The sequence below is a fragment of the Adiantum capillus-veneris genome, chromosome 6 (genome assembly GCF_014529385.1).
Source record: "Adiantum capillus-veneris isolate H3 chromosome 6, ASM1452938v2, whole genome shotgun sequence".
Classification (NCBI taxonomy): domain Eukaryota; kingdom Viridiplantae; phylum Streptophyta; class Polypodiopsida; order Polypodiales; family Pteridaceae; genus Adiantum; species Adiantum capillus-veneris.
In genome coordinates this window covers 35,846,177-35,918,265 of record NC_140936.1, presented here as the reverse complement: position 1 = coordinate 35,918,265, position 72,089 = coordinate 35,846,177, and positions in this window count along the sequence as shown.

The window sequence follows — 72,089 nt, the reverse complement described above, 5'->3', positions numbered from 1 at the left end:
CTTAGGAGGCTCAGGTTGACTCGGAATGGCTTTGTGCTTATCCTGAGGCTTCACACTTCACTCTACACACAAGCACCCTCTAGGGAGGAACGACGGCGCCGTCGTTGCCCCCCTAAGGGCTCACATTGCCTTCAAAAATGTTTTTGGACCAAATTTGTCCACAAGAAACGGTCCCCCCATGGGCGGCATTCCACGTCATCACCTTCCTCGCACAGGCGGAGCCGCCCAAAACCACCGCATACTGCCACCCGCCGCCTGTGCAGCGCCACCCCAACAGCCATGCGCGGACACCCCTCTCTCCCTTTGTGATACTATGGGAGCCTCATGGCCCTGCCTTTATAGTCCGAGCTGCCGGTCCGTCGCCCCGCATGTGGGACCTCCCTCCCTGCCACATGGAGGCTCCACATGGAGTGTCTTCCTTGGAACTTCAAAATTCCTCAAAAAAAATCAATTGAAACACTTTTTTTTTTTTTTGGCCTAGCTTTGATGCCACCCTCTACTTGATGATTGGATGACCACTCTGTCAAGCCCGGCCAAAGCATCATATCTCGGGCTTCAGCACCACCAACTTGATCCACATTCCGGGTCTTCAATGGCCTTATACGGGAGCCGCCAAAACGGAAAAAAAACTTCGAAGCCACCGTGGTCGGATCGAACATCCAGCCTCAAACTGCTCTATCTCGGTTCTTAGAGCTCCGATCGGAGCGCCGTCACTTTCGGCTAACTTCCCATATTGTACTCTGCACTTGCAAGCTTTGGCAAGCTCTAGAAAATTCCAGATGGTCCCCCCGTCGATGCGGCCAAAACCTTCCAGAATTGGCCCGCACAAAATTTTCAACTAGCCAAAACTTTCTATCCAGAGCTCCGATTCACTATCCGAGAAGACAGGCATGCTCCATAACTCGAGCACTACACACATATGCACTGACATCAGCCCGGGCCACCTGTCCCCAGTTGCCCTACCCGTCGGGGATCTGCTACACACTTTACCTTTAAACTGCAATATCTTGAGCCCCAGGGCTCCGTTTGATGAGCCGTTTGAACCGGCCTGGAGAGCACATTAAATAACACACTTTGGCATGCAAAACCACCACTTCGGGCATATACGGCCATCTCCCTGTTTGGCCATCTATAGCATGCCGTCGGCCTAAAAAGCCGCATCAAGCATACATCTCCACTTCCACCTAGCTATAGCCTCCCTTCACAACTGCATTATCACTTGAGCTTGCACCTGCTCGATCACATAGCCCCGCTTGGGCCCATTTCTACCATCGACAGCATTTGGCTGTACCAACATACAAGCAAATAGACATGTTATATGATGTCAATAAAACACTCAAGAGTATGAGTCTCAAGGCAATGTTTAGCACTGCATTCAATAGGATTTCAAATACAGAGTTTGCTAATGCGACCTTGTCAAAAACAAACGCGTTCTCCAAACGTGTTGTGTGTAGTCGGATAAAGTCTCAACTAGAGTCAACAAAGGATGATGAGCTGATTTCACGTTTGAAGAATGAACTTATAACTCACATGATGCAACAACAAAGCTGTAGAAATGTGTACTAGACCTGGTGTAAGTTCTTGCAAATGCAAAAGTATAAGTATTTATGCATTATACTTTATAAAATGGACCAAAAGCAGGCAGCAATACCTAGATTGGGAGTGAACTCAAAAGATTATGTGAATGCATATCAGTTGCAAGTATCTTTAATAGGTATGATAACACAAGGGCATGGTCATTGGATGTATGGTCAATTATTGTTGAATGGTCTATGGCCTTCAGATCTGAATGCTACAATCGGTTCCCTTGCATTATGCTTACAGAATTTGGAAAGAATATAAAGCCATGGGCTAGGAGATTTATTCCATGATGGTATGCCATGCAGTAATGTAGCATTGTTCAATGCATTGAACTCAAGGACATCTCCAGACCACCAAAACAGAATGATGAAAGAGTGTGAGAGGAATGCATCAGTAGTAGTAGGAATGACATACACTTTTTCACATTTGATTGAACATTTTAAAAAATGTGAAAGCTTAGCTCCAACAACATTTCTGATGACGTAAGTTCCTGACTTCAAAGCCTTTCTTAAAGGGTACATGTGTGATGGACAAGATGCTCTTGTTGGACACTCTAATCCACTTTAATTTTGTTTCTTTATGCAAGGTGAAATCCCAGTAATGCAGTACAAAATTCAACCCAAATCACCAGGTTGGATGTCGAGGGAGTCAAGAATTGAGTTGTGGAAAAAAGACGATCAAGGGAAACCAAAATTTCCAATAGACTATCCAGATGTGGTTCCTATAGCAGACTATGTGAGGGATAGTCTGCTTATTATTCAAGGGATTAAGACATATCTTGAATTTTGGAAAAGATGGACTCTACTAAAGGGAAAGGAGCATGATTCTACAAAATACATGGAGCGATTATTGGAAAATTTTTATTAGTGACCTTGAACAACCAACCAATCAACAAATTGATGAATATACATCATTTTGGCCAAAAACTACAGGGAGTCATCGAATGCAGCAGATAGAGAAAGACACAACCGAGTTTCAAGGATATAAAGAATTGAATGATCATTATGTTGGTCCTCAAAGTGAAAGGCCACAGGAAGATTTCATGCCTCAAATTGATGTAGGGAAAGGAGATTTTGTTCTTGTGAGACCCACTGATCCAGAATATCCGATATGTCTAGGAGTTATAGAGTCAGATGTTGATGTAGACAACTGAGCTCCTAACTACAAGAAATTTTTCATTAAATATTGGGCACCAAAACATCCAAAAAAAATCCCACAATCCAAGAACAATATGAGGATTGCTGGAAAAAGAATTGGTCCTGCAATCTTTCGAACCCAAAGCGTTGGGAGTGTGTTGATGCAGTTGTGTGGTCATGGACTCCAAGGGGTGGAAAACTTGCATAAGCAATTAAAATCCCATCCAATGTTGTGGAGAAAGAAAAAGCTAGCTTAAAAGGAGAAATTGAAGAGCATTTCATATTCATAAACTGTTTTTCTTTTTATCTGTGTCTGTGTATGTTTTATAAAGTATCAATTAACACCAACATGAACATAAAATTTTGGATGGGACAAAATAAGGTGTTTCTCAACACCACCAATTTCTTGAGAATCTATCTCTTTGTCTAATGTAACACAAGTCCTCAACACAAAATTTATCTATAACATTCCCAAAATAAATGAAATTAAACAAAATCAAAAGGAATCCATAGGCATTGAAATGAGTCCCAAAGTTGTGGGATTTTCCCATTTCATCTAAAAAAGTGTTAAATAGCGAGTCAAAAAAAGGATGGAACGTCTTCTCTTGTGAAAAGACAAGTATAGCTTCAATGAAGATATCCATTAAACTCAACTTTCCTCTCGACAATCATTTTGTAACTAGACTGAGGTTTACAATCTTGAATGTCAAATTTTATATTCCATCATATACCTTTGAACACAATATAAATTTGAATCAGAGAGTGAACATATTAGTTAGTACCATAAGAAATTCCAAGGATTGTAGCTATTACCTGTTAACAAGAATGATAAGTAGCAGGGATTTCATTAATCACGATCGGGTGATTACATCAATAACTTTAGTATCTACACAAAAAAATCACGTGATCATGTTAATTGTTAACGTGACTTTGATTTTGACCTGCAAAAATCTATAGAGCAGGTTAGCTCTCCGAGTTTTCCATTTTTCCCGGCGGGATAATTATATATAGCAAAAAGTGTGCTAACCACGGTCTTTTAGATAGGAAAATCATTGGGGAGTGTATCCGAGTGCCAGGTATAGTCATCTCCTTGTGAATTGACCTAAGGTTACAGAGTCACAGGTCCTTTTTTTTGGGCCGAACGTGATTCTTAATTTGGTCACCACTTCTAAAAATTAGTAATTCGTTTACCGACATAAAGGTACGAAACCAAAACAATTGAAAACTTGGAGTATCATGCTCATTGCAAAGAAGCCATTGGTCCAAATGAGGGCTATAATTGGTTTTAGAAGATGAGCATATGTAAATGATGAGTCGATAGTCAAGGGTCGGATGTGCTATACTAGTGTACCAGGCATATAAACATCCTTGAAGTCTTGCATTTGAGTTAATTTCCACTTGTCACTCCACAATATAAGAGCTGTAATACTTCATTGAGTTTAAATAGCTTTTATATATTGAATTGGTTGCACGGGTGGGCAACAATCCTTCATTGGGTACAAGTAGTCCTCAATTGAGTGATTATATTGAAGATTTATTTGCGTTAGTTCATGAATTGGTTTATACAGAGAGTGCATTATGTATTACGATAGATTATTAGTGTATGAAATGACCAATCATATATAATATTTCATTCGTGTGTTTTTTTGTAGCAGTTGAAATTAAATGTGTCTAGCTTATTGTTTGTAAATCAATGTGGAGATATAAATAATCATTATAATAATAATTGCATAGAGAGATTCATAGCATTGTTATAGTTAATATGCCATGCATAGACTACAGTGCAATGTGTATGGTTCCTCACAATATAGGTGATCGATATGTGGATTGACTAGTGTGCATTGAAAATCTCATATTGTGCATCATGGTTACTTTCATATTGAATGGTTTTTAAATTATAATATATATTGAAAATAAGAAAAATGTTTCAAAAACTAAACATCTCGTTCTTTTGTCTTCAATTTTAGTTTAAAAGAAATGGAGCAAAATGTGGGGACAAGTGGTACGAAGAAGCCAAAGAATAAAAAAGCTTCTGGCAAAGAATGGGATTATGCTCACAACATATGCGACCGATATATGGAGTGGCAATGTAATTTTTTTCACACAACAAAATCAGGCGGTGTACCACGTATTAGGGATCATTTGCTCGATAGTGCTAAAAACAGTTGTAAGAAATGTGCAAAGATTTTGAGAGAAGAGCTCGCCAAAAAGGGTGGCAAGAGACAAAATATATATAGCTCTGTGGATTTCGAGTGAAGGGTTCCCAGAGCCAATTATTAACTCCGCAGATCCTGTAGTGACTTCAACTAACCTTGGAGAACAACTTGCACAAGGAGAGGAAATTCTAGGCAGTGTTCCTTTTAAACGTCACAATGAAGGTGGACTTTGTCAAATGCATCAAAAATCATTACATCAAAGCTTTCAAGTGCAGTCTCTAGAAGAATCACAAACTGCACTTGCCAAAGAAATATTCTTTACTAGAAGTGCTTTGGTCATGGTAGACAGTAATCATTGGAAGGCTGCTTGGAAGAAAATCAGTGAGTTTGGTCGAGGATTTTCAGCTACTTCTTATCACACGATAAGAAATGTTTTCTTGGATAAATGTTACATCGAAGTCAAAGAGCGTGTTGGCAAAATAATACTTCCGAATATTTTGCTTTCAGGATGTACGAGCATTGTGTATGTCAAGAGCTTCCCTGCGTTTCTTCTTCACCATGTCCTCCTTGATAAGAAGAGGGTTGTCCTTATAAGTAAGCAAATCAGCCAATGTAGCTCTTGTATTCTTCTCAGCAAGAAAAGAGAATTGGAATTGTTGTAGCTTCACAATCCACTTCATAGGCCTCTTTGAAAAAGTAGGGCTATTCACCAATTGAGGTAAATGAGTGAAGCTAGTGAGAAATGTGAATCGTTTGTGGAGAAGGTAGTGCCTAAACCTTGTACATGCATAAAACACACTGACCATGATGAGATGTAGCTTAGTATAGCCTCTTTCCACTTCTAGCTTCACCCTACTAGCAAAATATATAGGCTTCATGTAGTGGGAATTGTTACCTCATTGAAGAATCATATCTCCAATAGAATTCTCACCTACTCATGGATTCACGTAAAACTCCTTATCCCAATTAGGATCTTGCATAGTAGGAAGAGAACCAAGAAACTCTTTGATACCTTGAAAAACCTATTGACATTCATTAGTCCATTGTAGAGGATCCGTCCTTGCTACTTGTTGTAGAGGATAAAGAAGCTAAACGGACAAGGGAGGGAACCTTGACATATACTTCACCTTTTGAATGAAAGTAGAAATTCTTGTTGTATTGCTAGTAGGTAATGGGGGGGGCACCAAATCCTTCACCTTGTCAGGATCCACTTCAATGCCATTCTCTTAGATCATATGTCCCAAAAACTTCACTCCTGGCTGAGCAAGATTGGGTTGAGTTGACCTCCACTTTCATAATATTGCTTCAATGTCATCCCAATCTTTGCACAATGATCATTTCTAGAGATATAAACACAAAGTTTATCAATAAGATCCTTTAAAAACTTGCCAAGAAAGAGAGAGAACACTTTATTGATGCACTTCGAGTACCATCACTACAAGAGATTGCTTAAATTCCGACATCAGATTACACGCGTCAATGGCGGGCGTCGGTACTTGTGTAGGCAAATCAAGAGGGAGATCAAGTTTTTTTAAAATTCAATTCTCAAATTTTTGACGTGTATAACACTTCACATACCGGCCCCCAAGTCGATGTCTATACCGGCACGTGTAGATTTAATTAACAAACATATGTCAAACCCTAATATATAGGAATTGACCAATATAGACAAGATTATTACCCAATGGTCTTGATATATGTGCACCTCATTATGAAATTTTGGAGATCACTTGGAGGGCCTTATTGAAGAGAGAGAGAGAGAGAGGAAGGTGTAACCAATGAGCAACCTTACATAACGTAGAAATTCATGGAAAATATTGTTGAGATGTAGAGAGAAAGAGAGAGAGACGAGACAAGAGACACACCATATACGCTCCCAAAGACTGATTCATATTGAGGACAAGATACAAATATATAGGTGAGACCAAGTTGAGTAGAGTGAGCCATATATAGCTCCAACACCCCCACTCAAACAAAGGTCTCTAGCTTTGGATGAAAACACCCTTGGGGAGTTCAAGGGAAAAACCCAAGCCCCTATACAATGTGAAATATGAACCGGTGGTGATGATGTGAAAGTGAATTGTGCATCTATGTACAAATATTCAAGTGACTTAGATATCACAAGGTGCAAATGTGGAGTGTGCATAGTGCATGGTACCTAAAAGATTACAATGTCATATGTACAAAGCTATTACAATAGAAAAGAAGCTAATCTAGAAAGAGTGAGGCCGAAGCAACTCCAAGCTCCGAGCGCAAGAGGATGAAACGTGACTCATTGAGGCCTTTGGTCAAAATGTCTGCAATCATCTGGTCACTTGGACAGTGTTCAACCATAATGGTTCCCTTGCGTACTTCATACTTGACATAATGATAATGGACAGCAATGTGCTTTGACTTATTATGTTGAACATAGTCTTTTGCAAGACTAATAGCACTTTGGTTGTCACACCGCAAGGGTGTGCTAGAAAGAGGAGAGTGACCAATATCAACCAGCATTTGTCGAAGCCAAATCAACTCACGAGCTGCAAGTGATGCCGCAACATATTCTGACTCAGTCGTAGAAACTGCAACACAACGTTGTTTCTTGCTGGTCCAAGAAACAAGACAACCATTTATAAAGAAGCAATTTCCACTAGTAGATCGCATAGGTAAATGTGAGCTTGCCCAGTCTGCATCTGTGTAACCCAAAAGAGAAAGAGATTGCATAGAATCCGATGTGAGTTGTCGTCGATAGACTAAACCAAAATCTGTAGTGCCTTTTAAGTATTTCAATACACGCTTTGCAGCAGACCAATGCTTAAGAGAAGGACATGCAAGATGTTGTCCAAGATAGTTAGCAGCAAAGAGAATATCAGGACGAGTGTTCATGCCAACAAACGGAAGACATCCAATCAAGTTAGCATAAGGTTGATTTGTGACAAGTTGACCGCCATTGTCAGAAGTATTCTTCGTAGAGCTCGCAAGACAAGGTGTGTTGGCTGAATGTGCAGATTCCATACCAAATTTTTGAATAGTATCTACAATCAACTTTGGCTGTCGAAGGAATAAAATACCTTTTGTACGGTTCCGTTGGATTTGAATGCCAAGACAAGAGTGAATCTCTCCAAGATCCACCATATCGAATGCAGAAGACAATAAACTTTTCACTTGCTGAAGAAATCCCAAATCATTGAAAACAAGGATGGTATCATCCACATAAAGAGCAAGAATCACAAAACTGCTACCTTGGCGCTTTATGTATAAGTTGGGGTCTGACGAGCAAGAGATGAATTCTTTAGAGGTGAGAAAAAGATCAAATTTTGTATACCAGGCTCGCGAAGCTTGTTTGAGACCATATAGTGCCTTATGGAGTTGAGCAACAAGGTCTTCTTTACCTGGAATAACAAACCCTTCTGGTTGTTCCATATAAATTTCCTCTTCCAAGTCACCATTAAGAAAAGCAGTTCGCACATCCATTTGATGAGCTTCTAAATCAAATTGACCAGCAAATGCCAATAAAACTCGAACACTTGTAATGCGAACAACTGGTGAAAAAGTCTCTTGATAATCAACACCAGCTACTTGGGAGTAACCTTTTGCAACTAAACGCGCCTTGAACTTGTCAAAAGATCCATCTGCTTTTACTTTTGTTTTATACACCCACTTACATTTAATAGCTGTACGACCAGGAGGTAATTCAGTTAGTATCCATGTACCTTTAGAGATAAGAGAATCGTACTCTGCTTCCATAGCCTCTTGCCATTGATCCTTTTGTGGTGAAGAGATAGCTTCATCATAAGTAACAAGATCTTCAGAAGTAGAAAAAGCATTATCAGCAATATCGTCATCATAAACATGACATGAGCCATGTTCAAAATCAATAGGCAGATCAACAAAAATATCAATATCATCATTGGCAACATTTGGAATGGATGGTTGTGAGGAGGAAAGTTGCTCTATAGGAAGAGTTTCATCTTCTGAAAGAAATGGAAAAGCCTGAAGCAATGATTTAGTATCATCAGAATCATCCATGGACCATGAGCCTCCCATAAGCTGTTCGTTAAAAGTAGCATCACGATTCACAATTACTTTCTTGGAGGAAGGGTCATAGAATTTGTAGCCTTTGGAAGTGTCAGAATATCCAATAAAAATAACTTTAAGACCAGGAGAATCAAGCTTTGTTCGTGTTTCTTTAGGAACATGAATATAAGCAATACATCCAAAGGTTCGAAAATGAGATACAAAAGGAATGTCACCTGTCCATGCTGTGATGGGTATCTTACCAGAGGGTGAAGTAGTAGGAAGATGATTCTGAATAAATGTTGCTGTCAAAGTAGCTTCAGCCCAGAAAACACGAGATAAGCCAGAATGAATCAGCATACATCTTACAGCATTGAGAATAGTGCGATTCTTTCGTTCAGCAACACCATTCTGTTGAGGCGAATATGGAATAGTGTGTTCATGATGAATTCCTGTGTCAGCACAATAACTCACAAACTCTCGAGAAACATATTCGCCTCCATTGTCACTACGAAGCTTCTTAAGGCGACAATCAGTTTGAAGTTCCGCAGCCTTGTGGAATTGTTTGAAAACAGATAAGGCTTCAGATTTTTGTCGAAGTAGAAATACAGTCGTATACCTTGAGAAATCATCAATGAAAGTAATGAAGTAGCGATATTGTGATCTCGAAGAAGGTAGAGGTCCACATATATCAGTATGAACAAGATCCAAGATGTCATGAGAATGAGTTGTATTTGAAAGAGGAAAGGGTTTACGATTGTGTTTCCCAAGAGCACAAAATTCACAAATTCCCATATGGGGATGGGCTTTAAGATCCATGCCCTGAACAAGATCACGATGTTGAAGATCAAGGAGTTTTGAGAAATCAGCATGAACAAAACGGTGATGCCATATTTTGCAATCATGATCACCTAGAGCAGTGACAATATTTGCTACAGCATCGTTGAGAGAGAGTTCAAATAAATTACCGTTTCGAGGAGCAGTGGCTATAGTCTGTCCATCTTTCTCAATTCGGCATTTGGTATAATCAAATCCATCAAACAGACGAAGATCAACAAGTCTAGCAACTGAAAGAAGATTACGTTGAAGATCTGGTACATGTAATACTCCTCGCAAAATTCGAGTGGAAGAAGATAAGGTACCAAGATATAAGTCTCCAAGGTCTACTTCACATTGATCAACCCCAACTTCCGTTTCAATTACCGCTTCAACTGCAAAGCAAACCAGTGTTTGTTCCTCTAATATGGGGTCAGTTTTAGGGATTTGGTTTCCAGTGGTGGAAACTAGCATGACTTCCTCATCATCGGTCAGTGTTAAAGTTATTATATAGTCGTCGACAAAACTCTCTTCTGTATCTAAAACTCTTGTAGCTGAAATAGATAGTAGATGTTGAATAATTGATGCGCGATATCTTTGTAAATATTCCAAGGTATAATTTTCCACAGCATTATGCAAAATTAGGGTAACTTGTGGTTAATACTTCAATTAATAATAGCACCAAGTTGGTCCAAACCATAGCATGGAAATACCTTAGTCATAAATGGATTCAAAGCAAAAAAACTCTGTAGTATGTACTCTGCATGGAGAAGACATCGCCAACCACAAGAATTTAGATCTGTTTGATTAGGCACTTTGAAAGCTTTAAAACTTGCCCTGTAGAGTTCATGATTTCCACAAAGCCTTCCATGGATGTGAAGCAATCTTTTTACACGTCTATGAATAGTGAAAGTTATTTGTGATTAACAATATTGAGGTTATTATCCATAGCCCAGATAAACACTCAAGGTTATATCAACACTCACGCTCTTATCTCTGAATGTGTTCCTTGTATGAAGTTGATAGTCCATACCACTTGTTTGTCTTGCTCAATGCATACAAGGCTCCAATGATTATTTGATCCGTATGAAACACCAGAGTTGTGACCTGAAGCATTGGACAATGGACAAATCATCTGTCAAATGTGCCATGAGGGGTGTTTTTTATTCGGAGTGGCACAGACATCTGTGGATCTAAAACATGTATTTCAGTATGGGTTTGTTGTGGGAGTTGGCTCTTTATTCAGCTACAATCAATAACAAAGATTTAATTAGACACGAGATACAAAAGTAAAGGATCTTAAAGGTAGAGAAGGGCACTTACTTTAGGCATAAATATTCAATAGAGTCAGTAATTTGTGCCCAATATCAATAGAATCCAGAGCTAATTGCCGAGTACCATCAGCAAGGGTAATGGTTGCTAACAATCCTTCTTTCATGGAATGTAAAATATCGTTGTTTCTTTCATTTAGGTATGTGGTAATTAGCCCATAATTTCTTCTATGTGCCTATTCATAAGCAGTAGCAGCAGTCTGTATCCTCTTTAATTTCTTTGCTTGTAGATAACGTCTTTCTTCTTACTCAACTTTGGCTTTGGTGTTTACATCATGAATCTTAACTCCATGGTCCCGTTGGCTTGGTGGTATTAGCAATATATTCTTAATTTTAGGGTCAATAAATTCATTAGGTATGAGGAGCTTATCGTATATCCAACGTACTCTCTTGAGCATGTCACTATCCTTGTCCATTATTGTGATCAGGTGAGTATAAGCATCAACAATGGTGCTATCATTGAAGTACTCTAGTAAAAAATCTTCTGCTGCTTCTTGAAGATAGAGCATGGAAACAAACTTCCATCTCATTGTACCAGCACATGCTTCCTCACAAATTTTCCTTACTGCTCTTTGGAAAGGAAGTTTAGGGACACAAAGCTCAATACGTTTCTTAGCTTTTTTGATCTCTTTGAATAAACCCATGTTTCTTTGAATGTTCTTCATTCTTGGTCCCTTCAATATCTTCATTGGTTTACCTAAACTTTTCTTCTTACTAGCAGACCTTCCACATGCTTTCTTTGCAAGCCCTGGTCCTTTCCCTACCTTCCTTGCTGTTTCCTTTGTTCTTGCCATTCCATTGTAAGAGAAAAATGCAAGGGATCTCTCTCTCTCTCTCTCTCTCTCTCTCTCTCTCTCTCTCTCTCTCTCTTTATGTGGATCACAATGTGTAGGCTAAGAATTGAGAAGGAAACACAGCCTATCACCTATCATGCTCCAATTCTTGTATTCCCTCTCTCTCTCTCTCTCTCTCTCTCTCTCTCTCTCTCTCTCTCTCTTTGTGTGGATCACTACGCCGCGCTAGCTGACAATTGAGAAGAGAACAAATCCTATCGTGCATCGTGCTCCAAATCTTGTTTTCTCTCTCTCTCTCTCTCTCTCTCTCTCTCTCTCTATCTTTCCCCTACATCAACAAACACTCTGGAAATACCTCTCTTGGTGGATATAAGTGGTTTGAAATGAGTATACGAGGTGGATTCCCCCATGTAATCCTTTCAATTGGTTGAAAATTCTTGAAGGAGTTCGTTTGCTCTTCACTTTGTATCTTCGGCAATATCAGCTTTGCTTCTTGGCTGTAGAGGTTGTCTCGAGGGTTGCGAGGTCATCTCGGAGGTCCTCTCTTTGGTTAGTTCTCTCTCTCTTTCTCTCTCTCTCTCTCTCTCTCTCTCTCTCTCTTATCATGAATCCAAGTGTGCATTTGTTACCATAAATAGGACACGTATTTTTTGGTTGTAAAAAAATATTTCCTATGGTCATACCAACCATTTACTGACTGTCTTGCTAACACGTGTAGAATAATATTCGGTGTGCTTCATCAAAAATGCTAATGGTAATGTCTATTATTGTATAAAAAGGAGAGAGAGAGAGAGAGAGAGAGAGAGAGAGAGAGAGAGATAGAGAGAGAGAGAGAGTAACTTAGTAAAGAGGAGAAGAGAAATCATTTGCAGACGCAAATACAGACATCAAGAGAGAGAGAGGGGGCAAGAGAGGGAGTTAAAAAGGCCTCTGCCTCCTTCAAAGTGCAGGAATCAGAAGCGTGGAGACCAACAACAACATTCCCCGCCTAATTGCTCTATCCCAAGAGCAACCTATCTTACCCCGAATTCTTATAACGGATGCCCTTAAATGATGGACAGACGTTGTCATACATTTCATAGGAATTTCAGAGCACTTACCTTCCTCGCTCGCTTCCTCAATCGTGGTGTCCATCGCATTCATATTGGCTTCCATTCGTGCAAGAAGTGCCTGATCGATCTCCTTATTTGGGCATTCGAACGTCTTGTGACCTTGCTCACCGCAATGCAAACATAACCCAAATCTCCTTGCTCGTTCTAGAAAAGCAGGATCATGTTGCCACCGCAGCGGTTGTCGTCTTCTTTGATTCTGATTTACATCATTTTGACCCAAATTTTGATTGCGGTTATCTACAGCATTCTGATTTGTACTCTGATTTCGATTGAAATTCTGATTTTGATTTGAAAAATTATTGGGTGGTCTTCTCTGATTATTTGTAAAATTCCTTCGGGGAAACTCAGTGTTTGTCTGAAAAGGCCTATTCTGCATTCTATGCCCGGTAGGTATAATTCTGCTTGGAGTAGGGTTGCGGCTCTCATACTTCACCTTCTTCTCATAATTTTCGGCCTTCGCAATAGCATCTAGAAAATCGGTAGCCCCTGCACCCTTAACTTGATAATACAGATCTTTACGCAGTCCTTCGATGAATTTGTTTGTCAACGCCTCTCCTTCTACTTTCGGTGCATACTTGTGAAGTCGCAAAAACTTCTCCTTATACTCATGTACAGTAAGACTTGGCTCTTCCTCAGGTTGCTGCTGAAACTTGTAAAACTCCATCTTTTTATCCATCTCATAATGTGGAGAACAATACCTTTTATACGCTTGCGTTTTAAATTCCTCCCAAGTGATTGGAGTAACCTTTGTTCGCTGTTTAAGGTATGCTTTCCACCAAAGCTTTGCGGTGTGAGCGGGATGAAAACACACACAGCGCCTCTATAACGACCCAACACACACTCTTGGGAAGATACACACACACACTATGGGGCACCACTCGGCTTACACAACACACCTGGCCGAGACAGGGAACACACCTCTAGAGTGAGAGGAGAGAGACTATCCACTTGCCCACTCCACACAGACACACACACACACACACACCCAAAAAACTCAGCTCAAAAGAGGAGAATTTTTGATGTTTAGATACAAATGAGCTTGGGCCAACACCAATGGGGCAAACAGCTCACACAATATGGGTAAAATAAGCCAGATACAATCACAAACTGGAGCAGAAACTTCGCTCATAGGAGAAACTTACACAGAAAAACAGCAGGAAAAGAGTGAGGAATTTGGCAAAATGGACAGCGCCTCGCGTCCGGAACGGCCCAAAACCCCAGTCTACAATGTCAAAGTGCTCAAATCCGACCTCGGATGAGCAGTTTACGGCCAAAACAGGCTCCAAAATGAGCAAAAACACAGCTGCGGCTGTTCCTCCTCTCTTCTCCACGTTTTTTCTGGTCTTTTCTCAGGTTTTTCAGTTCCCACACTTAGCTTTATTAGTTGGGCACCCTTGGCCTTTTAGATGACCTCAAACGGACCCCGAACAGGCCAAAAACTGACCTCGCAGTGCATAGTTGTCACCTTTTGCATCATTCGCACACCTGGCACTCAGCTTTTTTCCACTAATGCATCTCGCCACCACGTGAAGTGGCCCCAAAAAGTGGTCCTAATGATGACCTTTCTGCATATCTCTCACAAGAAAACACCCACGTTGTGTTCGTCCTCATCCGCGTGCAAATATTGACCTCGTTCGCCCTCCTGACGCCACTAGATGCCATCTGACGCACCTGCTGACCTCACGTCGTCGGCCCGCGGATAGCTTCCTCGAGAATTTTTACGCGCTATAAACTCCTCATTATTGTAGAAAAAACATACTGGTACTGGTGATAGTGAAAATCGATGAACTATGTACATGTTGTCCTACCTGTACACATGTGGGCCCCACGTAACCACCTGGCTAAGGAAAATGGGCAATTCTTTATTTGATGCACCATGCATGTGTATGTACATATGCGCAATCCCTTGCTCCAAAAAACTCCTGACATAATTTGCCCACCCCCTAGCCTGCTAGATCATTCATGATCAGCAGCAGCAAAGAGAGATATGAGACTCGTTGCATCACAGGTCTCCTCATCCCTCACAGACATCACTCGCTCTTCAGAAAACTCATCTTGCTCCACCATCATCAACCTGGCATGATACAACTTAAGACGCAACCCATTTACCCTTGACTTCTGTATAACACCATCCAGGTTAGCCAGCTGATATGTGCCATTTGGAAAACACTCTACTACCTTGAAAGGGCCTTCCCACTTACTTTGAAACTTCTTTTGGAAGGTGCTGTCCAGCTTACTGTTGTAGCGCAAAACCAAGTCATGTTTCTTGATACCCTTACTTTTGACCTTTTCATTTATCTTTGCCAAAGCCTTATCCTGCATCTGCCCATAATGCTCCAATGCGCTCATCCTATCCAACTGGACCTCTTGTAACTGCAAGAGCCTCTCTTTGAATGCATCACTAGGCGGCCCAAGAAACTTCTCTAACATCTTGACCGCAGGCAACTCTACCTCCACAGGCAATAGTGCTTCCTTTCCATACACCAAATGAAATGGAGTAAACCATGTACCTGTCTTCACTGAAGTACGGTAAGCCCATAATGCACTAGGCAATTCCAAATCCCAATTCTTTCCTTGGTGCTCTGTCACTTTAGAAAGAATTTGTACCAACTCACCATTGAACCTTTCATTTAAGCCATTACACTGCGGGTAATAAGGAGTGGTATGCTGGTGCCTAATCTTCATCTTTGTGCATAAGAAGTCTAGCAGTTTAGCTCTAAATCCTGGCCCCTTATCTGAAAGTAGCTCTAATGACACCCCAAACTTGCAACATATTTCATCATACACAAATTTTGCCACATCCTTTGCAGTGATCTGTTTTACTGCTATAGCCTCTGCCCATCTAGAAAGATAGTCCACTGCCGTCAAAATATAGCTTTTGCCCCTGCTTGTGATAGGTAACAGGCCTATTGCATCAATCCCCCACTTTTCAAACACATCAAACGCCATAATGGTTTTTCGTAGCTCTGGCTTCAACACTCTCTTCCCAAATGCTTGACACCTATTGCAAGACCTACACCAATGGTGAACATCCTTGTGCAAACTAGGCCATACATACCCCTCTTGCAAAATCTTATGCAAGGTGATCTTTAGAGCAAAATGGACACCACATGCGCCTTCATGGTTCTCTTCCAACACTCTGTAAAGCTCCTCCCGCCAAGGTACACGCCTCAACACGAGATCATCTCCTTTCATGTATAAGACATCGCCAATCAATTTGTACCTGTATGCTCTACGCACAAAGCCATACTTCTTAGACTTCTGAATCTCCTTTGGAATGATTCCTGTTAGCAAAAACTCCTCTTCTTGAGCCAAACTTTCCCGACCATGATAAAGAGGTAAATTGGTCCTTAACACGAATAGCTCCCCAATCATGCCTTGAGCTGCTTCATGTGCCTCTCCATTTAGAGCATGTTCAATGTGTTTGATGCTCCATGCTTCAAACTTTTTTAACATGCCTTTAATTCTAAAGCACATTTCCTTCAATGAGGTGTTCTTGCTCTTCCACACACCCAGCACTTGCTTCACCACTAACAAGGCATCACCTTTTATGCTCAACCTTCGAACCCCATGCTTCAAACAAATGTGTAATCCGGCTTCCAATGTAGCATATTCAGCCTCATTGTTACTATGCGCATCCAATTTGAACCCTCTCTTGCATACTAGCTTCCCCTCTGGATCATAAAGTGCTATACCCCCTGAAGCTGCATCGTGGCTCTTTCTATATGAACCATCAAAGAACAACACATGTGCATTGCTGATCTGTGGCACTTCTTCAACTACCTTTCTCACCACCTCTTCCTTAACAATAAGGGGAGTCTCCTTGTAGGTCAACAAATCAGCTAGGGTAGCCCTTGTACTATCTTCCACTAGAAAAGAGAACTCAAACTCTTGCAGCTCAATTAACCATTTCTTCACCACATTTGACATGTTAATACCATTAATTAACTGTGGCAAAAAGGCATAACTCGTCAAGAAAACAAAAGGCCGTGGTAGCAAGTAATGACGAAATCGTCGACAAGCAAATATTACACTGGCCATCACTAGCTCTACTTCCGATAACTTTCTCTCCGCTACCAACTTCACTCGGCTTGCACAATACACTGGCCTCATATAATGGCTACCCTTCCCCTTTTGCAATAGCATGGCTCCAATGGCATCATCCCCTACTGATGGATTTACATAAAAAACTTTCTCCCAATCAGGAGCCTGCATGGCTGACAACCCCCCTAACACCTCTTTTACCTCTTGAAACACTTCTTCACACTTGTCATCCCATTGCAATGGATCATGCTTTGCCACTTGCTGTAATGGATAAAGAAGCTGCGAAGACAATGGAATAAACCGTGCCATGTACTTCATTTTGTGTATAAAGGTTGCCAATTGCTTCGTACTCATAGGTGATGGAAGAAGAATAATAGACTTCACCTTATCTGGATCAGCCTCAATGCCATTTTCTGACACCATATGGCCCAATAACTTCACCCTTGGCTGTGCTAGATGACATTTCTTTGGATTTATTTGTCCTCCACATTCATCATATCGAGCCAATACCATCTGTAGCTTCTCATGGTGATCAGCCCTACTGCTATAGACACAAAAGTCATCCATAAAAGCTTTAACACAACTACCAATGAATGGTTCCAACACCCAATTTGCTCTCTCTTGATAGAAGGAAGGTCCATTTGACAACCCAAATGGAAATACTGTGTAGCAATAGCAGCCCCATGGCGTAATAAAAGTTGTCTTTGTGCGGTCTTTAAGAGCAATCTTCAATTGAAAATAGCCTGAAAAACCATCACACACACTGTACCTCTCATAACATGCCACTGAATCCAAGATCTGATCGATGAATGGAAGAGGATATGGGTTCTTCTTAGTGGCTGCATTTAAGGGTTTAAAATCTACACAAATCCTCCACTTCCCATCCTTCTTTGGACTGACTACTACTGGACTCACCCATTCTGTGGTCTCCACAGGGACTATGAACCCTGCCTTCAATAACTTGTCCACCTCTACCCGCAAGGCTTCCATTTGCTCTTGAACCATCCTTCTTAGCCTTTGCCGCACTGGCTTAGCACCTTCTTTCAGCTCTATATGCATCTCTTCACCCTTGAACCCTCTGATCTCTTCATATGAAGTAATGAACAAATCAGGAAAACTAGCCAGCATATGCAAAAATATATCCTTCTCCATAGCTGAGAGGTCTCCACTAATCATTTGCGTCATTAATTCCTGCTTCTTTGACAACTCAACCTTGGTTTGCATCAGCCCTTCAATCACTTCATAAGGCCCTTCACTTTCATCTTCAACCTCATTCGCAAATGCAACTAAACCAAACTCCTGGATTTCTTTGTCCATCAAAAGAAATGCAACATCAGCATCCTCATCACTGCTGGTAGTGCTATCACTGTCCTCATCTGTCACTGTGGAAGAGTCTTCATCACTAGACTCATCCTCATCTTCATAAAGCTCCTCTAATCGTTTCCTTGTGTCCATATTATAAAGCTTCTTGGTACCTGTCTTTCCATAGAGGCTAATCGTACCATGTCGCCAATCTTGAACAGCTCCCACTGCGCGTAACCATGGTCTGCCCAATATAATAGGATATGCTCCCAACCCTGCTGGCATCACATGAAAATCAACCACTGCCTTTGCATCATATTCCTCCACTTCTAAGCTCTTTACAACACCCAAGCATTTTACTTTTTGATGGTTTGCCAATCTGATCTGAAAACCTGACACCCCAGCCACTGTGAGACCCATCTTCTCAACGCATGAGTGTGTTATGACGCATATTTGGGCTCCGCCATCCACATAACCTTGTCCCAAATTTTTCCTTTTATGCCACACATCTACTATTGGACAAATGTCTGGTAGCTCATCCATTGCCAACACCTTTACTGAACCTCTCTCTGGCTCTTTCTCCATTGGGTTAACCATCCTCTTCCACTGTCGCTTTAGCTTAGGCACCATCTCTATAAGCTGCCCAAAAGTAACATCTGCCTTCCTGCTCGTCAAATCCTCCTTTAAGTCATAGCTTAATTGCCCATCCCCTAGTGGAAAATCTGAAACATGAAACTTTCGACGAGCTCTCCTTTTCCTCTTGGCCTTGACATCCTCGCCTTCATGGCTCTTTCCTTTCTTCTTACTAGGACCTGGGGCACTTCTTCCTTCCTTATCCTCTGTGGTCCTCTTCCCAATAGGCATCACTAATGTATCCTCTAGCTTTAATGCCTTCTCCAAGGTGACTACACTTAGCACTTTTGTCTTTCCCTTTTCCTCCTGGGTCAGTCCACTCGTTCCTTCGTCTCCCTTAATTTCGATGCCATAATCATTTGACCTAGTTAGCACCTCTCTTGGCAATGGATACATGTCTCCCCCCATCCTTGGTGGCTTATCACATTGCGGGCTGATGTGGCCCAACTCTCCGCAATTATAACATGTGGGCGTCTGCCTCCAAAACCTACCATTGCTTTGTCCAACACCATTCCTAGGTCTTTCTTCACCTCCTGGATGATTTGCAAACCGCCCTCGACCTCGATTATTTCCCACTTGACCTAGCATGTTTAGGCTGAGATTCTTCATCAAATCTACCATTTGCCTCATGTCTTGCCTTAGGCCATCATCTTGCACTGCTGTAGTGACCACTGCTGGCATAACCTGAGTAGTAACAGGAACCACTGGTTCATGATGAACCCCTGACATACGACCTTGTAAAGAGTCCATAGGCTGAAATTCAGACCTCATGGGCAAAGACTCCACCCCTAACTGGCTCATTTTCCTCAGCTTCCACTCTTTGTTCCTTGCTAGCTCTAGTGCATCTTCATATGTCCTATGCTTCTTTAGCTCCACTCTCCAACATATATTCTCCCAAAGACCAGCCAAGAACCTGTCCTTCTTCATCATGTCAGGCGGGGGTACCTGTGGTGCTAAAGCCTTGCACATTCGCTCCCATGCCAATGAAAACTTACGTATGTACGCATCTACTGGCTCACCTTCCTTCTGCACCAAACCTTGTACTTCTTGCCACACTTTGTCAGGATCTTCTATCTTCACAGACTCCACTTCCAATCCATGCCTTAGATTGTCCCAACTCAATCTTATAGGTGGATCTGCTGCACACAACTCCTCTTCAAATGCCTTGGACCAAACTCGTGCATCACTCTTCAAACAAATTTGGAGAAGGCGTAACATTTGCGTAGGGTCATGAATCTGGTTGCTAATGCAGGCAACCTCCATCTTTTCCAAAAATTCTTCCACATCTTCATCACTTCTTCCATGAAACTCCGGATAAGAGAAAGCCATGGCTACCCAAATTATGATGCTTTGAGAACCCTTTCGAACACACGTGCAAGAACCCAAAACTTTTCACTAACCAATCCCTAGAAACTTCAATGGAGCTCAGCTTTAGATAAGGACAAACACATGCACATCAAATGAGTTTTCGTAGTTGATCATTGGAATTACAACAGGCAAAGGACATTCCAGGATCTCTCTCAATCTTCTTGGCCCAAACATAAAGACTATGCGCTGCTGGAAAAAGATCTTCCTGGACACATGAACATTAATCTGAATTCTTTGAGTTAAATGAAAAGGAGTGAACTGAGGGACATTTTGATCATCCATTAAAGCCAACCATGAAGCTCCCAAGAAGGCACACCTGACTCAACCTCTGATTTTGCCAAAATTTCAGCAGCATAGCAGCATAAATGGCTCAAAATACCAAAAAACCAGCCATCATAACTTGGGAAAATTTCGACAAAGTTTCCCCAGAAGTAGAGCAGTAGGAACCCAAAATATAGACTGTCTATGTATGCATAAACTGTCAACAATAGAACCCGAGCATCAAGTAGGAATCACTAGTACATAGCCTATGGCGAGGTCACAAAAAGGGTGCTCCAGCTACCTGTATCACCGAAAGGATCTCCACATTTGAGAATCCCCCAGCTCAATAAAAACCTCACGCTATCGACCCTCACACGAAGGCTAATGCAAATCGCATATAGTCAAGTCTCAGAAATGACTATCTTCCAGACCAAGTCTCAGAAATGGCTGGGACTGCCAAATACAACCATGTATGGCTCCACAAATGCGTACAATGGCAGTTTCCACAAGTAACGTACAATTCAGCAGACAATGCGCTCAAATAGGCGCCAAGTGATGCATTCCCACAACAACTGCAAGTGACATCACTGCTAGTATATCACTGTACTCCAGCTACCTGTACCTGTGTGAATCACCTGTACCTGTACCTGTACCTATGACCATAACCTGTAACCTGTAATCTGCAACCTGCAACCTGTAACCCCGAATCTCGAAGCTTGAAGCTCGACGCAGAAGGTACTCGAAGAAGATCCTCCGTGGGGGCACCAAAAGAATGTGAGCGGGATGAAAACACACACAGCGCCTCTATAACGACCCGACACACACTCTTGGGAAGATACACACACACACTATGGGGCACCACTCGGCTTACACAACACACCTGGCCGAGACAGGGAACACACCTCTGGAGTGAGAGGAGAGAGACTATCCACTTGCCCACTCCACACAGACACACACACACACACACCCAAAAAACTCAGCTCAAAAGAGGAGAATTTTTTATGTTTAGATACAAATGAGCTTGGGCCAACACCAATGGGGCAAACAGCTCACACAATATGGGTAAAATAAGCCAGATACAATCACAAACTGGAGCAGAAACTTCGCTCATAGGAGAAACTTACACAGAAAAACAGCAGGAAAAGAGTGAGGAATTTGGCAAAATGGACAGCGCCATCGCGTCCGGAACGGCCCAAAACCCCAGTCTACAATGACAAAGTGCTCAAATCCGACCTCGGATGAGCAGTTTACGGCCAAAACAGGCTCCAAAATGAGCAAAAACATAGCTGCGGCTGTTCCTCCTCTCTTCTCCACGTTTTTTCTGGTCTTTTCTCAGTTTTTTCAGTTCCCACACTTAGCTTTATTAGTTGGGCACCCTTGGCCTTTTAGATGACCTCAAACGGACCCCGAACAGGCCAAAAACTGACCTCGCAGTGCATAGTTGTCACCTTTTTGCATCATTCGCACACCTGGCACTCAGCTTTTTTCCACTAATGCATCTCGCCACCATGTGAAGTGGCCCCAAAAAGTGGTCCTAATGATGACCTTTCTGCATAACTCTCACAAGAAAACACCCACGTTGTGTTCGTCCTCATCCGCGTGCAAATATTGACCTCGTTCGCCCTCCTGACGCCACTAGATGCCATCTGACGCACCTACTGACCTCACGTCGTCGGCCCGCGGATAGCTTCCTCGAGAAGTTTTACACGCTATAAACTTCTCATTATTGTAGAAAAAACATACTGGTACTGGTGATAGTGAAAATCGATGAACTATGTACATGCTGTCCTACCTGTACACATGTGGGCCCCACGTAACCACCTGGCTAAGGAAAATGGGCAATTCTTTATTTGATGCACCATGCATGTGTATGTACATATGCGCAATCCCTTGCTCCAAAAAACTCCTGACAGCGGTTTGTCGAAGATGAACAACTGCAACCTTTGCTTTTGCCTCTTCAGAGAACTTCTTCAATGCAAAATAATCTTCTAACTCTTCAATCCATGCTTCAAGATCTTCACCAGTTTTCTCGATGCCATTAAATTTGTTAATCTTTGCCTTCTTGAAGACTTGCTGCAAAGCTGCCCTTTCAGAATCTTCATCTGCATCTTCTTCATCACGTTCCCTTCTTCGTCCTCTCCTTTCCTTAGTTTCCGCTTCGCCGTCATTCCGCTCTCTTTCGTGTGGACGACCGCGACGTCCATCACCACCGTTCCCATCATCATCATCTCCATCATCACCACCATCACCACCTCCAGGTGCCCCAGCGCCCACACGTTGATTATTGTATCGTGGTGGAATAGCATGGTTTCCGTCTTCCTGTTGACCATTAATTTCCACATAGATATCAGGGTCTCGTGTTGCTTTGCCTTGCAGAGCCTCAACACGCTCCCGATTTGAAATTTCCAGATCCTCTCGTAGTCGTCGAATCAGGTCTTCTTGCTCCTTTATCTTCTTCTCGTATCCGTCCATGTCCAGAATCAACCGCTTGCTCTGATACCAGTTGTCACGAGAACCGAATAATAGAGATAGACACCAAAACGGAGGAATAAATCTTTGTATTGATAGTGTTTGATACAACAGAGGAGCAAAATATATGGGCGCACTCCGTTGTACGGAGCTCGAACCTCCCGACCACCCCCAAGCTTCAATTCGCTTGCATGCAGCGTCTCACTCGCACTCGCACTCGCAAGAAATAGAGAGAGAGAGAGATCTAGAGCGGTGTGTGTGTATGTAGGAGAGAGAGAGAGAGAGAGAGAGAGAGAGAGAGAGAGAGAGAGAGAGAGAATTAATGTTTGCTTAGGAAATTAAAATTAAAGAAAAATAAATTAAAGAGAGAAATGAAATGAAATTTTATATTTACGTCTTCGAAAGGCCAAAGTGACCTATGAGACATGAGACATGAGACAAGAAAGTTACAATGTGATGGATTTGATACAAAGTCAGAGTAAGAAGATGACAAAATAAAATATTATGGAATCCTAAACTGCTGGGTGTGGACTAAATGGCTAAACGAGCTAGTTGGGATAGGTAGATCTCCTCCATGGTCAGTACTCTGACCGGGCGTTGTGCATGTCAAGCCAAAGTGACCTAGCTAGATCCTCTGATGTAGCCTTTGTCGATGTGGTGTAGTCCTCCGCAGTCGTGGGTGTCTAGATCTCCCTAGATCCGTCGCTCGTTCGATCGTTAGAGAGATAGGGAAGTAGAGAGCAAGCGAGAGAGAGAGAGAGAGAGAGAGAGAGAGAGAGAGAGAGAGAGAGAGAGAGAGAGAGAGAGAGAGAGAGAGAGAGAGAGAGAGAGAGAGAGAGAGAGAGATAGGGAAGTGGAGCTCCAGGAGTTATGGCAGAGAAAAAGGAAAATATAGAAATAGAGAGAGACAGGAAAATAGGGAAATATAGAGAGAAAGAGAGATAGCGAGAGAGAGATCGAGAGAAGAAGAACGAGAGATAGGGTACATAGACAGAGAAGAAACTATGGAACTAAAAGAGGCAAAGGGGTTTTGCCTGCTACATGCATTGCCATGTACACGTGTGAGTGCACGTATGTGTCTACCCATATAGGATTTGACCAATAAAGACGAGATTTCGACCCGGTGGTCCTAATCTCCGTACACCTCTAGACCGAGGTGTACGGAGATTGGGCAAGACTAGAGAATGCGAGGTAGTTTACATTGTGAGGAGTATATATATATATATATATATTAAAACAACATTCATAATCATGGTAGATGGCAACGTCATCAACTAACATGGAGGAAAAGATTGCATGCTCGTGCACGCTCTGCAAGTATCAAATCCTGCGCAAGCGTAGGATATGTAATGAGCATGTGCACAAGTACGGAGAGTTTCCTAGAGAAACCGTACAGAATCTGCGATACGAATCCTACGGAACGGGCATTGATTTCCGCGACATAGCACCTACATCTAAGAGAGAGAGAAAAAAGATTATGCGTAAAGGTCCGACCAATATAGAGCCACGGATGGAAGCAGAAAAGGGCTTACAGATAGAAGACAACGGCATGGAGGAGATGCTGGATGCCTTCTTCCAGACAAGCGAGGAGAACGCGAACGAAGCAGCACCAGAAGCCGTGCGCCTATCTCCTGAAGACATGTTGAGGAAGTTGGCACGTCAACCAATCTATGAAGGCGCCAAAATATCTATGCTTCGTACTTGTCTGGTGTTTTTGAATCTTCAGTCAGTGTACGGGTGGTTAGATGCAAGTGTCACTGCTTTGTTTAGGTACGTAATTTACAAAAGATATTTTCCGATTGCAACTGTGATGTGCTTGGAGAGGTTTTTAATTTAATGTGGCTTAACACTAGAATGGTAACCTAACAAGACATAAAAGTCTCCTTTCAGGGTTTTGGGAAAAAATTCCAAAACCATAGTAGATCCACTCAATTTGAAAAATCCTTTCATGAGCTTATAGTTCAATAACTACTATATATGGAAAAAATGAGAAACTTGTAATTTTTCTCATCCCTTGGTCACTACAAGCCTCCAAAGTTGATCGACCAGTGCATTTTGCCCAAAACAGCAATTTCTTACGGTTGATTGCATATAAATAAGAGTGGAGATTTTTGTAGGACATGAGATAAAATGCCCCGTTAATTTCAATGGGTTGGTGACCAAAAAATATGGTTGCTTTTACCTCACTAATTCTTTTTGGGCAAAAAAAATAGATACAAAAAAGTTGCATTTTTGCCAATCTGTGGACCTATCATCAAAGTTTCTATAGTGACGCTCAATACAGATAGTATATACATGTTTTGTTTGTTCCCTTTGGGCCTCTCAATTCAAAAGGAGCCATGGAGCATGTAAAAAGGATAATGGATCTCTTACAATTGGAACCTTGGGGGCAATGATAAAGTGCTAAATACAGCAAACATGAAAAAACTGGGTTTAGCATTATGACCTCTAGAAACCCATAGAAACTACTCAATATCTATCCAAGTTTGTAGTCTATGATTAGATATGGTCACTACCTACAAAATACACACAATTGGCCTAAGAAACTACCAATATTGAGAAAGTTAGACTTGCTACTCTAAAATGTATCGTATTCTTCAGCAATCAAAAAACTCAACCATCATCATATACTATGCTATATAGCATATTAGGTCCCCCAAAACTCAAGGAAGATTAGCTTTATGTTATACATTAAACTTACACAATCAAAATTAAATTTGGATATCAAGAAAGCCACCCAAAAAATCATAAAAGTGCTAATTTTGGCCAAAAAACACGATTATGTAATTCTTGTAAATTGGTCATAACTTTCCATTTTAACACTTAGTTCTCCCTACAAGCATCAAAACATGTTGAGAACTATGAAGGCCTAACCTCTAGCCATCTAAACCTCACAAACATGAAGTTTAGAGTGGTGTAGTTGCCAAAAATTGAAAAAAAAAAGCCAAAAACAGGACCCATTTTTTCACACAGTTTAGGTTCAAAAATGTTGTGCAAGAGTAAGGTTAATGGTGAGATCGATACTCAAAAAAAAATGCTAAGTTTTTTTTCAGCTCATAAGGCAAATTTTTGGATATATAGCACCTAGAAATTCATTTTCATACTCTTCAAATAATTCAAGCAAAATGCTCACTTAACAGGACACAAAAGTGTCCAAGGACATAAAAGTGTGCTGTTACCATTCTAATGTTAAACAGGTTCTTGCGGGAGCAACTTCTCGCGGATGGCAATGAAATGCCCCCCTCCAGGCCAGACGCAAAGCAACTTCTGACCTCAGTTGGCTTGGACTACAACAAGATTCATGCATGTCCAAATGATTGCATTCTTTTTCGCAATGAATTCGCAGATTGTCTATCGTGTCCTAAGTGCGGAGCAATGAGCTACAAACAAGATGCAGTTGGCGAGACAATGCCAGCTAAAGTGTTGCGGCATTTGTCTATTATTCCTAAGATAAAAAACATGTTTCATCGTGGTTTCATTGCAAAGTTGATGCAGTGGCATTCTACGAATAGATCCATTGACGCAACATTTAGGGTGCCCGCTGATTCGAAGGCTTGGAGGCACATTGAAGATACCTGGCCACATTTTAAGAGTGAACCATGCAATTTGTGTTTGGGCATGGCAATGGATGGAGTCAATCCATTTCGCTTGAGAAGCTCGACATGGAGCACTTGGCCTGTGTGCCTTGTCAATTACAACCTCCCGCCGTGGCTTGCTATCAAGAAGGGTCATTTGATTTTAAGCTTGATTGTACCTGGTAAGTTCAAGGCAAAAAACATGGATGTTTATCTAGCTCCACTAGTTGACGAGCTCCAAGAGTTATGGCATGGGATCGACATAGCAGATGCGGTTGAACCAGTAGGACAACAGAATGCAAGGATCCATGGACTTCTTATGTGGACTATGCATGATTGGCCAGGATACGGAGAAGCTTCTGGTAATGGTTATTGATTTACAAAATTATCGCTATTCGCAAGCCCTTTGCCTTGGCCTGATTCATGCTTTGATATATGCAGGACTAACAACTTCAGGATACAATGCATGTCCAATTTGCGGGGAGTCTTTGGATGTGCACTATTCTACCTCTCTTCGAAAGACAATTTATCAAGGCCACCACCGTTATCTTCCAGATGGCCATCACTTGCGCGAAGGCCAGCTTGGTCGCGTCGAATGTCGTCCTATGAATGTACAAGAGTGCCGCCGCCGATGGGAGCAACATGAGGGGCAACCTGTTCCAGGAATGAAACGTTTGTCCATTCTCCATACGTTGCCGTACTGGGGTGATCTACTAATTAACCATTTGCTGGATCCAATGCATATATTCAAGAATGTGGGAGAGCTCCTCTGGAAGACAATCATGGGAATGAAAGACAATCCAGCTTCACGAGATGATTTGCAGTCGGTTGGAAAGATGCCAGAGCTGTGGCCTTTCACCAATGCAACTGGTCAGACAAAACTTCCAAGAGTGCCATGGGTATTTCTAAAAAACAAAGAGCGACAAGTGAAAAGGGTGATTTCAGAGATCAGGACGCCAACAGGATATATGCGATGTCTCAAGACAACATTCACCCATGACGATCAACTATCAGGGTTGAAAATCGCACGACTGGCATAAGTTCTTGCAATTCATTCTTCCAATTGTGATCAAGGGGTGTTTAACGGAGGAAGTGCGGACCTGCATATACAAGATTTCAGAGCTAGTGCGGTGGATCTCTTCCAAGGAGATACGGGAGGAATCTATTGCAGTCTCAAGGGCTAACTCCATTGAGGCAGTTTTCATGATTGAGAAGTATCTATCCATGAGCTGCCTCACTATCCAAATGCACTTTCTCGTCCATGTAGTAGATGAGGTTGTAGTGGGAGGTATAGTTCACAGCCGTTGGATGTTCTTTCTAGACAGGTTCATGAAAACACTTAAGGGTTTTGTTCTCCAAAAAGCGCGTCCAGAGGGGAGCATGGCAAAAGGATGGCTGGTGCAAGAGTCTCTTGTATTGAAGACCGAATTTCTATCCGTTTCTGACCCAGAAATGCCTCGACTGTGGAGCGATGAGGAGGATGCAAGACTGGTGGGAGAGGAGCCGCAAGGGCAAGGGGTGCCGAAGAAGATGAACCTGGCCATGCGAGAAAAGATCATGAATTTCTATATACTAAATTTAGCGCCGATGCAAAAATGGCTTGAAAGGTACGAAGAAGAGAAAGAGAGACTCAATCTAGAGTGATAGGATTTCAGGCGAAGTCGAACGACTAGAGGCTTACCCTTGCCAGACTATCTCGCTCCTCTACCTGAATTCCCTACAATGGCATGGTTGGACAAGATAGTGAGAGCAGCTCGACAGATCGGAGAACCCATATCTCTAGAAGAGGAAGAGCTAGCTATTGGATGTGACTCAAAGTATCATACATACATGGCATTGTGGTCGCATGGAAAGCATTTCAGAACACAACAAATTGACAGCAGAAGAAACACGTTTGACAGTGGGGTAATGGTGAGTTTCATGCAAAAGAGCAGGGCCAGTGCTAGAGATACGAATGAGAGCACTAGAAACCTAGATTACTATGGTCTGGTGTCAGTTATCCTGAAAGTAAGCTTCAGGCGGTTTGAGATGTTTTTGTTGGATGTGAAGTGGTTCAAGGTGATTACTTCTGGTCGCAATGCAACGGTACGCAGAGATGGAAACAAACTTGTGCAAATAGATTCTACAAAGATTTGGACAGATGAGAACGACACATTTGCTCTCCCCGAACATTGCGAGCAAGTGGTCTTTGTACCGGACCCTCGAGATCGACAATGGTGGTTTGTGGTTCAGGTTGCTCCAAGAAATAAACAAGTATTTGAAGGGCAAGATCTCCTGGAGAAAAGTTAGTCACACGACGTACATACTACTGTGACATTAGATGAAATGGACGAAGGTATGGCAGAGGAAGCTGACAGAAATACGAGGGATGACGCAGACGAGCCAGAATTGATACTTGTAGATGAAGATGCAATGGATAAAGACAATCTACCAGAACGAGTTGGGGCAAAGTTATGTTTGCAATTAGAGATAGACGATGATACGGTGCAAGATCTTATCGATGATGCCTCACTCGTCGAGGCCTACGCTAGTAAATGTTTGTGTGAAGACTTTGATTTAACACTAGAATGGTAACCTAACAGGACATAAAAGTGTCCTTTCAGGGTTTTGGAAAAAAATTCCAAAACCATAGTAGATCCACTCATTTTGAAAAATCCTTTCATGAGCTTATAGTTCAATAACTACTACATATGAAAAAAATGAGAAACTTGTAATTTTTCTCATCCCTTGCTCACTACAAGCCTCCAAAGTTGATGGACCAGTGCATTTTGCCCAAAACAACAATTTCTTACGGTTGATTGCATATAAATAAGAGTGGAGATTTTTGTAGGACATGAGATAAAATGCCCCGTTAATTTCAATGGGTTGGTGACCAAAAAATATGGTTGCTTTTACCTCACTAATTCTTTTTGGGCAAAAAAAATAGATACAAAAAAGTTGCATTTTTGCCAAACTGTGGACCTATCATCAAAGTTTCTATAGTGACGCTCAATACAGATAGTATATACATGTTTTGTTTGTTCCCTTTGGGCCTCTCAATTCAAAAGGAGCCATGGAGCATGTAAAAAGGATAATGGATCTCTTACAATTGGAACCTTGGGGGCAATGATAAAGTGCTAAATACAGCAAACATGAAAAAACTGGGCTTAGCATTATGACCTCTAGAAACCCATAGAAACTACTCAATATCTATCCAAGTTTGTAGTCTATGATTAGATATGGTCACTACCTACAAAATACACACAATTGGCCTAAGAAACTACCAATATTGAGAAAGTTAGACTTGCTACTCTAAAATGTATCGTATTCTTCAGCAATCAAAAAACTCAACCATCATCATATACTATGCTATATAGCATATTAGGTCCCCCAAAACTCAAGGAAGATTAGCTTTATGTTATACATTAAACTTACACAATCAAAATTAAATTTGGATATCAAGAAAGCCACCCAAAAAATCATAAAAGTGCTAATTTTGGCCAAAAAACACGATTATGTAATTCTTGTAAATTGGTCATAACTTTCCATTTTAACACTTAATTCTCCCTACAAGCATCAAAACATGTTGAGAACTATGAAGGCCTAACCTCTAGCCATCTAAACCTCACAAACATGAAGTTTAGAGTGGTGTAGTTGCCAAAAATTGAAAAAAAAAAGCCAAAAACAGGACCCATTTTTTCACACAGTTTAGGTTCAAAAATGTTGTGCAAGAGTAAGGTTAATGGTGAGATCGATACTCAAAAAAAAATGCTAAGTTTTTTTTCAGCTCATAAGGCAAATTTTTGGATATATAGCACCTAGAAATTCATTTTCATACTCTTCAAATAATTCAAGCAAAATGCTCACTTAACAGGACACAAAAGTGTCCAAGGACATAAAAGTGTGCTGTTACCATTCTAGTGTTAAAGTTAAGCTTAAAGTTAATTTAAACAACTATGTTCTGACGCTTTATTTTACTTTCTTTGTGCAGGACTTTAGTATAGCATACGAGATTCCAGACTCCGCTTCCATGAGTGTAGATGCATTCATGGGCTTCGTTACACAGATGATGCCTGCTCAGATGGCAGAGGCTTCTCAGTACTGGGTAGCCAGAGGCACGGGTACTACGCCTCCGGGCTTCACACCCGAGGGTCCGACGCCTAGGGGGGGGACGCCTACGTGGTTCAGGACGCCTATGGGTACGACGCCTTCTTCTCCCATCACGGCCGCTTCGACACCTAGGGATGGGGCAGAGGCGGGTACGTCCTCATCTCCGCAGCATAGGCGCACTCGCCGATCTCGGCGATCGTCAGGTGGAGGTGGTGGTTGCTGTGGAGGACGGTCCATAGATGCTTCGAACCCTCCTCGCTCACGACCCTCGTCCTACCCAGGCACACCTCTCGACACACCTCTTGGCACACCTCGGACACCTTGGGGGGCACACGATCCTAGTGCCTCCAAGCTCTATACTGTACGGGGAGACGGTTCTGTTGACATGGATAGAGTCGGGACTGAGATGTGACAATGGATTCGCCAGCTCGTGGAGCTGCAGTTTTTGACCAGCATTCTGACGTCTTGGGATCAGCAAGAAAAGAAGAAAGTCACTTACATAGTGGAGACCATCCTGAGAGAGTACCAGCCTGCTCTGGGTTCTTCCGTTGTTCCGGTGCGGTGGATCAAGGGTGTTGCACGGGACACCTTGAAACATCGACGAGATGCAGCTCGGAAGGCTTTCAGGACCGGCTCGTCGAAGCCTTTGGGCATCCCACACGAGACGTGGCTGTAGATCAGGGAGGATGAGCAGACAGCGGCCACGCGGTTCAGACAACAGCGTGAGGCCGTGCAGGTACAACAGATGACTAGGGGGACATCTCATCTTGGCAGCGGAGGCTTCGACACCTTTCGCTATGAGTTTGTGAGTTTTTAATCCAATCTTAACTATGGCATTTTTAGGGAGATTTTTGATTTTTGTATAAATGCAGAATCTTGCGATGCATCGAGCTCCAACACGCGAGGAGGAGTTAGATGGATATCGCAGAGGTATCTATGAAGTACTGAATGATCTTGAAGCTTCAGGAGAGCCTGTAGACTGGGAGGCCTTACAGTCTCGCTGATTGCTTGAGGTGAGACGCTAATATGTGTAAGTTGATTTAATTAAGTCAGTATATGTGAAGTAATATCAATACTAATTTTGTGAGTAGTCCTATGTGCAGGTTGCGACGCCTAGTCATTAGTGGACCAGATTTCATATATATGCTTTGTGAGACACAGATACGCTTTGGGGCCTCTTTTTTGTACAAACAGTTAGTGTTCAGTCAGTTATTGTTTCCCTTATGTTGAGATGTAGAGAGAAAGAAGAGAGACGAGACAAGAGACACACCATATACGCTCCCAAAGACTGATTCATATTGAGGACAAGATACAAATATATATGTGAGACCAAGCTGAGTAGAGTGAGCCATATATTGCTCCAACACCCCCACTCAAACAAAGGTCTCTAGCTTTGGATGAAAAAACCCTTGGGGAGTTCAAGGGAAAAACCCAAGCCCCTATACAATGTGAAAATATGAACCAGCGATCATGATGTGAAAGTGAATTGTGCATCTATGTACAAATATTCAAGTGACTTAGAGATCACAATGTGCAAATGTGGAGTGTGCATAGTGCATGGTACCTAAAAGATTACAAAGTCATATGTACAAAGCTATTACAATAGCAAAGAAGCTAATCTAGAAAGAGTGAGGTCGAAGCAACTCCAAGCTCCGAGCGCAAGAGGATGAAACGTGACTCGTTGAGGCCTTTGGTCAAAATGTCTGCAATCATCTAGTCACTTGGACAATGTTCAACCATAATGGTTCCTTTGCGTACTTCATACCTGACATAATGATAATGGACAGCAATGTGCTTTGACTTATTATGTTGAACATAGTCTTTTGCAAGACTAATAGCACTTTGGTTGTCACACCGCAAGGGTGTGCTAGAAAGAGGAGAGTGACCAATATCAACCAGCATTTGTCGAAGCCAAATCAACTCACGAGCTGCAAGTGATGCTGCAACATATTCTGACTCGGTCGTAGAAACTGCAACACAACGTTGTTTCTTGGTAGTCCAAGAAACAAGACAACCATTTATAAAGAAGCAATTTCCACTAGTAGATCGTATAGATAAATGTGAGCTTGCCCAGTCTGCATCTGTGTAACCCAAAAGAGAAAGAGATTGCATAGAATCCGATGTGAGTTGTCGTCGATAGACTAAACCAAAATCTGTAGTGCCTTTCAAGTATTTCAACACACGCTTTGCAGCAGACCAATGCTTAAGAGAAGGACATGCAAGATGTTGTCCAAGATAATTAGCAGCAAACAGAATATCAGGACGAGTGTTCATGCCAACAAACTGAAGACATCCAATCAAGTTAGCATAAGGTTGATTTGTGACAAGTTGACCGCCATTGCCAGAAGTGTTCTTCGTAGAGCTTGCAATACAAGGTGTGTTGGCTGAATGTGCAGATTCCATACCAAATTTTTGAATAGTATCTTCAATAAACTTTGACTGTCGAAGGAATAAAATACCTTTTGTACGGTTCCGTTGGATTTGAATGCCAAGACACGAGTGAATCTCTCCAAGATCCACCATATCAAATGCAGAAGACAATAACTTTTTCACTTGCTGAAGAAATCCCAAATCATTGGAAACAAGGATGGTATCATCCACATAAAGAGCAAGAATCACAAAATTGCTACCTTGGCGTTTTATGTATAAGTTGGGGTCTGACGAGCAAGAGATGAATCCTTTAGAGGTGAGAAAAAGATCAAATTTTGTATACCAGGCTCGTGAAGCTTGTTTGAGACCATATAGTGCCTTATGGAGTTGAGCAACAAGGTCTTCTTTACCTGGAATAACAAACCCTTCTGGTTGTTCCATATAAATTTCCTCTTCCAAGTCACCATTAAGAAAAGCAGTTCGCACATCCATTTGATGAGCTTCTAAATCAAATTGAACAACAAATGCCAATAAAACTCGAACACTTGTAATGCGAACAACTGGTGAAAAAGTCTCTTGATAATCAACACCAGCTACTTGGGAATAACCTTTTGCAACTAAACGCGCCTTGAACTTGTCAAAAGATCCATCTGCTTTTACTTTTGTCTTATACACCCACTTACATTTAATACTTGTACAACCAGGAGGTAATTCAGTTAGTATCCATGTACCTTTAGAGATAAGAGAATCGTACTCTGCTTCCATAGCCTCTTGCCATTGATCCTTTTGTGGTGAAGAGATAGCTTCATCATAAGTAATTGGATCTTCGGAAGTAGAAAAAGCAATCAGCAATATCGTCATCATAAACATGACATGAGCCATGTTCAAAATCAATAGGCAGATCAACAAAAATATCAATATCATCATTGGCGACATTCGGAATGGATGGTTGTGAAGAGGAAATTTGCTCTATAGGAAGAGTTTCATCTTCTAAAAGAAATGGAAAAGCTTGAAGCAATGATTTAGTATCATCAGAATCATCCATGGACCATGAGCCTCCCATAAGCTGTTCGTTAAAAGTAGCATCACGATTCACAATTACTTTCTTGGAGGAAGGGTCATAGAATTTGTAGCCTTTGGAAGTGACAAAATATCCAATAAAAAAAACTTGAAGACCAGGAGCATCAAGCTTTGTTCGTGTTTCTTTGGGAACATGAATATAAGCAATACATCCAAAGGTTCGAAAATGAGATACAGAAGGAATGTCACCTGTCCATGCTGTGATGGGTATCTTACCAGAGGGTGCGGTAGTAGGAAGATGATTCTGAATAAATACTGCTGTCAAAGTAGCTTCAGCCCAAAAAACACAAGATAAGCCAGAATGAATAAGAATACATCTTATAGCATTGAGAATAGTGCGATTCTTTCGTTCAGCAACACCGTTCTGTTGAGGCGAATATGGAATAGTGTGTTCATGATAAATTCCACTGTCAGCACAGTAACTCACAAACTCTCGAGAAACATATTCGCCTCCATTGTCACTACGAAGCTTCTTAAGGCGACGACCAGTTTGAAGTTCGGCAGCCTTGTGGAATTGTTTGAAAACAGATAAGGCTTCAGATTTTTGTCGAAGTAGAAATACAGTCGTATACCTTGAGAAATCATCAATGAAAGTAATGAAGTAGCGATATTGTGATCTCGAAGAAGGTAGAGGTCCACATATATCAGTATGAACAAGATCCAAGATGTCATGAGAATGAGTTGTATTTGAAAGAGGAAAGGGTTTACGATTGTGTTTCCCAAGAGCACAAAATTCACAAATTCCCATATGGGGATGGGCTTTAAGATCCATGCCATGAACAAGATCACGACGTTGAAGATCAAGGAGTTTTGAGAAATCAGCATGAACAAAACGGTGATGCCATATTTTGCAATCATGATCACCTAGAGCAGTGACAATATTTGCTACAGCATCGTTGAGAGAGAGTTCAAATAAATTACCGTTTCGAGGAGCAGTGGCTATAGTCTGTCCATCTTTCTCAATTCGGCATTTGGTATGATCAAATCCATCAAACAGACCAAGATCAACAAGTCTAGCGACTGAAAGAAGATTACGTTGAAGATCTGGTACATGTAATACTCCTCGCAAAATTCGAGTGGAAGAAGATAAGGTACCAAGATATAAGTCTCCAATACCCTTTACTTGACAAGTAGTATCATCAGCAAGATAAACAACACGTTGAACTGGCAGTGGATGATAGTTATGGAGCCACTTAGACTGATATGTCATATTTCCTGTAGCACCAGAATCGACAATAAAAAGTGATCCATCGCGTACATGAAGTATTCTGTCTAGAGCAACTGAACATAGGACGCAGCTTGTTTCTGGTACAATGTTGTTTCGATGTTCAGTAGCATATTCTCTATTCCGATCTGTGTCGAATCGACGCTTATAGCACATATGAGTGGGATGATCAGATCGTCCACAATATTCACAAGAAGAAGAAGAAGAGTCTCTAGATAAACGTGGTTGTTTTGTGGTAATATTGTGTTCTTCATCATATTGACGTGCCTAACAATCATCTTCAGTATGGCCATTTGTGTTGCAGTAAGAACATTGCTTATTAGGAAATTTGAGACGATAGAAAATATTACTGCGACGGCCACCTCTGCGGTTTCCTCGTTGAAATGGACGCCTTCGAGCATAAAAAGTCCGTTCCATCTGTTGTGACTCAGTCTCCTCGTGTGAAATCATAGCTGTATCCTGACTAGCATTACGACGTTCTTGACGTTGAGAGTATTCAATTAAAGACATGCAGGCTTGGTCGAAATCAAGACCATCTTTATTAGAGAGAATAGTAACAATGTTATCATAAGAAGAGTCCTTCACCGTATCAAGGAGAAGTGTAATCAGTTGCTTTTGTGGAACAGGATCACCGGCAGTAGCAAGTTGATTAATAATAGATTTGAAAGATTCAATATGTCCCGTCATGGCAGTACCAACTTCATATTGTAACTTGTTAAGCAACCCTCTCAAATAAAGTATTTCTGTGACAGATTTCTTCTAAAAGTTTGCAATAAGGTACTTCCATACGTCGTGGGAAGTAGGCAGTTCGTACATATCAAGCAAAAGGGAATCAGTAAGAGCAGAAAGAATATACCGACGAGCTGCTTTATCACATCATTGCCAATCCGTATAGGCAACATTCCAATCTTCAAATATAGGTCCTTCAGTGATAAGCACGTTATCATTATCCGTATCAACAGGCTGAGCCGGACAAACACGATTTCCAAGAACAACATCAGAGAGTTCATCGCCTTCAAGAATTAACAACATCTTTGCTTTCCAGCCTGGAAAACCTTGACCTTGGAAAGGAGGAACAGAACGCTGGCCCAAAGGAAAGCCGTTGACGAGAATATTCATAGCCATATCTTGTTGCGAGAAGACGTATAAGATAAGATCGCAGAATTTGCACACCATATATGGTGAAGGCCGCAATTGAGAATGAGAGAGATATGAGGACTGCGTTCTGTCAACGATAAACGTAAGAAGGATGCTCAAGGAACTTCCAAAGATGTGAGAGACGTCACCCAAAAAGGGCAGGGTAAACGAGACGTTAATAATAAAAGAGTCCTCAAAATAGAGTGACGTGAGACGCAAGATTGACGGCCACAATATGAATAGCAAAAAGCTAAATCTTCTCGAAAAAGTTAACACCAAAATAAGAAAAACGATCGCGGATGCTTCACGAAGAAGTAGGACGAAGAAAGCTGCGTCAAGCTCAATTGCAATAAAAACAACATAACTTTCTGCTGCGAACTCCGATTGACACAAACCTAGAACTCAAATCAAAGAGCTCGAGGAGACGAACAAGTTTTGGATAAAAGGTGCCATTGTGCTATGCTCCATTGCGCTTTTTCCGTTTCTCCAAATTTTGAGCAGAACAGCAAGAAAAATTGAGATGAAGTTCAGGGTGTCATCAACAAGAAAACGTAACCAACGATTAGATTGATTAGCAATAAACGTCACACAAAACACTAATCATATTCTTCTTAACACAAAACAACCACAATTAACAAGAATCAATGCTCAAAAATAAAATTTGTAGCTATTTTTGAATCTTACATGCAAATCGCATACACATACTGTTTTGTCACCATGAATTGAATCGGCGCATGATCGTTACTGCTCTGATACCATGTTGAGATGTAGAGAGAAAGAAAGAGAGACGAGACAAGAGACACACCATATACGCTCCCAAAGACTGATTCATATTGAGGACAAGATACAAATATATAGGTGAGACCAAGCTGAGTAGAGTGAGCTATATATAGCTCCAACACCTTATTGTTATGATTATTATCATTGTCATTGTATAGACAGTTATTGTTTCTCTTTCTGGTTATTGTTAATTTTGTTTATGCTTATGGTTATCTGCATTATGGTTTTGATCAAAGTGGATATAGCCGGTTATGGTTTTAAGTTATGGTTATGGTTCGTTATGGTTATGCTTTTAAGTTATGGTTATGTTTTTCAGTTGGTATGGTTGTCTTTCATTGGCCTTAAATCTCATGTGAGATCCTACATGGATAGCATGTAGGAGGCATATACATGATATGTTTTTTTTTTAAAGTTTATGTAAAAACAAAGGGAACTCTGCCGAAATTTCTGCGCGCAGGAGCATGGTTGATATTTTGGTGCTGCTCGCTTTCTTGGGCAGAGAGCAGGAAGTCTGGCTGTGGCTGTGTCCATCTTTTAACTAGGCACAGGCCAGGCTACCTGCCCTCTGCCCAAGAAATTTTTTTTATGTTATGGTCGTCGCTATGTGCGTGGCAATCTGTGTTGCTATATGCGTGGCAATCTGTATCGTTATATGCGTGGCAATCTACGTCTCTATAAGCGTCTATACTTGCGTCGCAAATAGCGCTTGGTTTCACAGCGACGCGTATAGCGACTCGTATAGCGATGCGCTGCGTCGATATCTACGTCGATGACACCTTATTTTGTTGTAGTGAAAGTTAGAGAAACATGTGTAGATAAGGCCTATAAGGGGTACTTTTAATCCATTCTGGTGAATGCACATGATATAGGAAAATGTTACATAGTGAATGTTCCGGAGCTTTGAACAAAGAGAAAAGGGGGGGTCTCTGATTACATCAAACTCTAGACCTCTATCTCATGGACATGCATTAAAAAAAGCCCCTATTTGTCATTATAAGGCCCCAGGGACCCTAAAAAAGAGGGGCCACAAGGACGTGCAGAATGGCCATCCACGGACCGTGAATGGCCATTCAACGCGCCCTTGTGGCCCCTCTTTTTTAGGGTCCCTCGGGCCTTATAATGACAAACACACACCAAGAACATGGGTAGTGGACACAAGGAAGCAAAAAATGGTTGATGATCATGATACAAGGTTTAGGTGTTTGCCATTGGGGGGGGATTTTGCTATGAATACATCAAACTGCACACTTTTATCTCTGAGCCATGGATAGAAAAAGATTGTATTTGCCATTTTAAGGCCCCATGGACCCTCAACAAGAGGGGCCACAAGAGCATGAGAATGGCCATCCACGCCATAGCAAAATGGGGCAGGGAGGGGGGGGGGGAAGCTCTTGCTCTCTTTAAATCCAATATAACATCTTTATATCATCCTCATACACAATATTTTTGCAATTTTTCTCCATGTAAAAGCCCCCAGGGCCCTCAGCAAGGCTAGCCACAAGGGCGCACAAAATGCCCATCCGGGACTTTTGGATGGTCTTTTTGCGCGCCCTTGTGGCCTGTCTTGCTGAGGGCCTTGGGGGTCTTTAAAGTGAAAAAAAGTACCAAATTATTGTGCATTCAACAGCTTCTAGCTTCTAATTAGCTCCGAATCTTGTTGGGCTTGTCTCACATGAACTTGTTCATCTCATCGCACTCTTCGATCATCGTGTGATGCAAAAAAATCATATCTTGCTCGGATTCTCCAAAATTAATATGCAAGTTGGCAATTTCTTAAAAAATGATATAAAACAGACATTTCTTACTTTTTCCTTAATCTACGGGCTCCAACGAGCATTAAAGCCATGGAATCTTAAAATACTCAAAGAACCAATGCTTTTTACTGTGTTAAGGGCTATATTTCCTACATACAAAACTTTCTGAAAATCTCGCCCTAACACTTCGAAAAGTGGCTTCCAAGGAGTTCCTTCGGTCAAAATTTGAAATTGAAGGAAAACAATCAGAATGAACTTCTAGACTATGTACAAACTTTAAAATAACCAAAATTTTCTTCAAAAGAAAGTTATCACTAAAATTTTGAAAATAGGCTTCCCATGGACTTCCCACTACGATAGAAATCAAAGGGTGCAGAAAGAGGTATGGTATCACAAGTGCATGGTAGGAATCTCACCGAGGTTTTTTTCGTCAAGATCTCTTGTACGTTATCATGTCTTCTCATGTACAATCTTACCAAAAAAAAAAAACACTTTAAATGACTACAAATCTTATTTAACTTATCAAACAATCTAAAGTATGGTAGACCTAGAGTGCTCTTACACATCAACAAAAAAAAAGTCCAAATTTCTTCTCATTAACTATGATAAACATACATTCGCGAACAACTTCTAATGGGTAGTGCGGTCATAGTTCTTACATCCATTCTATGACATGGTATGCTCATGGGGTGACCTATCACATAAAACTATCCATTAGACAATATTTGGACTCACAAAGGGACCCTTTAAGGAGTTTGACTTTACCTCTCTCTACCAAAACGGGCGCATGGATAAATTTTTGCAAACAAACTCTAAAGTTGGCGGAGGTTTGATAGTTAGAATGTCCTCTTCAAGCTCTATCTACTGATATATAGCATGTCATGAGATTCCTCATATTTTAAGTGAATAAAAAAAAGAATATTCTAAAATATGAGGAATCTCATGGCGTGCTATATATCAGTAGATAGAGCTCGAAGAAGACATTCTAACTGTCAAATCTCTGCCAACTTTTGATTTTGTTTGTAAAAATTTATCCATGCTCCCGTTTTGGTAGAGAGAGGTAAAGTCAAACTCCTTAAAGGGCCCCTTTGTGAGTCCAAATTTTGACTAATGTTTGGTGGGGGTACCCTCATGTTAGGAAAGGGTGTGTTGCTGATGAAAAGCTGTTGTGTTGTCCTACTAGGGATCTCTCCATGTTATTTTGGTGTAGTGGGAGTCACATTGCTTGAGGAGAACTTTGTGCCATCGTAAAAGCTTCGTGTTGTGCCAGTTCTTTGAGCCATTCTTGCAAACAACGCCACTCAACTAGCATAGTAAGAGGTCACCTTGTATTATGACGCATTAGAGACATGTTCTTCAAACAAAGTCATGTATGAATTCAACATTTGCAAGCTGTATAATAAAGACACTTGTTAAGTATATGCTGTACAAATTTGCAAGTATTTCCATCCAAAAATCCTAAAATGTACATTAGGATGAGATTACCCACCTCTAATAAGCATGGATTTGAAGCACCTACGTGCAAGATGTAAGAAAGAAGGCTGTTTTAGAGAAAAAGTGGTGACACTTGACCTCTTTAACCTGCATCCTTTCACTATTTGTGTACAAAAGAAACCTTTTTGCTGAGCACTACAAAAAAAGAAGAGGCAACATCTTAGACTTCAAAGTCTGTGATAAGAAGAACACAATCAAAAGTAAGAAGTATATTGTTACCTTGCACTAGGGGGTGTTTCTTTTAAATATGTGATGGTATTGGCAAGCTTCATAATGTATACATCTTTCTATTGAAATTGTTGTTGGAGAGTTTCAACCTTCCTCTTTGAAGAGGCAATACTGTCTTGTAATGCCACTCTTTTGAGCTGAAGAGCTTGACATTTGTGCATGCAACAAATGCAAAGATGTACCTGCACCCATACACAACCAATTGCAATAGTTTAACAAGCCTACTTCTCCCCTTCCAAGATATTGAAGAACCATAAACATTCGTCTCACCGATGGTACGACATTCCTAGGATGACCTCTGCTCACCCTCACGTGTGCGGACATCGGTGCAAACGCCACCGACAAGCAAATATGTACACTTTTGTTGTGCGGAGTACATGGTGGTGGAGGCATATGATTTGTGATGTCTGTGAGCACCATGGAAGTTGTTGCATGAGGAATCAAAGGATGAAAGGAGAGAGGGGGGAGGGAGAGGGAGGAACATGGGAGGAGAGAAGGGGGCAGAGGGGGAGAGGGAGAGAGAGGGGAGGAGGAGGAGAAAAGGGAGCAGGGAGTGAGGAGGAGGGAGGAGGAGAGAAGAGGGAGAGAGGATGGAGGAGGAGCGAGGGAGAGGAGAGGGAGAGAGGATGAGGAGAGAACAAAGGTTTTTTTAGGGAGGATTTTTTTTAAAAAAAGTGGACTTTCAGTATTTGTAGTTTTTTTAAAAAGTCAAACAATGATTTTTTCATATGTATATATGCTGGGGGGATGTTTTAAGTAAAAAAAACTCAAATTTTGGCTCTTAGTGACCTACGTTTTTGCTGATGTGGCCACACTCCTTTACTCCCTTCACTTTCAAAAAGCTAGAGAGAGAAAGTGACCTCCTATGTCCACATCCTACATGTGTCTAAAAAAAAGGCTAGAAAAGCCTACTCAAAACTAGCTTCTTGAATGCCCTTGTCTCCTTAACCCTATACAACATTGGCCTTAATCCCTAAAAATTAGAATTTCTTACAAGACCCATGCAAGGTCCATATTTCTCCTAATGATGTATTGCTAGTAATAACATCGCTATGCTCTACATTGACATCCTATGGGCCCAAAGCCACAAGGCGGCCTCTATGTTTTGAAGAAACCCTTCATGATGGTTTTTTGACAACTTATGGCCCCAGGGTCATAAGGTGCTCTCTATGTCAGTAAAAAAAACTATTTGCTCTATATCAAGGAGACCTTGTGGGATGAAGGCCATAGGGTCCCCTCTATGCTAGTGAGAACCTCTGTTTACTCTATATTGTCACCTTGTGGCCTGAAGGCCATAGGGTTTCCTCTATGCTAGTAAGAAGCTCTCTATGCTCTATGCTCTATATTGACATCCTATGGCCCCAAGGCCAAAAGGTTCCCTCATTGTTTCCAAAAATTCCTCATTGTTTTGGCAACCTATGGCCCTAGAGCCATAGAGTGCTCTTTATGCCGATACAAAGCACTATTTGCTCTATACTGACACCTTAAGTCCTGAAGGTCATAAGGTCCCCTCTATGTTAGTAAGAACCTCTTTATGCTCTATATTGACATCCTATGGCCCCAAGGGCCACAAGGTGCCCTCTATTTTTCAATTTGAAGAAACCCTTCATGATGAATTTTTGAGACCCAATGCCCGTAGGGCCACATGGTGCTCTATATGCTAGTAAAAAATACTATTTGCTCTATAATGGCACCATGTGGCTTGAAGGCCATAGGGTCCCCTCTATTCTAGTAAGAACATCTCCGTGCTCTATATTGGCACTATTTTACCTGAAGACCATAGGGTTTGATCTATGCTAGTAAGAACCTCTATATGCTCTATATGGTACCCTGTGGCCTAAAGGCCATAGGATCCCCTCTATGCTAGTAAGAACCTCTCTATGCTATATATTGGCATCCTATGGCCCCAAGGCCACAAGGTGCCCTCTATGTTTTGAAGAAACCTTTCATGACGGTTTTTTGGCATACTATGGCCAAGGGTGCTCTCTTTATGGCCGTAGGGTTTTTTGTATACAAGGGAAAACTCTCCATGCTCTATCTTGGCATCTTATGGCCGTTGTCCTCCATGCTAAAAAGAAATCACCATTGCTCTATGTTTGTCTCCTATTGTTTTACAGCAACAAGGTGTCATCCTCCATGCCAATAAAAAAATAAACATAAATGCTCTACATTGACACCCTATGGCCCAAGGCCCAGGTGTCCTCTATGCTACTAAAAATACCTCTATGCTCTATGTTGACACCTACAGCCCCATGGCCACAAGGTGCTCTCTCTCTCTCTCTCTCTCTCTCTCTCTCTCTCTCTCTCTCTCTCTCTCTCTTTTGGATATAAATTGTGTATTTGACGTAACTACCTCTCTTCCTCTCTCCCTCTCGCGCATCTTCCTCTCCTCTGTTTCTCTCTCTTCCTCTCCTTTCTCTCTCACTCCAAATAAGTATTTTTCTCCCTCCTCTCATCTCTCCCCATTCATATAGCAAGCATTGTTTTGTCAAATTTGGGCGTGAATATATACCGGTTTACCTGTAGCTTCATCATTTAGGCACCCCTACCACATATCCTCTTTCTATGACCTCTCTCACATCAAAAAAATGTGTACAATACAAAGGTTAGTTCTTTACTATTTTACTATTTTATTGTTTTACTTTTTTTTAATAGAGAGAGGTAAATAAATGTACAAAGAAAGATTGAGCTTACCTACGAGCGGTTTTGTGAGGCACTCCCGTGTTTGGGAGAGAGGCGTAAGGATGAAGATGCAACGTTTCAAGATGCTGTACGTTTGAGAGAGAGGCTCAGGAGGCTTTCGATGTCATGAAGTGTTGCATGTTTGAGAGGAGGTGCACGGAGTGCGGCAAAGGGCGGCTATTTGTTCGACAAAGTGCACCATAGGGTGCTGTTTGTTTGGGAGAGGAGGCACAACAAGGGCGACATAGATGCGTTGTTTGTTCAAGACAGGATGTGTTTGATATAGGAGGAACTTTGATGTGTAGGGAGGACAGGCGGCAAAGGTGGTGCAATTGAGGCGTTTGTGAGAGGCGTAGGGAGGGAGACCGTTTGGAAGAGGCGGAGGGGGAGTGCAAGGATCATTGTTCAAGAGAGTAGAGGAGGTGCATGGAGGGTGCAAAGAGGAAATTTGGGAGAGGTGCAGCGAGCACGCACAGAGAGCACTATTCAAGAGAGTAGAGGGGGCATAGGGAGGACGCACGACAGAGATAGCATAGTAGGTTTCAAAAAGAAATAAAGAGAGATAGATATACTATAATGCCCTGGGAACTGCCATTTGAATCCTCCACCCAACCTCCCTTGTATAGCATCCTATCCTCCCTAGGATCCCTTTCTCCACCGGGCAGCTGGCCCTTGGCCAGGTCCTTGACCTCCAGGGTGGCCCTTGGCCTGACATTACTCTCCCCTTGGAGAAGCGTTTTCGTCCTCAAAAACACCAGTGGTTGTATCTTCATAAGAAGACCAATGTTTTCCTTATTGGCATTCATACAGGAGCCAATTCTTCATATGATACTTGGTGTAGTGAGGAGGTTCAATTAAACCAAGAGTAACATCTTGATTTTCAACATTGTTGTCCTTTTGCAACCACTTGTATCTAGATGGAAACTCAATGTATAACTCACCTGAGTACTTTAAAGGAGTAACCACCACTAAAAGGTGTCAAAAGACATAATCAGTTTTTAGACTTTCTTAAGATACTACAAAAATGCAAGAAAATCTTGGCACAACTTGCCATGAAGTTGTGAGCCAAATTTCCAATTCGCGTGAGTATCTTGAAAAGCTCATAGCTACTGAGGGACAGAATAGGGAGTGTCCTTATGTAAGACTTTTGAACGTTTTGGAACACATAGAACTACATGTTCACCCCTGATGAAGGTTACCTGCCAACATACTTTGTCAGGACACCTATTAAGCCCTTGACCTACGAAACTATTGACACGGTATCCAACCCCACCACAATAGGTGTTCAAAGTTGAAAACCTTACTTAAGAAAATTCTAGAATAGGGAGAGAATCGCCCATTCAGAATGCATTGTGCTAATGTATGCTCTTAGCAGATCCTTTTAGCAAAAAATATGTGTAAGTTTCCCATCCAACATGGGATGAATAGCAGTAGTAAGAGTGAGGTGCTTTCTCCCAACCACTTACAGATAGCCTGCCATGACTGTCAGTGATAAACTATGACTCAAACATTGAGTATCCAATCATATATTTGATATGGAGTGGAGACAACCAACTAGGTTGAAAATTGGTTGGAGTGGAGTATGCTCATACAGTGTAGACCATCCAACCCACAGACACCCATCCCGAGCCATTACCATGTATGGTTGGGTGGAAACTCATAATAAATCTACGAGAAAATTTGCACTTAAAGTGCAAAAAATTGCATAAAGAAGAAAGTGCATGAATTTGCATGCCACTCCGAAAAAATCTGTGTTAAACACAATGGCCCATAACACCTAGTGTGCATGCATTTAACACAAACAAATCGGAACCGCAATTCCATGAAAAGACTTTCCATAGCATACTTGTCTATATGTAGAAAAGACTTCCGTTAAGGTGGTTTCACAGCACTTGTCATCGCAACAAGTCTGTACTGAGTACTCGACAATTTCTACCCACTGAAATTGTTTCTGTACGGTGTGCTTCAAATGGTCTAATAAATAGATGCGACCATCACGCAGGGACTTTGTCATGACACATCATTAGGAAATAGGTGCTAGTGTCTGTCCCAGAGACTCATGTTATCCACATGTGGAATATGTCTCAGAAAATGATGTTAGCAAAAGTGACATCCATCAAGTAGAAGATGTACTTGTGTGAGAACAGAATCGTACTTTATACCACCTGGATAGCATGCCATGGATACAAAAGTGGAAGCCCGTGGCTAGCGTGACAATCATAAACGTAGAAGTGAACACCATAAGTGCCTTACACTGGCTGGACTGGTAGGGAGTTGGTGAGATGATATCGTGATTAATGTGCCCCCAAACTTGGTTGCCACTGCTCGTGACGCCAAGGCAATCGTAGTATGAATTAGAAGCCTTGCTTCACATGAAATTGGCAAAGCATGTGGCTGTGCACAACAAACAATATTTTCCAAAGGAAATGCAAAACATAAAATGGTAGGACATGTGTATCGTGTACACCCGAAAGTAGTGATCTTGTATGCATCTCATGATGTGTTCGGCTGACCGTATAAGCCGAAATTGGGACATACACTACCCAATTCAAAAAACGTACATTACTCTGAAAATCCACATGCAAGTATGAGAAAACATATGAGCATAACATGTTCAAAAGACATATAGCTATTGTGCCCTGCACCAAAACTGGAGTTTATGTCGAATCACGAACTCATGCATCATGACACTACTTTTTTTGATGCGCTCCTAAGCAATAAAAGTTTTTTTTGACTTTTTGCAAGTCAAAAGTCAGAGTATGATAGTTGCTTCCTGACCACGTTGGTCACGATCAGATCTGTATCTACAACCGAATTCTCTTGTGCATGTTGGACCTCTTGGGTCATAACTGGTGGATAGACAACCTCTTGGGTAGCCCGCAAGTGAGAAGCTGATTCTGGTAGCATATTATAAATTATTCGTGTGAGATTTTCCACTTGCGTAGCCAATATTTGGACCCTACATCTAGCTTGCGAAATCGGGCATCAAAAGTTTCCCAGTCTCCTCTAGAATATCAAACACACTCTGAGGAGTAGGTGTAGATTTTTGCGGAGAGAGAGAGAGAGAGATAGAGTGCCAGGGTATGCATTATCTATTCTCGTTGCCACGTGGGTACCCTCCGTAAAAGTATCCAGCCACGCAACATCCACAGTGAAAAGGGGGCAGTGGGAACAAACCCAACACACAAGTAAGCCACCTCTCTATAGCCTAGGATAAATTTCGCACCCCTAACCACACAAAAACTCACACAAATGCACACTATCAGCCAATCTCCAATGCACTGACTCGCCTATGAGCAATCATGGCTACACACACTCGACCATAAACGCAAACAATTATCGACAAACCACCATCCCACACTTGTACCCACGGAGGCATACACTCATCCCAATACACTAAACACACTCACATAGGGAGGAGACACACACCTCGACCATACACAACCCTGATCTGCAAACACAACCACTCTTCCTCTCTCTGTACACTCACACACAACCTATCCGGAGCCAATGCTACCACGGACTCACTGCATGAGATTAGACAGAAAGGACGATTGAATTCAATTTACTCAAGGAAACTACAATCACATTATGCATCATGAAAAAGTATCCGGATACAATGATCGCATCAACCAAGTGCCTGCTATCGTGCAATCCTTGGTGACCAATCCCTCTGACTCACAGACAGCCCCTAGGCAGCCCTCTACTGTAGTCCATCCAACTGCTTGCTCATGGCCTCCAAAACTCCCGACAATGGTCGCCCCCGAGTAGCAGTAGCTACTGAGTATCGTCCCCTTAGCCTCTGGCCCACCCCTCCTCTTGTAGAGGTTACTGCATATAGCACAATGCCATTCACTGTCCATCCGTCATCTTCAGGTCCTCGGGTCTTCCTAGGCCTAGCCCACCATGCCTTCTATGTGCAGGGGGCCTCCCTAGTTTTATGCAATCAGAGGCGCTACCCCTTTTTTTTTGACCTTTTTAAAAAAACTCTCCAACTTGGCAAGCATTCCCACGCAAGGTGACTGGTGATCGATTCACTTCGAGTTTCACTTGGCTATGTCGATGCCAATGATGTGCTTGGTGGTAAGCATCAAAGTTTTCATACCAATCATGCACAGATGTCTTTACGACGGTAGTCCCCAATCAGCGAGATCCCGGTCGATCCCAGTCCAAAGAGACGACAACTGCCGCGATCATCACAAACTTTGAGTTGGTTGATCTCGTCCACCGATCAAGCATAGGTTCCCCTCAAGAGATGCATAGCGCAAGCCGTAACACCCAAACCACAAAGCATATCAAAAGCCACCAAAAATATCAATAGTCCTTGCACTTGACGCATCCCGACCAATAGAACTCAACTCTATGACTCGACCATCAATATATCACATTTTTCATACACATCACAAGAGCACCTGTCCCCATCTACATCTAGTACGTGCCCAAGTATTCAGAAATCCTCTTGCAAAGCTTCATGCACATGCTCCTGACATTTCCATGAGCCGACCATCTTCAGTTGTACCATCATTGCCCAACCCCTTGTTGAGCATTGATGCTCAACCATAGCATTATTTAGATAATATACCATTGCATAAGAGAAAACCAATACTTAGTATGTACATTAGCAGTAGATAGATAGAGAGAGACTTTCACTGGATGTAGCACCCACCCGGATCGAATGGAAAGCCATAGGCTCTCCCAAGCATAGTGTAAACTCCACCTAGATAAAAAAATTATGGCATTGATCATCACCACTGTCTGTAAAACTGATACAAACCACCCCATGTGTTCCAGTTGTAAACTTGTAAGCCATCCATGTGTGTAGCTCTTGACAGCATAACCCTTCAAAAAACTGTACACATGAGCCTTCTTCCCACATAAAACAAGCGGGTACACCTCCTAGCCATCAACTAGAGAGCTCACCATAGCATGATTGTCTTCAAACAAGATAACATGTAGCAATTGGCATAGAGACGCTTGCATAGCAATCTTCAATAACATATCCTCCGAAGCAAACACCGGCATACCTTCACCCGTAGTCCCTTCACACAACACTAAAAAAGACAGAAAGCCTTGCATACCTTGTATTCTCTCCATAGCTTTGGCAACCAAAACCTCTGACTCGTCATCTACATCGACCACTGGATCATCGAACCCCCAGTCTGCTTCATCAAGGCACTCTTCTTCAGTCAACATGTCCTTACCATCACAAGGCAAGAGAGAGGGTTACCCAACCCCCTGGTCCGCACAAAATGTCTCTTCACCTGCAATCTGTTTCTCTTTGACCACCTTATCGACATGCATAGCATCATATGTCTCATACCTTGAAAAAGCAGACTCTGTTTTCCATGTGCTGTCCGTATCCAAGGCACTACTATAGCTTGAATACACCTCGGCTTTTTTCACAAAACTCAGTGGCTTTGGGACTTCAGCTATCTTCTTGAGTGATTGCTTTTCGGAAGCCACTTGGTCAAGCACATCAGACGGCACTTGGTAGAATCCTCTCTGCAATTAATGAGGCCTCATAGGCCCACATGGTATCATCTCTACTTTGTCATCATACCTATCCGCTGCTACCACATGTGCATCAACAAAGGGTCGTATTACCTGAAGCTCTTCCCTAGAAATTGGCTTTGGCACCAATGGACTCGCCAGAACCTGCTTTGCATGTTGCTTCTTTAAAACCTTCTTCGTCATGCTCTGTGCATAGGCTAGTGCCTCCTTGTACGTGCACGGTCCATCTATCTCGACTTTATCCCACACTTTTTCATGAAAGTAGTCCACAAACTTGGTCATCTTCAAAAAGTTTGCATTCTCTATAGCAATTACCTTAACCAGCTTGCTCCATATGGCTTCGAACTCCCACACGAATGCTCGGAAATCACCATCAAGGCTTTTCTTTAGGTTGTCCATCATCTGCTTCACTTCACTCCAGTGTGTGTTGGCCACATATCGGCTTCAAAATGCTGCTTCCAATGTGCTCCAATCCTGTTTTTCTTCAGCCTCGAAGCCGTCGTACCATACCTTCGCTTTTTCGCGAGCCAGGAGCGGGAAAGCTTGGGCCAGTCCCTCTTTACTTGACAAGCCGCTGTCCAACAAAAAAAGGCCGTAGTCTTGCAGCCAAACCTCAACGTCTTCAGCACATGTAAAAGTCGGGAAACCCGACCATGCCATTCTTGTTAGATCTTGCTCTGCAAACCGCGACACCGTCTTTGACTTCACCAAGGAGCAACAGTAGGTCCTCAGTGGGGGCACCACTGATAGAATGGGGGAAGTGGGAACAAACCCAGCAGACAAGTAACCCACCTCTCTATAGCCCAGGATAAATTTCTCACTCCTAACCACACAAAAACTCACACAAACGCACACTATCAACCAATCTCCAATGCACCGACTCGCCTACGAGCAATCACCACTACACACACTCAACCATAACCGCAAACACTTATCGACAAACCACCATCCCACACTTGTATCCAACGATGCATTCACTCATCCCAATACTGTAAACACACTCACACAGGGAGGCGACACATGCCTCGACCATACACAACCTTGATCTGCAAACACAACCGCTCTTCCTCTCTCTGTGCACTCACACACAACCTATCCGGATCCAACGCTACCACGGACTCACTGCATGAGATTAGACAGAAAGGACGATTGAATTCAATCCACTCAAGAAAACTACAATCACATTATGCATCACGAAAAAGTATCTGGATACAACGATGGCATCAACCAAGTGCCTACTCTGGTGCAATCCTTGGTGACCAATCCTTCTGACTCACAGATAGCCCCTAGGAAGCCCTCTACTGTAGTCCCTCCAACTGCTTGCTCATGGCCTCCAAAACTCCCCACAATGGTCGCCCCCAAGTAGCGCTGGCTGCTGAGTGTCGCCCCAACCTATGGCCCAGCCCGCCTCTTGTAGCTGTTACTACATATGGCACAATGCCATCCACTGGCCATCCGTCATCTTCAGGTGCTCAGCTCTTACTTAGTCTAGCCCACCATGCATTCTATGTGTAGGGGGCCTCCCTAGTTTTATGCAATCAGAGGTGCTACCCCTTTTTTTTTTTGCTCTAGGCCAGCCTTTTGGCAACCCTTCAACCTCGGGCCCCTCTCTGCACACTCCCCAAGGGCATATCCTCACGAGCCTTCACCGCCACTTGGTGGATTCTTCATTCTCTCATGCTTGCACTCAACTGCCATGTACACGTTCGCCCTCCCATACAATGACACCACCTCTAGAGCTCCTTCTTTGATTCAATTGGCGGCCCTCAGCTCTAGTGCGAGCCCCCCCTAGCTAGCATGGTGGCCTCCTTCCTGATGCGAAACACCTTCCTTCTGCTTTTGGCATATCTCCCCCTCATGCAATTGACGGCCCTCCTCCACCTGCAGGTTCCCTGTTATGGGTGACCCCGGCCGACCTCTTCAAAGTGCTCTATATCTGTTGTTCAGCCCGCAACCCTCGGCCTTCCCCGAATCTCCGTGCCACTGGTTGATTGTGTTTCCATGCAACCAGAGAAGTGGTGCTCCTTTGCCGTCCAGATGGCGCCCTTCAACTCCATGCAGTTCTGGCGACTTTACTCCTGGCCTTGCTCATTACGGCATGCCCCCCAAATTCTGAGAAAATGATTTTTTGACCTTTTAAACAAAACTCTCCAACTTGGCAAGCATTCCCACGGGAGGTGACCGGTGATCGATTCACTTCATGTTTCGCCCGGCTATGTCGATGCCAATGCTGTTCTTGGTGGTAGGCATCAGAGCTTCAATGCAAATCATGCACCGATTTCTTTACGACGGTAGTCCCCGATCGGCGAGATCCCGGTCGATCCTAGTCCAAAGAGACGACGATCGCCATGATCATCACAAACTTCGAGCTGGTTGATCTCGTCCACCGATCAAGCATAGCTTCCCCTCAAGAGCTGCACAGGGCAAGCCGTAACACCCAAACCACACAGCATATCAAAAGCCACCAAAAATATCAATAGTCCCAACACTCGAGGCATCCCAACCAATAGAGCTCAACTCTATGACTCGACCATCAACATATCACATTTCTCATACACATCACAAGAGCACCTGTTCCCATCTACATCTAGTACGTGCCCAAGTATTCAGATATCCTCCTAGAAAGCTTCATGCACCTGCTCCTAACATTTCCATGAGCCGACCATCTTCAGCTCTACCAATGGGTGGTCTGAACAGAAGAGAAAACAATACCTTGGAGTACAGAAAGTAGCCATATCAAATGTTGAAACTCGTAGAAGCAACAATTGGTAATTAACCGTGTTAATTCCGCCTACAAGTATGTCAAGAATCAAGACTTGCCAAACTGTATTCGAGAGGTCGTAAGTTGCTGTATGGGGTGTATGCTTGGGTGGGCATGCACCCTAGCTTAAGTAATTTGCCCCTTGGCCAGGTCTTGACCTCTAGACTGGCCCTTGGCCTGACAAGTAAGGTTGGATAATTTTGTTTCAAATTTGAAATTTGAAAATTGAAATTCAAATTTTAAGCTTAAACTTACGCTCTTCTTTATTTTAAAATTTGAAGGGTCCAGAATCATTTTCTTAGGGGGAGAGTCATACCAGTGGATTGGAAACTGAAAAAGCTTTTTGAGGGGGCGAAAAAGAGTATGAATTTTTTTCAAAAAGTTGGCCTGAGAATTTGTCAGTGTCTGTATCTTCTTGCTATGAATGGAATGATACCCATGGTATAAATCACCATCTCGGGACCAAAAATCGTATACTAAAAAATACACTAAGAAGCAATCAAAATTCGAGAATTTTCGCTTGAAAAAAGGGTGCTATTTTTTGGTGCAGTGTTGACCAAGAGACTTGAAAACTCATTTTGGTAAAATTTGGGGTAAACAAAAATAAATAAATCAAAATCACGTGCAGTTGCACCCTAGTTGCAAGGTGTTTTTAAAGTGTGAGCATACATGCAACATACACATTTTTTACAAATAGTATTTAAATGAGGAGGAGATATACTAGAATGTGTTGGGGTATAGGCGTCTGTGCCTTGCCCGGCCGCCCAGAGTCTGGGCGCCCACTGACTTGTATACCTTATACATAGCATAAGTGTATAGGGGGCTGCTCACTCTTTTGAGTCTCCCCACCCATATCTGTGTCGTGTGTCTCCTTCTCTCGCTCACTCTCCGTCTGTGGTGCTCCCCGATCCCCTTCAATTGGTATCAGAGCTATGGTGACCGCGGAGAGCACGACGGCTTTGAGAGCTTCGAGACGATAGCTCGCTCGCTCTCGACGGTGGAGTTCGATCGCGGAGTTTCACGGAGAGCGATTTTAGCTTGAGGAGCATTGTCTTTGGAGCTTAGGAGCTTGGTGTGGTCAAGCTTGGTCGAGGAGGCGGTTGCGGCTTCTTTGGTGAGAGGAGCTTTTGAGCTCAGTGGAGCTCGTTAGAGAAGTGCTCGGCGGAGGAGAGCTTGACATTCGAGTGCTTGGATGTTGTTGTGGCAGAGATCTTGCGTTGGAGCTTGCATTGAGAGGACATTGCATCACGCAGAGTGGAGCAGGAGCAGGTTCAAGAGTGTGTGCAGCTCGTTTTTGCCATTTTCGGGCTCTAAAACGCAGTTTTTTGCGTAGCTTCGTCATACAGAGTCAGATCTACATGATCCAGGAGTCTAGGTCAAGGTTTTGGCACGCTCCGGGCGCGATTGTGATGTTTATTTGCTGAAATTATGCTTTGAATTACAGAAGGTACAGCAGCAGGTTTATTTGTGCACTTTCGGGTCCCAAAAACACTGTTTTTGGTATATCTCACACACATGGAGTATTTTTTGCAGCAACCAGCAAATTCATAGGTGTACAGAGGTTTTTGGAGATGTATTTGTCCAGAGAGCCACTCATGTGAGAGTGAGCTATGTTGCCATGGTCTTGGCGGTTTATGTATGCCATATATGGATTTGTGTATTTGTTTATGGCTGAGATTATTTGAGTGGTACTCCGGCAAGAGCGCGTATGCTCATATGTATGACTTTGTGAGGTGATTCCGGTCGAGTTTATTCTCGGATTGGCCATTGTGGCATATATTATTGTCTCTTTGAGGTTTACTGTTGAGATTTTGCTCCAATTACAAAGGAGACTCTGCCAAAATTTTGTCAGATATTTATGCGCGATTGAGTCATATTGGCTTGTGCTTTTGTGCAAGGCTTTGCACGGTTATTGGTGCAACTTTGCATCAGGTTTTGAGCTATATTTGCAGACTTTTGTTGATGCGAGTCGAGCCAGTTTAGGGCTGATTTGGTTGACATTGCGGGATCTCTATTTTGGAGTGTGTCTCACAGGTTTTACATTGTGTTTCTGGCCATATTGGTAGACAGTTTCCAGGTGTTGTTGGTGAGGTGGTTTTGCTATCTAGCTTGCTACTTGTGCTCATGGCAGAGACAGGTGATCGATCAGATTGTGACCTCTCACAGATGCGTGTGTTTGATGGGTCAGACTTTGCGGCATGGAGAGAGTGTATGCTTGACGTATTGACACAGCTAGGGTTGCATCGACCATTGAGTGGTGATGCAGGTAGACCTTCAAACATGTCTGACGATCAGTGGCAGGAGCAAGAGGAGATGGCACTATCTACGCTCTCTTTGCACCTTGCGGAATCTGTATATGCTCTTGTTATGTATGTGACTACTTCGAGAGCACTTTGGCGTAGATTACATGATATGTATGATAGATCTGAGTCATCACGGACTCGTGTGAGACATGTACATTCACGAGCACGCCGACAGGTGACACGTTGGTATTGTGGTCATTCTGGACATGTTAGACGGCGTTGTTTTCGTCGTATGCGACATCGTAGGAGACATGGCAGTCTCAGAGATGTATGTAGTGATGCCATGGACTCAGTTGCTTTGACAGTTGAGGCACATGTAGTGTCGGAGTATACTAGTGATGGGGATGTCACTTTTACTTCGAGCTATGCACGAGATGCTATACATGTGGATAGTGCACTCCCTTCGCAGTGGTTGCTAGACGCAGATGCTATGTTTCATGTCACGCCGCATCGTACATGGTTTTGTAGCTATTCTAGCGGGATGCTTGGCACTGTATGTTTGACCAATGGATCGCTGCATGCGATAGCAGGTGCAGGAGATGTGAGACTGTCATTACCGAGTGGTGCATCTTACTTGTTACGACATGTGCGCTATGTACCAGATTTGACAGTGAGTTTGATCTCGATTGATCAGCTTAGAGATTGTGGATGTCACATTTCGCTACGAGAGCGAGATTTTGTGATGCATTTGGGTTCGCTAGTGATTGCGAGAGGTTCCAGGAGTGGTACAGGTTACCCATTGCATGTGGATCACGCGAGATACGGTGTTGTCTCTGTGATCACGCAGCCAGGTAGAGAGCGAGAGAGCAGGCGAGTCTCTTTTGCTCATGGGTTGCAGGGTACTTTGCATGGAGTGCAGAGTAGTGAGCTCGTTGTGCACACAGTTGGGGCACGACTTGAGCAGTCACACAGAGAGGTGATAGAGTCGGACATGCATGCTTTGCTAGTGACTGAGCAAAGCAGAGAGTCAGTTGTGCAAGATACTTCTATGCAGGATAGACAGGTAGAGCGGTCTTGCTCTAGTGAGTCACGATAGGAGGACGTTGTGCAAGAGTCTATGCATACGGAGTTAGAGCATGAGAGCTCTAGTGAGTCACAGCAGATTGTGTGGTCATGTTTATAGTGGATGATTGCAGAGGAGGCTGAGATGTCAGCGATTATGCAGTCATTCCTTTCTATGCTCGACAGTGAGAATGGGGATATAGTTGTGCAGGATATGTCTTCCAGCAGACACCTAGAGCAGCTGGTTTGCTCTTAGGTTGCACGACAGGGTGATGCGTCTTTTGTGGACAGTCAGGAGATGCATGTGGCTCACACGCCTTGTCAGTCAGAGATGCCTATTGCCATGGATATATATGTTGATTCATGCTCCGTAGAGCTAGAAAGGCCCGCTAGCATTGCATCGGCATTCGGTGGTCTCATGTATGAGATGTTGATCTTGAGACCGGATATCGCAGCTGCAGTGGGAGCATTTGCAGTTGGGGTTGTCAGTCGTTTGTTGACTGATAATGGCATAGTGGACGAGGGAGATATGCAGGTATTGCATACATACTTGCAGTACGTGTGCGGTACGTCTGGTGGTGTATGGACTTACATGGGAGCAGGACAGCCGGATGCACACAATCACAGCCAGCCAGTGGGCATCGGTTGAGAGCGGTTTTCTCTCGCCTTTTGTAGTCTTTAGACTAGGTTCTCTTGCTTAAAGGCACAGTCGCCTTTAAGTGGGAGGTTGTTGGGGTATAGGCGTCTGTGCCTTGTCCGGCCGCCCAGAGTCTGGGCGCCCAATGACTTGTATACCTTATACATAGCATAAGTGTATAGGGGGTTGCTCACTCTTTTGAGTCTCCCCACCCATATCTGTGTCGTGTGTCTACTTCTCTCGCTCACTCTCCGCCTGTGGTGCTCCCCGATCCCCTTGCTGCTCACTCTTTTGAGTCTCCCCACCCATATCTGTGTCGTGTGTCTCCTTCTCTCGCTCACTCTCCGTCTGTGGTGCTCCCCGATCCCCTTCAGAATGGGTTGCATAGGTGTTGGTGTGCGTTTGCGAAAAGGGTTGTAAGGATGCACATGCGCAATTTGATCACACATTTGATCATGTGATATGTGTACATGTGTACCGCTGTTTTTTATGTCCCTTCAAAGACGTAAGCATATTATATGGATGTACATCCACATGACTACTTCAGACCGGTCTCTAGATATAATCAATGGTTCTGGATGCGCCACATGGAATATGATTTAATCAATGTGGTCGCGTCACGTAGAATATCTTTCGGCTCATACGTACCCCCTTATGTGTTGTTGGGCTCTAGCTTTTTGAAATCACTATATATTGCACCCGGCCTATGTCCCAAAGTCCATAGGATGCTATATATAGCTCACCACAAAACACAAATATATAGTACCTTGTGGTCATAAATCCAAAAGATCTATATATACTTAGCTACAATTATCAACATATAGCATCCTATGTCCTTTGGTCCATAGGATGTTTATATACTCATCATGAAACACCTATGTATAGGGCCCATGGACCTAAGGACATAGGATGTATATATACAGCCATATCAAGACACCTACATATAGCATCATATGGACCTAAGGCCATAGGATGTATACATACTCATCATGAGACATCTATCATTAATCAACTACATACATTTCCCTATGGCATTGAGGCCACAGAATGTATAATTATTATACACAAAACACTTGCATAAAACTCATATGGGCTAGAGGCCATAGGAAGTATATATACTCAACACAAGACACCTACATGAAGCATCTTACGGTCCCAAGGCCATAGGATGTTGTATACCCATCATGGAGCAACTACTTATAGTGCCCTATGGCCTTGAGGCCATAGAATATATATATATATATATATTTATTTATTTATTTATTTACATCATGACATAACTACATATAGTGCCCTATGGCCGTGAGGCTATGATAGGATGTATATATACTTGGCATGACACAACCATGTAGTGTAAGAAACATGGTAAGACCATATGATGTATATTTATTCAACACAAAACACCTACATAAAGCATCATATGAGTCTAAGTCCAAAGGATATATACATACTCATTATTAAACACCTACATGTCTCCTCATGAACCACCTACATATAGCATCATATGGCGCTAAGTCCATAGGATGTATACAAACTCATCGTGAAACACCTACTTGTAGTACCCTATGGCCTTAAGTCCATAGGGTCTATATATACTCATATAGGATCTCATGACCCTAAGGACATAGGATGTATACATACTCATCAAGAACCATCTACACATACGCATTGTGAAACAACTACATAGCCATAGGATGCTATATACCCATCATGAGACAACTACGTATAGTGCCCTATGTCCTTAAGGCCATCGGATACATACGCATCATGAAGCAACTACATATAGCATCGTATGGCCCTAAGGCCACGGGATGTTATATACCCGTCATGAGACAACTACATATAGTGCCCTATGGCCCTCAAGCCATAGGATGTATATTCACTCAACACAATGGCCCTCAAGCCATAGGATGTATATTCACTCAACACAAAACATCATATGGACTAAAGGCCATACTATATATATATACTCAACACAAAATAGCTACATAAAGCATCTTATGGCCCTAAGTCCATAGGATGTATACATACTCATCGTGAACCACCTACATATAGAATCCTATGGCCTTGGATGTGTGAATATGTATCATCATGAAATGCCTACATATAGCATCCTATGGCCCTAAGGACACAGGATGTTATATACCCATCATGAGACAACTACATATAGTGCCCTATGGCCCTCAGCCCATAGGATATATTTTTACTCAACACAAAACACCTACATAAAACATCATACGGACTAAAGGCCATATGATTTATATATACTCAACACAAAAGACCTACATAGATAATCATATGGACCTAAGGCCATAGGATGAATACATACTCATTGTGAGCCACCTACATATAGAATCCTATGGCCCTAAGTCCATAGGATTCTATATACCCATCATGAAACAACCACATATAGTGCCCTCTATATATATATTCACCATGAAACACCTACATATATACTCACAATGAAATGACTTTGTGATTGTTTTCTTAACAAATATTTGTTGAAACCTTCTTGCAGGTATGGATTTTAATCAAGGTGATAGAGTATGCATGTTTGTAGCCACACAAAAGGTTGCCCTTGGGAGTGTATGTGAGAAAAACCCAAACGCATATTGCTCAGGCATGCTTATTGGGGAAGGCAATGTATCGGTGTCAGTTGATTTGTGTTTTGAGAAGAAATCACTCATTCAACAATGGATGCATTGACAGTGGGAGATGCTCTGCACATTATTGTGAAATGGAGTACTGGGTTGCTACAACATATAAATGAGATACATTACTAAGGGGTCTCTATGTCTAAGACTCACAAAGGAATGGAAGAATTGGAGGCACAATATGCTGGAATGAGCTATAGGGAGGTTTGGAAGGATAAAAGGGTTCAACTTTGGGATGAAAGCAAAACACATGTAGTAGCCGAAGGGGTTGTCATGTTTGTGTATTACAATCTGATGTATGGAGCATCAATATGGTTTGTTGGAAAATATGGATGGAAAAGTGTTGTTACGATATGAGTATTTACATGTTAATGACGCATTACAAGACACATGCATTTAATCAGCTCATTTGGTGGAGCCTATTTCAAGAAAACAAAAATATTGTTGTATAAATAGGAAGCCAAAAATGTTTGTGAAACCTTCTAAGAGATTCAACAAGCATCCATATCATCTGTCTAGGTTGTTTTAACCATAGATTGTTGTTCTATGAGGTGTTGTCCATATGCCAATAGTGATAAGGTCATGGCTATGCGCACTGAATTTTGGGGACAAAGCTTACAAAATAGAGCGAGCCAACTATGTGTATGATACAATGTTGAGTGCTTGGCATGAGAACAAAATACCTACAAAGACTTGCTATGAAGTTTCATTTAATGGCAATAAGGTCTATAGTAGAGCTTGGTACGCAATTCATGGCATTCCAAAATCTTTGTTTTCTCATTACCATGAACAATTTGAAAATGGGGTTCGACTCTCAGTGCCTCGTAATGATGGTTTCATAAGAAAAGGAAGAGACCATACAAAAATGGGAAAGGCATTGATGCGGTCTTTTGTAGATGAAAACTTAGAAAAAATTCCACATAAGAGTAGAACTATGGAAGATGGTACGAGGGAAACCTTGCTTGCAATACCAAACATGTACAAGCAAATAGACATGTTAAATGATGTCAATAAAACACTCAAGAGTATGAGTCTCAAGGCAATGTTTAGCACTACATTCAATAGGATTTGAAATACAAAGTTTGCTAATGCGACCTTGTCAAAAACAAACGGGTTCTCCAAACGTGTTGTGTGTAGTTGGATAAAGTCTCAACTAGAGTCAACAAAGGATGATGAGATGATTTCACATTTGAAGAATGAACTTATAACTCACATGATGAAACAACAAAGCTGTAGAAATGTGTACTAGACCTGGCGTAAGTTCTCGCAAATGAAAAAGTATAAGTATTTATGCATTATACTTTATAAAATGGACCAAAAACAGACAGCAATACCTAGATTGGGAGTGAACTCAAAAGATTATGTGAATGCATATCAGTTGCAAGTATCTTTAATAGGTATGATAACACAAGGGCATGGTCATTGGATGTATGGTCAATTCTTGTTGAATGGTCTATGGCCTTCAGATCTGAATGCTACAATTTGTTCCCTTGCATTATGCTTACAGAATTTGTAAAGAATATAAAACCATGGGCTAGGAGATTTATTCCATGATGGTATGCCATGCAGTAATGTAGCATTTTTCAATGCATTGAACTCAAGGACATCCCCAGACCACCAAAACAGAATGATGAAAGAGTGTGAGAGGAATGCATCAGCAGCAGTAGGAATGACATACACTTTTTCACATTTGATGGAACATTTTCAAAACTGTGAAAGCTTAGCTCCAACACCATTTCTGATGACGTAAGTTCCTGACTTCAAAGCCTTTATTAAAGGGTACATGTGTGATGGACAAGATGATCTTGTTGGACACTCTAATCCACTTTAATTTTGTTTCTTTATGGAAGGTGAAATTCCGGTAATGCAGCAGAAAATTCAACCCAAATCACCAGGTTGGATGCCGAGGGAGTCAAGAATTGAGCTGTGGAAAAAAGATGATCAAGGGAAACCAAAATTGCCAGTAGGCTGTCCAGATGTGGTTCCTATAGCAGACTATGTGAGGGATAGTCTGCTTATCATTCAAGGGATTAAGACATATCTTGAATTCTGGAAAAGATGGACTCTACTAAAGGGAAAGAAGCATGATTCTACAAAATACATGGAGCGAGTTATTATTTATTGGAAAAATTTAATTAGTGAGCTGGAACAACCAACCAATAAACAAATGGATGAATATACATCATTTTGGCCAAAAACTACAAGGAGTCATCGAATGCAGCAGATAGAGGAAGACACAACCGAGTTTCAAGGATATGAAGAATTGAATGATCATTATGTTGGTCCTCAAAGTGAAAGGCCACGGGAAGCTTTTATGCCTAAATTGATGTAGGGAAAGGGGATTTTGTTCTTGTGAGACCCACTGATCCAGAATATCCGATATGTCTAGGAGTTACAGAGTCAGATGTTGATGTAGACAACTCAACTCCTAACTACAAAAAAAATTTCATTAAATATTGGGCACCAAAACATCCAAAAAAAATCCCACAATCCAAGAACAATATGAGGATTGCTGGAAAAAGAATTGGTGCTGCAATCTTGCGGACCCAAAGCGTTCGGAGTGTGTTGATGCAGTTGTGTGGTCATGGACTCCAAGGGGTGGAAAACTTGCACTTGCAATTAAAATCCCATCCAATGTTGTGGAGAAATCAAAAGCTAGCGTAAAAGGAGAAATTGAAGAGCATTTCATATTCATAAACTGTTTTTCTTTTTATCTGTGTTGTGTATGTTTTATAAAGTATCAATTAACACCAACATGAACATAAAATTTTGGATGGGACAAAATAAGGTGTTTCTCAACACCACCATTTTCTTGAGAATCTATCTCTTTGTCTAATGTAACACAAGTCTTCAACACAAAATTTATCTATAACATTCCCAAAATAAATGAAATTAAACAAAATCAAAAGTAATCCATAAGCATTGAAATCAGTCCCAAAGTTGTGGGATTTTCCCATTTCATCTAAAAAAGTGTTAAATAGCGAGTCAAAAAAAGGATGGAACGTCTTCTCTTGTCAAAAGACAAGTATAGCTTCAATGAAGATATCCATTAAACTCAACTTTCCTCTCGACAATCATTTTGTAACTAGACTGAGGTTTACAATCTTGAATGTCAAATTTTATATTCCATCATATACCTTTGAACACAATATAAATTTGAATCAGAGAGTGAACATATTATTTAGTACCATAAGAAATTCCAAGGATTGTAGCTATTACCTGCTAACAAGAATGATAAGTAGCAGGGATTTCATTAATCATGATCGGGTGATTACATCAATAACTTTAGTATCTACACAAAAAAATCACGAGATCATGTTAATTGTTAACGTGACTTTGATTTTGACCTGCAAAAATCTATAGAGCAGGTTAGCTCTCCGGGTTTTCCATTTTCCCGGTGGGATAATTATATATAGAAAAAAGTGTGCTAACCACGGTCTTTTAGATAGGCAAATCCTTGGGGAGTGTATCCGAGTGCCGGGTATAGTCATCTCCTTGTGAATTGATCTAACGTTACAGAGTCACAGGTCCTTTTTTTTGGGCCGAACGTGATTCTTAATTCGGTCACCACTTCTAAAAATTAGTAATTCGTTTACCGACATAAAGGTACGAAACCAAAACAATTGAAAACTTGGAGTATCATGCTCATTGCAAAGAAGCCATTGGTCCAAACGAGGGCTGTAATTGGTTTTAGAAGATGAGCATATGTAAATGATGAGTCAATAGTCAAGGGTCGGATGTCATATACTAGTGTACCAAGCATATAACCATCCTTGAAGTCTTGCATTTGAGTTAATTTCCACTTGTCACTCCACAATATAAGAGCTGTAATCCTTGATTGAGTTAAAATAGCTTTTATATATTGAATTGGTTGCATGGATGGGCAACAATCCTTCATTGGGTACAAGTAGTCCTCAATTGAGTGATTATATTGAAGATTTATTTGCGTTAGTTCATGCATTGGTTTATACAGAGAGTGCATTATGTATTACGATAGATTATTAGTGTATGAAATGACCAATCATATATTATATTGCTTTCATGTGTTTTTTTGTAGCAGTTGAAATTAAATGTGTCTTATTGTTTGTAAATCAATGTGGAGATATAAATAATCATTATAATAATAATTGCATAGAGAGATTCATAGCATTGTCATAGTTAATATGCCATGCATAGACTACAGTGCAATGTGTATGGTTGCTCACAATATAGGTGATCGATATGTGGATTGACTAGTGTGCATTGAAAATCTCATATTGTGCATCATGGTTACTTTCATATTGAATGGTTTTTAAATTATAATATATATTGAAAATAAGAAAAATGTTTCAAAAACTGAACATCTGGTTCTTTTGTCTTCGATTTTAGTTTAAAAGAAATGGAGCAAAATGTGTGGACAAGTGGTACGAAGAAGCCAAAGAATAAAAAAGCTTCTGGCAAAGATTGGGATTATGCTCACAACATATGCGACCTATATACGGAGTGGCAATGTAAATTTTGTCACACAACAAAATCAGGCGGTGCACCACATATTAGGGATCATTTGCTCGATAGTGCTAAAAACAGTTGTAAGAAATGTGCAAAGCTTTTGAGAGAAGAGCTCGCCAAAAAGGGTGGCAAGAGACAACATATATATAGCTCTGTGGCAAGAATATACTTTGTCAAATGCGTCAAAAATCATTACATCAAAGCTTTCAAGTGCAGTCTCTAGAAGAATCACAAACTGCACTTGCCAAAGAAATATTCTTTACTGGAAGTGCTTTGGTCATGGTATACAGCAATCTTTGGAAGGCCTCTTGGAAGAAAATCAGTGAGTTGGTCCAGGATTTTCAGCTCCTTCTTATCACACGATAAGAAATGTTTTCTTGGATAAATGTTACATCGAAGTCAAAGAGCGTGTTGGCAAAATAATACTTTCGAATATTTTTCTTTCAGGATGTACGATTGTGAGTGATGACTGGTCAAATGTTCAGAGAAGATCACTGATCGATGTAATGCTGGTTTGTCCAAGGGGAGAAACGTTTATAAAGGCGATTGATAGTTTTGGTGCAATTAAAAGTGGAAAATACATTTATGAGGTCTTGATTAATGTAATTAAAGAAATTAGTGATGAACATGTTGTTCAAGTAGTCATGGACATCGCAAAGAATTGTAAAAATGCCAGTAAATTAATAAAGAAGTGCTTTCCACACATTTTTGCAAATGTTTGTAAAACGTATAGCTTAAACTTGGTGCTGAAACATTGGTACACTAGCAACGAAACCACATGGTTCACCAAAATAATTGATACAACACGTCAGGTTGTGAAATTTATCTTGAAACGACAAAGAGTGATCGATTTGTATAGGATGCACATGTCAGTGATGTTGAAACTTCCTAGTGAAACTCGGTTCTGCACACACTTTTGTACCTTGGAGTTAGAATCTCTTCTTCGTAATATATGTATTGTGATTGACACATTCAATTGCGTGACCTTTGATGAATGGCAGCTTGAGCAAAAAGAAAAAGTGAAAGATAAAATTACATGTCTACATGGCAATGTAAACAAGGTTGCTTGCTGGAGGAGTGTAATGGATGCATACCATGTTATAATACCAGTTATGTTCACAATCCGCAATCTTGATCATAGGGCGCCAAACTTGGGCAAAGTGTGGATTACATGGTGGTCAATCCAAAAGAGTCTTGAAAATTCTGAAGAGCTTAAAGAGTCTGTAGTAGAGAAGGAATGACGATTACCATTCTCTAGCGAAGAGTGAAAAATTTTGGCTAATTATTTTCATGCAAGTTGGAAGAGTGCTCGTAGTCCACTCCATATCATTGCTTACATGCTCAATCCAGAGTATTGGAATTTAGATTTGATGTCCAATACATAGGTGGTAAGCAATTTCTATCACATGGTCAACACGTTCTACTCCAACGTTCAGGACCTAATTGGTTGCATCAAAGAAATGAATGCATTTAGATTAAAAGAAGGTCCTTTTGTGAATGATTTTGTACACGTAATGGCAGAAGAGAAACCTGCATGGGAGTGGTGGATAATGAATGATAGAGATCATTACTCTACCTTACGTCCCCTTGCAATGAAAGTACTCGCACAATGTGCATCACATTAGGAAAAATATGGACTCTCCATGGGCCTTGTAAGAATCCATAATTTCAAGGAAGCCTACCAAGATTAAGGGGGACAAAGTCTTTGAATGGGGCTGTTTTGGTAGGGTCTCCTCCACCTTTGACCCCTAAAAAAGTAGGGGGAAGGGGGAGGGGGGGGCGGGGGGGGGTAAACCATTTGAAAAGTAGGGGGGAGAGTGCTATCTTCTCTCTCTAGCTTTTTGGCCAACTTGTAAGTGGCCTCTTAACTCTCCCATGCCACTTAAGCAAATCTGTGGGTCAAAGAGGTTTTAAAAGTGACTTTTTTCTAAAACTTTCAAATAAACGCTATTCTCCCCTAAAAAGTGACCCCAACATATATACATATAAAAAAAAGATTTTTAAGCTAATTACTCATAATTCAACATTTTTTGACTCCCTCCAAAACTTTTAAGAAATTTCCCCCAAAATTGACCACCTTCCCTTCTAATCTAAGCACCTTCTAATCGTACACCCATCCCCCTTGCACCTGCACTGCTGCACCTACACACCCATCTCTCCATCCTTCAAGCTCCATCTCTCCATCCTACAATGCCTCTTGACGACGTGACCAATGTCCCAACAAGCTCTTCACGCAGTAGGTCTCCAGGGCTTTTCCTGCGCCTACCTCAAGATTATGTTCCGACAAAGAATACATGCTTGGGTACATTACCTTCAGCCAAAGAACGCCGCGCTCAAGGGGAGAAGAATGTGGATCTCTGGAAAGAGGGATGCTTGTACCCAAAGGATCCTTCTCTCAATGTCCATCCACCTTTTACAAACCTTCCATCACTATTGCAATATGTTGAAAATGGAGAGCAAGGTTTGTTGGGCTACTGCAAGAGACTCAACAGACACGAGATTCCTTGATCCGAGATCTACTTGCGTCATTGGCAGTTTTGCTGAATGGGAGTTTCCACAATCTTCAAGATCAGATGCAAACAGCTACTAGTGCGCTCGAGGAGGCAAAGAGAACCATCGCAACCAAGGAAAATGAAATTAAAAAGCTTAAGGATACTCTCTCACACATGAAGAGTACTGCCATGGGAGGTAGGGTGAGGAAACGGGAGTTGTCCAAAATTCAGACTCTTGCACCACGTGGTGGGGCAAGAAAACAAAGGGTGACAGCTATGAGGTAAGATGTTCTGCCCCTCATGTTGTTTAAGTCTAGTACCGCTTATCATTGTTGTTTTGGGTAGTAGGAACTTCGTCCAAGAAACGTGCGGCGACAGAATGTGTCAGCTCGGGCATCTTCACTTCGTTCTTCTTTCAACAAAGAGGAATTTATTGGGATGCTTGATGCTCCAGAGGCAAAACACTTGAAAGACGCAATCACTAAGAGAGTTCTTAGTGATTTTTCTAATATTGTCATTGACCTAGATGTTCAGGATATTTGTGATGCTGTTGGGATTAGTACGAAGGGCTATCAAGCAATACATCAAGTGTGCATTAAGAAGTCGAGGATTCACAGAAAACCTATTCACACTTTCTCACAGATTGGCGATTGCCAAGAGGGTGTCAAATGAAGATATTGTTCACCGATCAGGGGACTACTTGTATATTGAGGACGCGATGCCTCTTCACCCACTCCCTAGAAAATCACAAGGAAGGAAGGGCCGCGAGAAGGGAAGCGGTGTTGTTTCTAATAGTGTGTTGTGGACCGAAGGCTTTGTTTACACCAAATTTAACAATATCTTTGTGGACTTGATATGATTGCAGCAGTCCATTGCTGTTTTCTACAATTTGAGTGATGCAGGTTAGTTTAGGGTTGCCTACATGCTCTATGATGTGTCATAACAAGCATTTTGAGGTTTTATATTGTTGGCAGTTCTTGAATGCAATCTTGTGTTTGTGCTGAAGTTGGATGAGTGTGTAATTGTAAAAGGGATGAAGTTGGAGAGAATGAGCATCACGCTTATGAATGAAGACCTAGCTTATGCCAAGCAATCTTGCATTTCGAGTGAAGTGACAAAGCCCTCTTTTAGTGTGCAATCAGAGAAGGATATATGGTGTCTTGGTGCAATTGAAGTTCCGAAAGAGACACATGAAGTCCTTGCATGGATTTTTAGTAGAATCCCATGGGTCACAAAGGTCATTAACGCTCAAATAAACAGTGAGAAGCTCATGGTTCCAGGGCGTGGGGAGTTTGATGTTGAATGGAATTTAGGTGGTGATCTAAAGACCATAAACATCATCCTCCAGATACTATCTGGTGATGGAGGCTTGTTGATGTCTCAGCTGCTTATTCAAGGTAATGAGCTATAGTGAATGCTGATGATCATTCACTGGTCCTTCATCCTGAACCTTCATTTTCCCTTTAGTCTCTCTGCTGTGATGGGACTGATCCGTGGGCACATTCCCAATGTTACTGGGCTGCTGTTCTTCAGTCTGCTGATGACCCAATTGGTGTTCTGTTTCTTGTCCTTCCTACCCTCCTTCATCTGGCCCTGTCCCACCAGTACCAGGTCATGGGGGTGGAGATGGTGGTGGGGCATCATCATCATCCTTTGTATGCCCAGTCATTTCATCATCATCCTCCTCCTGATCAGGTTCATCTTCTTCATCTTCTTCTTCCTCATCCGGGGAAGTCTGTTGCTCAATATAATCTATTATGGCTTGGTTCATCAGAGCATTATTGAACTCACCCACCTTGTCCTGCAAATCACTCTGCAGACTTTCCATTAAGGACTTTAAATTTTCTAGGTCAAAAGCAGCATTGCCTGCGGGGTTTAAAATTTCAGATAGGCTATTGTAGATGTCAGTCAGCGAACGCTTCAGAGCTATATGGTGCATTAGCAGCTTCCTGAATTCTGCCCGCTTCATTCTGAGCCCTGCCTCAGCTCGCTCTGCAGCTCTCTGTGCCTTGTTACTTTAACTCTTCATGAGCATAATTTCAAACTCAGCTTTGGCTAGCTTTTTGTTCAACAACTCCTGAGCTCTTGATGATTGAGCTTCCAGTACCCTGTTTTGTATATTCTGTACTTCCTGGGCTTTTTGGAGTGTTGCAATCTGATGTTGTGCTTCTGCCAAATCAGCCTTAAGCTTTTTGATCTCGTCTTATGATCCAGCAGCGTCCACCAATTGTCCCATACAGTTGACAATGGTATTCCAAGAAAACTGTATTAGTACTGAACATCTGTCTTTGACCGTGGTTGGATCAAAATCAACAGGTTTATATATTGCCACTGGAGCCACATAAGGTAGAGATGCATAATCAGTTTTGGTGAGTAAGAGATGCCCTCTCAATTTCTGAGTTTGCATTTGCTGCAACTTATCCTTTTAAACCAGTTGCAGAGGGTTTCCAAAAATGGCAAGAACTGTTTCAGACACAGTTGAGGACACTGGACCTTTCCCCTTATCCAGTTGATTCTTGCCTTTGTCTCCTGACTGGTCTGGTACCTTCGCCTCAGTGACTGGCTTTACCCGATCTTTCCCAGAACCAGTAGCAACTGTAAGTTTTACAACTGACTGATCAGGTACAGTTGTCTCAATGCTCGCTGCCTTAAACTAGCTTTCGATTTGCTTCAAGAATTCACTGCTTTTGGTCAATGTAATTCTTGGTTTCTTTGAACTGCCAGCTTCCTTTGCAGTGGCTTTCCTTTTCAGGTCCTTGGAAATTGGTTGACTGTCCGTTTCCTCGTCATTTGAGGACAGTTCTTTGGTTCAAAAATGGGCTGCTCACTCCATGCCTGCTTTACCTGCTCATTAACATCTGCAGCAGTAGCCCATATAGAAATTGCCAAACATACCATGCCTTGAAAATAGTTTGAGATTTCAGCTTGGCAGTCTGTTGGAGTACATTATGCGAGAGTATTTGACACAGGTTGATATGGACTTGTGGATCCAGTATCTTGGCCAACAACATAGCGAATAATTTCTGTGATACATACGTTGGGTTATTCTTAAGACTAAATGCTTTTGCTACAAACCTGTAAGCAGTGGAGGCTTCCAGTCCTTCTACTGGAACTCCTTGAGCACTTGCCTTGTACTTCTTTCTAGTTGTTTTGTCCTCCTTTAGAGCAGTACTTATTTGTTATGCAGTTGCCACAGACGGTTTGGGCTCATTAGGCATTCGAAATGCAAATGCAATGGTCTCTGGTGTCACTGACACCTAGTTCCTATTATTTATCACAGCACTGCTAGTTTCAGCATCAAAGGAATCAAGAACTTGCTGAATAATATCTATCTGAAAAGCAATCCTTGTGGCTTGCAACACAACTCGCAAATCCCAGAGTTGTAGCAGAGTCATTGCGTGATCAGTAAAGACATATCTTTGGATTTTACTATATGAGAGAACAGGAAGGCTTGCCTTTGCCTCAGCAACTATAGCCTAGGTTTCTTCAAGAGTTTCCTACATCTTCTTTGAGCGTTTCTTTCTACCCATACACTGTGAGGTCGTCGACGATGAAACAGGCGAAGGCGAAGAGGACTTACTTGTGTTAAAGCCGTTACCTCGTGTCGCTGGTAAGGCTGTCTGACCATCAACTGTCTTGTCAGAGGTTGAAGTTTGCGACTGTAGTGAAGAAACCTCGGAGCTTGGCGATGGCGAATGGTTGACAGGAGGAAAGCGTCGCGTAGGAGATTTATGAGGAAAAATGCTAACTCTCCTGACTATTAGACGTGTTCGCGCCATAAAATCTCCACCACTCGCCGCTCCTAGACTTGTGTGCGCCGTTGCTGTCGTGGCAAACATGCATTGGACAAGACTGCAACCCATCCTTGTAATAATTATCACTGGTATACCACTTGACCGTTGGCCACTTAAAATTTGGAAAGTGTGTTCATACTGGTTTTGAACTGATTCCCACTCTGGCTGGACCATACTGATACTAGTTCTTAAATCAGCCTGATCTAATTCTTCAGGTACTAGTTCTGAATCTGGAGTTGGTTGCACATGGAAAAGACCAAAAATATTTGATTCGGGTATCTCTTGATCAACAACCTCCAGTTCCTTAGTGACTTCTTCTAACCCAGTTTCTCTGGTCTCTGAATAATAAAGTTTGATCTTTGCTCCATTATATACTCCCGGCAACATTAGTCCAGATAAGTCTTTTAATCTGACTATGCCATTGGAGAAGACCCAATCAACCTCAAAAGGTCCTGCCCAGGCAACCTTCAAATTCGGCTTCTTTGGACCCAATTTAGACTGATATAGAAGCACTAAGTCTCCTTTTTGGAAGCACTAAGTCTCCTTTCTGGTTTTCTAGACGATCATGCCAATGCTTCCTTCTTTGTTGAACAATTTCCTATTCCAATATATCTCTTTGCCTGAGTTCATCTAACTGCATCAATTCATCCAGTCTTTTCTTAAGATTATGGTTGAAGTCTAGTCCATACTTTACAGCCATTCTCAGACTGGGGATTACAAACTCCATAGGAACCATAGCTTCAGTACCATACACCATTCTGAATGGTGTCATTCCAGTAGTTACCTTATAAGCTGTCCTATAAGCCCAGAGAGCAATCTGAAGCTTCAAATCCCACTGGTCTGGTTTCTTTTGCACCACCTTAGTGAGAATAGTCTTAATTGTCTTATTGCTACTTTCAGCCTGTCCATTGCATCTGGGATAGTAAGGAGTAGATTTCCGATGCTTGACTGAAATCATATCCAATAGGATTTCCATAGTATCATTGATGACATGTGTCCCTTGATCGGTCACAATTTCCACTGGACATCCATATCGGCAGAAAATATTCTCAAACAGAAACCTTGCAATTGACTTGGCTGTATTGTCAGGAAGAGCTTTAGCTTCAACCCACTTGGTAACATAACAAGTAGCCATCACTATGTGCTTGTTCTTCCTGGGAGTCACCTTCTTAAAAGGTCTCATAAAATCCAGTCCCCATTTCATGAATACTCCCAATGGTTGTATTGGCATTAAGGGAGTCATGTCTGTAGTTGTTGATCGGCCCATTCTTTGGCATATGTCACAAGTTTTACAAAAGCTTCTGACATCAGCAATCATTGTTTGCCACCACAGACATGCTTGCAGAATCTTCTTGTAGGTCACTTCGTTGGAAAAGTGTCCCCCAGACTCTCCATTATGTGCTTGTGAGATAACTTGCATTCTTCCCTCCATAGGGACACATCTCCGAAGTATACCATCCACACCCAATCGATAAAGTACTCCCCCAATGATGGCAAACTTCAGGCTTTTTATGATCAGAGCGTTCTTCTGATTCTATTTCCAATCCTCTAGAAAGTCACCTTGGGAAAGGAATTGATAAATATCATACCATTCAGGATCCACTGATTCTTTTGCTTCTAACTAAAATAAATCAGCATCCACCGGTTCATCTCTCAGAGGTGATTCTGAATATCCTTCTGTACTTCTGGAAAGAAAGTCAACTCCACAGTGGTTTCGGCTAGGCTTATGGAAAATTCTGAATTCAAATTCCATAAGGAACATCATCCATCTTATTAGCCTGCCTTGAATAATGACTTTGTTAATCAGAAAGAGAAGTGCTTGATGATCCACATAAAAATGGAATAACTTCCCCAATAGGTAATGCCTGAACTTTGTAGCGCTAAAAAAAATTCCGAGGGCTTCTCTTTCAGTAATCGTGTAGCCTTGTTCAGCCTGACTGAATCTCCGACTAGCACAATAGACCGGATAGTCTGTTCAGCCATCTGGCTGAGCTAATATAGCCCCCATTGCCAATCCTCAAGCATCTACGTGTACATGAAAAATAATATCCCAATTTGGCTGCCTGAGGACTGGTTTACTGGTAATGGCTTTTTTCAAATTCTTGAAACTCTCCTCACACTCAGCAATCCAATTGAACTTACTGGTCTTCTTTGTAAGCTCATATAGTGGTACTTCTTGAGAAGCAAACTTGTGTACAAATCTTCTATAAAAATTCACATACCCCAAGAAAGAACTCAGCTCAGAAGCAGTTCTAGGTGCCTTAGCTTGCTGGACATATTGTATTTTGTCATTGGCCATTTCTATTCCATTGCGGGAAACCACATGTCCCAGTAGTTGTCCCTTCCAAACCAGAAATATTGATTTAAATGGATTCAAGCAAATCCTTTTCTCTTGACAGCGTTTAAAAACCATCTCTAGGAATAGAAGGTGTTGTTCCTCAGCTGAATAAAGAGTGAAATCATCCATGAAAATGGCAAGGAACCGATGAAGAAATCCATTAAACATCTCCATCATACACCGCTGAAAAGTAGCTGGTGCATTGCATAGGCCAAAAGGCATCACGAGATACATGAATGCTCCCCACTCAGTGATGAAAGTGGTCTTGGCCCTATCTTCAGGAGCAATCTATAACTAGTTATAGCCGCTAGAACCATCCATGAAATTATACATCTCATATCCTGCGATCTCATCAAGCAACATATCAATAAAAGGTAAGAGAAACGGATCCTTAATGGTCTGGGAATTTAGTTTCCTATAGTCGACACAAACCCTTAATTTCCCATTCTTCTTAGGAATGACGACTATTGGAAATAACCAATCACTACTTTCTACCTCCGTAATGAACCCAGCCTTGAGAAGGTTATCAATCTCCTCCTTGACCTTCTTTGCATAGTTAGGGCTCATCCGGTATCTTTGAAATCTGACTGGTCTAGCTTTTGGTTTCAGTGGTATTCGGTGTTGACAGACTTTAGTATCTACTCCCTTCAAATCTGTATGTTCCCAGGCAAATACATCTTTAAAGTTCTCGAA